Raw genomic sequence first — 72,089 nt, forward strand, 5'->3', positions numbered from 1 at the left:
TAATATACATAAGTGACATTGTTCTGTATATTTCTAGTTTTGTACTATCTTTTGAATTTGAATACCAGGTTCATGTTAGCTTTGTGAAATAAAGAAACAAATTATTTTTCTATACTTTGTAATTTATTTAAGTAGAATTATACTGAACTTTAGGGAAGAATTCTCTTCTGAAATTTGTTGGACTGACATTTGTAGAGGAAACTAGCTGTTTCACAATAGCAGTTAACCTATGACTATCATCATGTTAGTCTTTTTCACTATTTTACTTTAATCAATTTTGGTAACCAGTTGTATTAGTTTGTTTTCACACTGCTATAAAGAACTTCTCAGAGACTGGGTAATTTATAAAGGAAAGAGGCTTAACTGATTCATAGTTCTGCATGGCTGGGGAGGCCTCAGGAAATGTAAAATCATGGCAGAAGGGGAAGCACATTCTTCACAAGATGGGGTGAGAGAGAGAGAGAGCATGTAAAGGGGGAATTGTCAAACTTATAAAAATCAGATCTCGTGAGAACTCAGTCACTATCATGAGAGTAACGGGAGAAACTGCCCCCATGATCCAATCACCTCCCACCAGGTCCCTCCCTTGACATGTGGGGATTATAGGGATTACAAATCCAGATGAGATTTGGGTGGGAACATAGAGCCAAACCATATCACCTATATTTTCCTTTATAAGTATGCAATTTGTCTAGGGGGTTATATTTACATTAATGCAATTCTTATTTTTTTCTATCTCATTATTTCCTTTTATTCATTCCTATTTTCACCTTTAAAAATTTTTTATTACTTTGTTTATTTGTGCATGTAATTGTTTTGTGTATTTAAAAATACATTTTCAGATTTATTTAATTTTACTTTCACCTTCCATTAGATTTATTTTCTGTTTTGTTTTTCTAATTCCTTGGGTGAATATTTAATTAATGTGGTTTTGCTCTTTTGTTCCTGTATAGATATGCAAAAGTTAAATTTACATTTTTAACTTATTTTTGTATTACCAAACTCACAGTTTTAAGATACTGTATTTTAAATTATTATTCTTACAGATTTTCAAAATATTATCCTAGTTATTGCTCTCAGAACAGCTTAGGAATTTGTTTTCACATCTCTGAATCATGAATTAATTTTATGTCTACTTTTAATTTTCATCTGTGTAGCAATGCAAAATTTAATAATCATTTTGTAACCTAATATTATCCTGAAAGCTCTAATGTAGCACAAATAAAAGGATATTCTTTATCAAAGAATATAGATTTTGCTATGTATGTGTTAGATTAACCTTACTGACACTACCAAGTGTTGATGGGGACATGGATCAACTAGAACTCTCAAACACTGCTAGTAGAAGTATACAATAATTTAACCACTTACAAAACCTAGCTTTGATTAGCAAAATGTTTGCTAAAGTTAAATATGCATTTATTATAAAATTCAGCAATCTCACTCTTGAGTTTTTACATAAGAGATGAAAAAATATGTTCACATAAAATGTCAATTATTTATAGCAGCTCTGATAATATTAACAAGTTGCAAACTATATATCCATAACACAATTATAGAATAATTATAGTATACCTACAAAGTAGACCCTTACACAGAAATAAAAAGGAACTAACTATACAATCAATGATGTATTTACATTTCAAAAAAGGGGGAGGGGGCGGAAAGTCAGAAACAGAAGACTACATACTGTATGATTTCATATAAAGTCTATAATATACAAAACTAATCTATAGTTGTGAAAACAAGGAAGTGATTGCCTTGGGATTGGAGGTGGTGTCTGCTAAGACTCACAGCGAAACTGGCATGAAGGAAATGTTTTATATATTGATTATGTATACCATTGAGATGGTAATGATACAAGTGTGTACATTTGTCAAAACTGATAAAACTATAATCTGGTACATTTTACTATTTACTTAATAAGGTTGATATTAAAAATAAAGATATACATTACCACATTTTTACAAACACTTTTTTAGATGACATGGCATTGTCTTTCTGTATTCAGTATTATACAAGATAAATGTGAGATCAATATCTTTTTAATCCATGGTAGATGAAATGTTTCTGACTAAATGTTTTCAGAATTCTTTATCCTTTAACTTTAGTCAATTTTCCAGAATATATTATAATCTCAACATTTTTTCTAATTATTTTACTGATACACTTTCTAAATGTTTTTTCTTCTTTTGTATAAGATGTCTTCTAAATGTGCTTTTTTTTACGTGATTCACTTGTTCTTTACTATTCTTCACAAATATGAGTTATGTTTATATTGATTATTCATTTTTTCATACTTGTCTGCCAACTTTTCTGGAGCAATTCTTACCTCTCGTTTTCTATCAAATTATTTTTTTCAAATATCCATCAACTGACAAAATGGGAAAAATATTTGAAAACTATGCATTTGATATAGGTCTAATATCCAGAATCTATAAGGAACTTAAACAAATCAACAAGAAAAAAAAAAAACAAATAACCCCATTAAAAGGTGGACAAAGAACATGAACAGGCACTTCTCAAAATAAGACATAAAAGCAGACAACAAACATGAAAAAATGCTCATTATCACTAATCATCAGAGAAATGCAAATCAAAACTATGATGAGATACTTACCATCTCACACCAGTCAGAATGGCTTTTGTTAAAAAGTCATCCAAAATGTTGGTGAGGCTGTGCAGAAAAAGGAACATTTACACACTATTGGTAGGAATGTAAATTTGTCCAGCTACTATTGAAAGTACTTTGGTGTCTGTGATTATATTCATATGGAAGTCCAGAATAGGGAAATCTATAGAGACAGAAAGTGGTTCTTTTGGGCAGAGCAGATAAGGGATTGGGAAAAGTGATAGTTAAAAGGTATGAAGTTTCTTTTTGAAGTAATGAAATGCCTTAAAATTGACTATGGTGATGGTTACACCTATTTGTGACTATATTGAAAACCACTGAATTATACACTTTGAATGGATTGTATGGTCTATAAATTATATTTAAACAAAAGTATTTAAAAGAAAAATAAATATAGTAATAAATAAATAATAGTAAAAAAATGTTGGTTAGGCTGTGCAGTAAAGGGAATATTTACACACTGTTGGTAGAAATGCTAATTTTTCCAGCTATTATTGAAAGCAGTTTGAAAATTTCTCAAAGAACAGAGAGCTGGATTAAGACTCAACCCAAGCAATCCTATTATTGAGTATATACACAAAGGAAAATAAATCGTTCTACCAAAAGAACAAATGCACCTGAATATTCATTGCAGAGCTATATATAGATTCACAATAAAAAGACATGGAATCAACCAGATGCCCATCAAGGGTGAAGCGGATAAAGGAAATGTAGTATATAAACACACAGACTACTACACAGTCATAACAAAAATGAAATCCTGTCCTTTGCAGCAACATGGATGCAACTGAAGGACATTATCCTAAGCTAACTAACATAGAAACAGAAGGCCAAGTACCATGTGTTCTCATTTATAAATGTGAACTACACATTGGGTACACATGGACATAGACACTAAAGATTAGTAAAGTTGGGAAAGGGCTGAAAAACTACCTACTGGGTACTATGTTCACTACATGGATGATGGGTTAAGTCACACCCCAAACCCCAGCACCTGGGAGACAGAGTTGCACATTCAAGTGAAAAAAAGAGGGCTGAAACAGGGAGCCAGGTGATCTGACTCCCTGTTGTCCCACCCCCACAAAGACCAGCAATCTGAAACACTCTAGGTTGAGAGTTTCACAGCAAGCACAGCTGGACCCAGGATGGTCCAGCTCTGTGGAGAGAAGGGTGTCCGCCATTACTGAGGCAGTCTGCCACTACTGATGCAGACCGCCATTACCAAGGCAGTTCTAACTGTACCTCTATAAACAAAACCAGAAGGAAGTTCACACAGCAGCTGGGCAAACACCACAGCAGCTTAGCAATGCATCTGCTGGCAGACTGTGACTGTGACTAGGCCTCCTCCAAGGGCAGGGCATCTCTGAAAAAAGGCAGCAGCACCTCAGGAACTTATAAATAAAGCCCCACCTTCCCAGGAGAGAGCACCTGGGGAAAAAGGTGGTTATGAGTTCCACTGAAGCAGACCTACCCAGCAGCTCTGAACAGAACAATGGAGCTCACAGCTCAGCACTTGAGCTCCTATAAGGGACAGACTGTCTCCTCAAGCAGCTCCTCGACCCCTATATATCCAAAGGGACACCTCATAAAGGAGAGCTGAGACTGACATCTGGTGGTTATCCTTCTGGGAGAAACATAACAGAAGAAACTGGCAACAACCCTTACTGTTCTGCAGCTGCTGCAGGTGATCCCCAGGCAAGCAGGGTCTGGGGTGGACCTCCAGCAGTCCTAAAGCAGAGGGACCTGACTGTTAAAAGGAAAACTAAAAAACAGAAAGAAATAACTTCATCATCAACAAAAAGGATGTCCACTCAGAGACCTCATCCGAAAGTCACCAAAGACAACAGGTAGATCAATACACAAAGATGGGAAGAAACCAGTGCAAACAGGATGAAAACACCCAAAACCAGAATGCCTCTCCTCTTTCAAGAGATCACAACTCCTCACCAGCAAGGGAACAAAGCTGGATGGAGAACGAGTCTGATAAACTGACAGAAACAGACTTCAGAAAGTCGGTAATAAAAAACTTCTCTGAGCTAAAAGAACATATTCTAACCCAATACAAAGAAACTAAGAACCTTGAAAAAAGATTTGATGAAATGCTAACGAGAATAAACAGCTTAGAGAAGAATAAAATGAATCAATGGAGCTGAAAAACACAACAAGAGAACCTTGCAAAGCATACACAATTTCAATAGCTGAATCGACCAATCAGAAGAAAGGATATCAGAGATTGAAGATCAACTCAGTGAAATGATAAGGCAAGATTAGAGAAAAAAGAGTAAAAAGAAATGAACAAAGACTCCAAGGAATATGGAATTATGTGAAAAGATCTAATCCATGTTTGATATGTGTACCTGAATGTGACGGAGAGAATGAATCCAAGCTGGAAAATACTCTTCAGGATATTATCCAGGAAAACTTCCCCAACCTAGCAAGGCAGGCCAATATTCAAGTCCTGGAAATACAGAGAACACCACAAAGATATTCCTCAAGAAGAGCAACCCCAAGGCACATGATTGTCAGATTCACCAGGGTTGAAATGAAGGAAAAAATGCTAAGAACAGCCAGAGAGAAAGGTCAAGTTACCCACAAAGGGAAGCCCATAAGACTCACAGCAGATCTCTCTGCAGAAACCCTACAAGCCAGAAGAGAGTGAGGGCCAATATTCAACATCCTTAAAGTAAAGAACTTTCAACCTAGGATTTCATGTCCAACCAAACTAAGTGTCATAAGTGAAGGAGAAAAAAATTGTTTACGGACAAGCAATTGCTGAGAGATTTTGTCACCACCATGCCTGCCTTACAAGAGCTCCTAAAGAAGCACTAAACAAAGAAAGGCACAACCAGTACCAGCCACTCCAAAAATGTACCAAATGGTAAAAAGCATCAACACAATGAAGAAATTGCATAAACTAATGGGCAAAACAACCAGCTAGCATCAAAACGGCAGGATCAAATTCACACATAACAATATTAACCTTAAATGTAAATGGGCTAAACACAGTCAAAAGACACAGACTGGCAAATTGGATAAAAAGTCAAAACCCATCAGTGTGCTGTATCCAGGAAACCCATCTCACATGCAAGGACAAAGAGAGGCTCAAAATAAAGGAATGGAGGAATATTTACCAAGCAAATGGAGAGCAAAAAAAAAGCAGGAGTTGCGATCCTAGTCCCTGATAAAATAGACTTTAAACCAACAAAGATCAAAAGAGACAAAGAACGGCATTACATAATGGCAAAAGGATCAATGCAACAAGAAGAGCTAACCATCCTAAATATATATGCAAACTGGCTCTTGAATGTTGACTGGATAAACAATGAAAAGAAGGCAGAAATAAAGATGTTCTTTGAAACAAATGAGAATGAAGACACAACATAGCAGAATCTCTGGGACACATTTAAAGCAGTGTCTAGAGGAAAATTTATAGCAATAAATGCCCATATGAGAAGCAAGGAAAGATCTAAAGTCAACACCCTATCATCAAAATTGAAAGAGCTAGAGGAGCAAGATCAAAAAAACTCCAAAGCTAGCAGAAGACAAGAAATAACTAAAATCAGAGCAGAACTGGAGGAGATTTTTTTTTTTAAAAAAAAGGTCAGCAAAATAGACCACTAGCCAGATTAATAAAAAAGAAAAGAGACGAATCAAATAGATGTAATAAATAAGGATAAAGGGGATATCACCACTGATTCCTCAGAAATACAAACTACCATCAGAGATTACTACAAACAACTCTATGCATATAAACCAGTAAACCTGGAAGAAATGGATACATTCTTGGACACCTGCACCCTCCAAAGCCTAAACCAAAAATAAGTCAAAACCCTGAATAGACCAATAACAAGGGCTGAAGTTGAGGCAGCAATTAATAGCCTACCAACCAAAAAAAACAGCCCAGGTCCAGATAGGTTCACAGCTGAATTCTACCAGACATGCAAAGAGGAGCTGGTACCACTCCTTCTGAAACTATTCCAAACAATCCAAAAAGAGGGAATCCTTCCCAAATCATTTTATGAGACCAACATTACCTTGATACCAAAACCCAGCAGAGACTCAACAAAAAAGAAAACTTCAGGCCAATATCCAAGATAAACATAGATGCAAAAATCTTCAATAAAATACTGGCAAACTGATTAAACAGCACATCAAAAAGCTTATCCATCATGATCGAGTAGTCTTCATCCTGGGGATGCAAGACTGATTCAACATATGCAAGTCCAAAAATGTAATCCACCACATAAACAGAACCAAAGACAAAAAACACATGATTATCCCAATTGATGCAGAGAAGGCCTTTGACAAATTCAACAGCCCTTTATGCTAAAAACTCTCAAACTACTAGGTATAGATGGAAATTACCTTAAAATAATAAAAGCTATTTGTGACAAACCCATAGCTGATATCAAACTGAGAGGAAAAAAACCTGGAATCATTCCCTTTGAAATCTGGCACTAACAAAAATGCCCTCTCTCACCACTCCTATTCAATATAGTACCAGAAGTTCTAGCCAGAGTAATCAGGCAAGAAAAAGAAATAAGGAGTATCCAAATAGGAAAGGATGAAGTCAGATTGTCTCTATTTGCAGATGTCATGATTGTATATTTGGAAGATTCCATCATCTCAGCCCCAAATCTCCTGAAACTGATAAACAACTTTAGCAAAGTCTCAGGATACAAAATCAATGTGCAAAAATCACAAGCATTCCTATAAACCAATAACAGACTTAGAGAGAGCCAAATCAAGAACGAGCTGCCACTCACAATTTCTACAAAGAGAATAAAATACCTAGGAATACAAGTAACAAAGTATGTAAAGGACCTCTTCAGGAACAACAAACCACTGCTCAAGGAAATAAGAGAGGACACAAACAGATGGAAAAGCATTCCATGCTGATGGTTAGGAAGAATCAATATCGTGAAAATGGCCATACTGTCCAAAGTAATTTACAGATTCAACACTATCCCCATCAAGCTACCTATGACCCTCTGCACAGAACTGGAAAAAACCACCTTAAACTTCATATGAACCAAAAGAGAGACTGCATAGCCAAGACAATTCTAAGCAAAAAGAACAAAGCTGGAGGCATCATGCTACCTGACTTCAAACTATACCATAAGGCTACAGTAATCAAAGCAGCATGGTACTGGTACCAAAACAGAGATATAGACCAATGGAACAGAACAGAGGTCTTGGAGGCAATGCCACACATCTACAACCATCTGATCTTTGACAAACCTGACAAAAACAAGCAATAGGGAAAGGATTCATGTTTAATAAATGGTGTTGGGAAAACTGGCTAGACATGTGCAGAAAGCAGAAACTGGACCCCTTCCTGACACCTTACACTAAAATTAACTCCAGATCAATTAAAGACTTAAACATGAGACCTAACACCAATAAAACCCTAGAAGAAAATCTAGGCAAACCCATTCATGACATAGGCATAGGCAAGGACTTCATGACTAAAACACCAAAAGCATTAGCAACAAAAGCCAAAATAGACAAAAAAAATTTTTATAATCTACCCATCTGAGAAAGGGCTGATATCCAGAATTTACAAAGAACTAAAACAGATTTATAAGAAAAAAACAAACAAACCCATTCAAAAGTGGGTGAAGGACATGAACAGACACTTTTCAAAAGAAGACATATATGAGGCCAACAAACAAAGAAAAAATGCTCACCATCACTGGTCATTAGAGAAATGCAAATCAAAACCACATTGAGATACCATCTCAGGCCAGTTAGAATGGCCATCATTAAAAAAAATCAGGAGACAACAGATGGTGAAGTGGATATGGTGAAATAGGAACACTTTTACACTGTTGGTGGGTGTGTAAATTAGTTCAACCATTGTGGAAGATAGTGTGGCAATTCCTTAAGGACCCAGAAATAGAAATACCATTTGACCCAGCAATTCCATTACTGGGTATATATCCAGATGATTATAAATCATTCTATTATAGAGACACATGAACATGTGTGGTCATTGCAGCACTGTTTACAATAGCAAAGACTTGGAACCAATCCAAATGCCCATTGATGATAGATTGGACAAGGAAAATGTGGCAGATACACACCATGGAATACTATGCAGCCATAAAAAATGATGAGTTCATGTCCTTTGCAAGGACATGGATGAATCTGGAAACCACCATTCTCAGCAAACTGACACAAGAACAGAAAATCAAATACCCCATGTTCTCACTCAAAGGCAGGTGTTGAACAGTGAGAACACATGGACACAGGGAAGGGAGCATCACACACTAGGGTCTGTTGGGGGGACTAGGGGAGGGAGAGCAGGGGGTAGGAAGTTTGGTAGTAATAACATGGGGAGAAATGCCAGATGTAGGTGACGGGGGGATGAAGGCAGCAAACCACATCACCATGTATGTACCTATGCAACAATCCTGAATGTTCTGCACATGTACTCCAAAGTCAAAAAATAAAAACCCTCAATCCTTTTTACAATAGCTGCAAAAATAAAAATAAATCAAATACTTAGGAATATACCTTACCAAGAAGGTGAAAGAGCTCTTTGAGGAAAACTACAAAACACTGCTGAAAGAAATCATGGATGACACAAACATGTGGAAACATATCTCATGACCACTGATGGATAGAATCAGTATTGTGAAAATGACCCTAGTACAAAAAGCAGTCTACAAATTCAATGCAATTCCCATCAAAATGCCACCATCATTCTTCACAGAACTAGAACAAGCAATCATAAAATTCATATGGAACCAAAAAAGAGCCTACATAGCCAAAGCAAGACAAAGCAAAATCTGGAGGCATCACATTACCTGACATCAAACTATACTACAAGGCCACAGTCACTAAAACAGCATAATACTGGTATGAAAATGGGCATACAGAACAACAGGACAGAATAGAGAATCCAGAAATAAAGCCAAATACTTATAGTTAACTGATCTTTGACAAGGTGAATAAAAATAGAAAATGGGAAAAGGATATCCTATTCAACAAATGGTTGCGGGATAATTGGTAAGACACATGTGAAAGAATGAAATTATCTCATCTCTCACCTTATACAAAAATCAACTCAAGATGGACCAAGAACTTAAATATAAGATTTGAAACCATAAAAGTTCTAGAAGAAAACATTGGAAAAACCCTTCTAGACATTGACTTAAGCAGAGAATTCATGACCAAGAACCCAAAAGCAAATGGAACATAAAGAAAGACAAACAGGCCGGGCGCGGTGGCTCAAGCCTGTAATCCCAGGACTTTGGAAGGCCGAGGCGGGTGGATCACAAGGTCAACAGATCGAGACCATCCTGGTCCACATGGTGAAACCCCGTCTCTATTAATACAAAAAATTAGCTGGGCATGGTGGCGTGTGCCTGTAATCCCAGCTACTCAGGAGGCTGAGGCAGGAGAATTGCCTGAACCCAGGAGGCGGAGGTTGCGGTGAGCCGAGATTGCGCCATTGCACTCCAGCCTGGATAACGAGCGAAACTCCGTCTCAAAAAAAAAAAAAAAAAAAAGAAAGACAAACAGATGGGATTTAATTGAACTAAAAAGCTTCTGCAGAGCCAAAGAAACAATTGGCAGAGTAAGCAGACAACCTGAAGAGTGGGAAAAAAAATCTTTGCAATCTATACATCTGACACAGACCTAATACCGGAATCTACAAGGAACTCAAACAAATTAGTGAGAAAATACAAACAATCTCATCAAAAAGTGGACTGGGGACATGAATAGACAATTCTCCAAAAAAAAAAAAAAGATATACAAATGGCCAACAAAAATGTTCAACATTACCAATGATCAGGGAAATGCAAATCAAAACCAGAATGAGATACTACCTTACTCCTGCAAGAATGTCCATTATCACAAAATCAAAAAAATAATAGATGTAGGTGTGCATGTGGTGAAAATGGAACACTTTTACACTACTGGTGGTAATGTAAACTAGTACAACCACTATAAAAAAACAGTGTGGAGAGATTCCTTAAAGAACTAAAAGTAGAACTACCTTTGGCCCAGCAATCCCACTACTGGGTATCTACCCTGAGGAAAAGAAGTCATTATACAAAAAAAAAAAAAAAAAAAAAAAAAAGATACTTGCAGGTGCATGTTTACAGCAGCACAATTTGCCATTGCAACAATACTGAACCAGTCTAAATGTCCATCAATCAATGAATAGGTCAAGAAATTGTAACACACATGCACATACACACACACACACACACACACACACACACACACACACCATGGAATGCTACTCAGCCATAAAAAAATAAAAAAAAATACAACTAAATAAAGGCATTCACAGCAACCCAGATGGACTTGGAAACCATTATTCTACGTAAAGTGTTCAGAAATGGAAAACCAAACATCATATGTTCTCACTTACAAGTGGAAGCTAAGCTCTGAGGATGGAAAGGCATAAGAATGATGCAACAGACTTTGGGGACTCAGGGGAAAAGGTGGGAGGGTAGTGAGGGATAAAAGACTACAAATTGGGTACAGTGTATACTGCTTGGGTGATGGATGCACCAAAATCTCAGAATTCACCATTCGAGAACTTATTCATGTAACCAAGTACCACCTGTTCCCAAAAACCTATGGAAATATAAAGATTTTTTAAAAATTAACTTAGGGACAAAGCCTGGATTCCAGGATAGCTAGGCCTTCAGCTAGAGTGGCAGGAAAATCACTGATAGTGATGTGCTCTGTTTTAGTAAGGCAAAGTAAAAAGATTATCTCTCAAGTTATCATTTCATTGTCATTAGGTTATTTCATCTCTTAATAAACATATTTGTTCTAATTGTAGAGCTACAAGTTCCACTAAAATTCAAAGCATAATGTCTCCCTTTAAGCAGAGATTTAAATTTTTAAACAAAAATTTAGTAATTTTAAGGTTCTCTAGTAGCAACTGAAAAAGAATCAGACCAATAATTCAAATCAAAGATAAAACTATATAAACTGAATGTTACATGTATATACAATTGCATCAGAAAAGGTAAGTCCTTATAAAGCAAACAAAGAGTGCCCTCTGGTTGCAGCTACAGACATGAATGTCATAGCCTAGGGTATCACTGACTTATGCTGTATTTATATTATGCCAAATATTCACACAAAGAAGAGCATGTTCTCATCACAGAATCGCATCATTTCAACCACATTTAATTGATGATTTTCCATAGCCTATTTTCAAAATGCTGCCAATCATCAAATCAAGAATTCAGGCCAGTTATTCTGATAAGCCAGCAGTAAATCATGGTCTCATGTTGACTGTCCTCCTCTAGGAGGTAGAATGTCTAATCTGAAATCAAACTGACAGGTTGCACTAGAAGACAACTCATTCCCTAGCTGGTCCTTCTACTTTGTTGTTGTTTACACATGACTCAACAACTCTTTAACGTAGGTGAAGCACCAAAGTTCTGATCTGAACTATTATTCTAATGCTCTTCTGCTTACTAGATTACATCTCCAAAGTACAGCCTTCCAGGTATGAACTCTAAACTTCTCACTCCCTCATAATAACTGCCTAATTTTAACAAAATTCTCTTGTACTTGTCCTCCAGAGTTTGAGGACAGATGTTCTGCTTCCTGTTTGTGGCCCACACTTCTAACTGTTTTCATAATCATAGCCCCTCCATTGTGCTGTTAAAGCTCATTCTTTATTGTGTATGCTTTCTCTTCTATAGCTCTAAATTCAGTCTACTGAACCTAAAAAAATTCTTCTTTATAGTTTCAACAAAAATAAAGTTAGCAATTAAAATGACCTGTCTCTTCAACAAGATATGTCATACTTTAAAAACAAACAGATAAAAACAATAAAAAAAAAAAATACTTGCTCTAAGAAGAACATGGTAGCTAATAAACAGAAATAAGGTTTTGGCTGATGTCTCAATACATTTTTAAGAATTTCACAAATACACTCTCTTGGTACTTACTACTGCAGAATAAATGTAGTTTTCTTGCATTTCACACTTATAATTATTCTCTCCCTCCTAAAAAACAATAGTTCTTTGTTTCTGAGGCCACTTATCCCTTGAGTTACTTCAGAGCTAGGGTCATATCACTCATTTTTATATCACTATCCTTCTAAAAGTGCCTTTATCTTCATTATTTTGCCATGTCATAGCTATTAACATCTCTCTTCCTACACACAGTAAGATAATTGAACACGTTTCTGTTGGAGTTGATGTGGTACATAACCTGGTAGCTCTGATGGTACACTAAGGACCAGTACAATTAATTGGCTTTACCCAGAAACACGAGATTTTGCAGATATCCTATCTAATCAACATGAAAAAAGCATTATGATAAATTCAGTAATAAACATCCAGAAGTAGATTGGGTAAATGAGGAGAATTTGATGTTTTCATATTGTGTGTATCAAACTTGATAGAATTATTTTCCATTAAAAGAATTTATAATTAAATTTAAGTCAGTATGCCTTAAAAATGAAAGGGGAGATACCATGATGGTGAAAGATTATGCTATTTCTTTCTATGATCCCATTCCACTAAGCAAAGGTCATGAAATGGACAAATGAAACACATGTATTTACTCAGTGTCTCCATAAAACTATAATGTTATCAGCATTAGTGATACAAAAATGAATGACATGACCTAGCCCTGAAGTAACTCAAGAGATAGTGGCCTAAGAAACAAAGAACCATTGTATTTTAGGAGGGAGAGAATAATTATAAGTGTGAAAAGCAAGAAAACTACATTTATTCTGCAGTAGTAAGTACCAAGAGAGTTTATTTGTGACGTTCTTAAAAATCTATTGACACATCAGCCAAAACCTCAGTTCTGTTTATTAGATACCACGTTCTTCTTAGAGCAAGTATTTTTTATTGTTTTTATCTATTTGTTTTAAAATGTGGCATATATTCTTGTTGAAGAGACAGATAATTTTAATTGCTAACTTTATTTTTGTGGAAACTATAAAAAAGAAATTAGGATGACTTTAGTTTTACCATGGAATATTGATTACATACATTATATTCTTTTCTTATGAAACTATGACAATGAAAATAAATAAAACAGATCTAAATCTACAAAAATGCAAACAGCTGGTGACTGACTATTCCTAGTCTGATCAGGTATATCAGTATATATTTGGAAAAGAGAAAGCAGATGGGGGAGAGGTAAGTGGAGCAGTAGAATAGAGGAATGCCACAAACTAGAGTACAGGGAGAAGACAACTGAGGTATGGATTGAGACAGTCCCAAAAATGTCATGCAATTCATAAATGTCATGCAAATCAGAAGGTATATATGGAATTTAAAACAATGCTGTTAAGTAAAAGTTTCTATATTGAAAAATTACCTCTTTCACTTATACTCCCACCTCTATCCCCATTCATAATGTTGAGTAGCAGACACCTGAACCCCATGGTAGACTAGCTCTTCTCTAGGGGAACTAAGGAACTCCAGAGCAAAGATTCTATTCCAGCATTAGCTATTTGTAGATATTTCAATAGCTGGTTTTCACTTTACAATCTAAAGTGCAGCCTGGCATTTTAAAATCTCTTCCTTGTACCCAGAGACACTGAACTACTTGTTAATGTCTTAATCTTGAAAGTGAATGGATATCAGAACCCTCAGACTACCATAAAATTCTCCAAAATGGAAGATAAATACAAAACAAATAGAAATTGAGATGATATCAGGAGAAAACAGAACTTTATAAATTCTAGTATCTCAGAGATCACTGAGAAATATCCATAAATAAAGGATGCTATAAAAAAGAAAACTTGATGGCTAAAACTGACCTCTTGAAAGACATGCACTTTCCAAAATTACAAATTCTACACGGGTTGGAAAATGAAGTCAAAAATATTTTAGAAAGCATACATAGATACATACATACAAACCATCAAAATGGGGACACTGAAGATAAATGATCAATCCAGAAGATCCAATAACATGATATGTAACATGAGTTCTGAAAAGATATGAGAGTACACTGAGTAGATGAAATTGTCAAACACACACATACATATATACCCACAAAAGTTTTCAAAGCTGAAGCACTTGACTCCAAACTATACGAGTCCTTATTAAAAACTAGCAAATAAATGGAAAAAATGGAACCATTTCTATTCAATCAGTAGGAAAAGTTCAGAACCCAAATGAATTACTAAAATATCCTAGAACTTTTCAAAAAATAATTTTAAAAAATCAACCACAAAGGAGAATATCTGTCCAAGCAGAAACAATAGATACAAGATGATGGGGCAATATTTTTATAGATGTAAGAAAAAAAATATTTTTAGTTCAGAATCCTACAATCAAAAAATAAGGTGAATGCTGGGTCAGAATAAGGATATTTTCAGACATGAAGGACTCAGGAGATTTACCTTCCAGACATGCTTACTTAGAACATTTCTAAAGGTGTAACCCAGCAAAAATGAGGATGAAAACCAAAAAGAGGGAGATATGGGCACAAGGGGAGAGGAAAAGAAAAGACATGACCCAGGCTGATGGCCATGCACCAAGGCTGCGGAGCTGGCAATCCAAATTGGAGCAGAAGGATGTAGGACTCGTAAAATGATGACAGAGGAAGAAGGTGACAGAAAAATGGACTGAATGTAGACTCTGAAAAATGGAGGGAATGAATAAAGTAGATGCCAGGTGAGGGAGATTGGGAATAGCAGTTACAAACCCCAGGTAAGTATTTTTTTTAAGCACAAAGAAGAATCAGTGAGCTGTGCTTTTCTATGAACATTATTTATACAATCACAATAATGAAGTCACTGTTTAAAGATCTGACTGAAGTATTCAACCAATATATAAAGCACAAAAGACTTAATTATGATTATCAAGATAAGGTAATGTTGTCAACCTTCACAGTACAGAGATAAGTTCATAAATGATAGAAATTATGTAGAAAGAGGAAGGAAAACTCAATAGAAAGTTTTGAAAATACAATTAAAAGCAAATACTTATTCCAACTCTGAAATCTCTCCACAAAGATAGTGAAGAAAGAAACCACTTTTATTACTGAATAAACATTGAAGCAGAATGCAATGTGCATCATAAGAAATCTGCTAACAGATATTTGCAAAGACAGAAAAAAAAAATCTCACCTTTGTGCATAGCCAACTAGATATACCCCATTACATACATATTTTTAAGATAAATAATAACTAGTCCTCAAGTAAGATGACTTAACAGTACCATTTATCACACACGATGCATCCTATCTTATATCTCTATGGCAGGAGATCATTTTGAAACTAGGAGCAAGAAACCCCCAAAAGCTAGGCTTCTGAACTCTCACAGAAGCTGTGAGACAGGGACACTATCTTCCTTGATGATTACATTTCACAAAAGACATCCTTAGGTCATAAGTTGAAAAGGTCCTATCTAGTCTTCAAAACGAAGTATACACATCTCAAAGAGAGGAGAAATAATTACAAGTTTTCCAAACTAAATCCTCTTAGTAAACAGGAGGAAAAGAAATATCCTTCCTTATTTTCAACAGGGAAAATTAAGCCTCTTATTTTTAATATGTATTTGTGCTTACAGAAGATAACCATGATAGTGGCCTCTTCCTGCAATGTGAACTATCAGAGATCCTGTCCTGAGATAGTGACACATGAAATAAAAATGCCATTGAACCTGGGAGGTGGAGGGTGCCATGAGCAGAGATCACACCACTGCACTCCATCCAGGGAGACAGAGTGAGACTCCATCTCAAAAACAAACAAACAAAAAGATTAAATGAGAATCTAAAACTGATAGAAATATATTGGTAGTGAGAGGGAAAGTAGGGGAATTATATAAATAAATTCTCATTCTATTTAGCTAAACAACCAAATTAATTAAGAAGAGCACTAGAATCCTAGCATACAGAAATATTTTGAGAACCGTAAAATGAAAACAGCTAGGAGAATTAGACATGGTTGGCACAAGAAAGCAGGACTTGGGTGAAGACTATTACTTATACATATATTTCTTTAAATATATGTGATGTTTTATATTATTAAAAAATGTATAGTACATTTTATAGTGACCCAACAAAGATACATTTAATAAAAAATGTTAAAATGGAGAATTAACAAAAAAAAAATGATACATGACTTTAAAAAGCATATTTACAGCAAAGTTTGCTTATCACTAATTTTTAAATGACAAAACATGGTATATCTGTATATACATATATTTATATGCATATGCATACATGTGTTTATATCTGAAAGCAACTTAAGGAATTTTATTTTAAACATTTCAAAAAATGTTTTAAAGTATGCAGATAATATAATGAACACCTCAGTGAATTCTCACATTTTACCAAATCCTCCCATTATACTTCCTTCAGAAGCTTTGGGTTGTTTTTAAAACTAGATCCTCTTGTTTTTAGTGTATCTGAGTTTCACTACCTTCTCCCATTGGTCTTTGAGGTACACTGTGCTCCTATGTGGGGCTGCCTATCAAAACCGCACTATTGGGGGGTGAGAGAAAAAAACTGCATTATTAGTAGTCTGAATGTATGGTTTAAGAATCAGACTTGGCTCTTTTAATTTTGGGAATTAATATTATGTTTAAACAATATCTAACAGTTAACTCCTGATGTTTACCTAGAAACATTTAGTGTCTTGCCTTAGTAAATGGCTAATATCTTTCAGTTGCTCCAGCCAAAAATTTGCAGACAACCTCAGTTCATCACTTTTTCTCATCTCGTACAACTACCATTTAAGTTCCTCTGTGCTGATATAACAAAATAGTTAAGACTGGGTAATTAATTAAAAAAACATAAATTCATTTCTCACAGTTCTGGAGGCTTGAAGTCTAAGATAAAGGTGTTGACCAGTTTTGTCTAATGAAGGCCTGGTCTCTCAACTTCTATGGTGGCACCTGGTTGCTACATTCTTCAAAAAGGGCAAATGCTGCATTCTTACATGGTGGAAGGTTAGAGGGAGTGCAAAATGGGATGGACAGCTCTCTCATGCTACTTCTTATAAGGTCATTAATCTTATTCTTGAGGGTATAATTCCCAAAAAGCTCTACCTTCCAATACCATAGCCTGGGTCATTAGGTTTCAACATATGAATTTTGAAAGGAGACATACATTCAAATCATTGCAGTGACTTATCAGCAAGCAACTCATGTTGGCTCTAGAATCTCATCACTATTCACTACTTACACTGCCACATCAAGGTTCCAGTCATCAACTCTTTCTTGGAATATTACAATAGCATTTTAAGTAGTCCCCTGCTTCTACTTTTTCTCTCCACATTCTCAACACAGCAGCTTGAAAAAGCTTATAATTAAATAAGATCATACCTTTTCTCCACTCAAAGTGTTCCATTTCACTGAGTATAAAAGCTAATGCCCTTATAATAACTAATAAATCTCTTCTTTCTCCCTAATTCAATTTTGCCATTCTCTGCTCCCTTAGCTCTGCCACAATGGCCTTCTTGCGATTTCCTGAAAGACACTACACATACCGTCACCTTTGGATCTTTGTTTGCGTGTTCCTTCAACCATGGAGTATGTCTTTATTTCTTTTCTGTTGCCTCCTTAATTGTGACTTTATTAGTGAGGCTTCTCTCACAAGACTATATGACAAAGCAAGTCCACATCCTATCCACTCTGGTACTCCCTATCTCACTTCCTCTGCTTTGTTTACCTCTATGGTAATGATTACCAATGGACATGCTGCAAAGTTATACTTGCTTATATATAAATTGGGCCCTTCATCTCATTAGAAAGCATGCTCTAAAAAAGGAGGAACTTTGTTATTTTTATTTACTGCTTTATTCCCAGCACTTGTGAAAATACTCATTTCAAATGGGACTTCTTTGTAGACGTCTTTGTTGACCACCTCCACATCTAGACTTAGTTGAGTTCTGTTATGCTTTCTCTCCAAAAATTCTCCCTTTACAGTGCTCATTGCCTTGCAAATGATATTTACATTAATGATCTTTGGATGTCTCTCCAAGCTCCAAGAGAACAGGGACATGTATTAGTCTATTTGGGCTGCTATAATAAAATACCACAAACTAGGTAGCTTAGAACAATAGGCATTTATTTCTCACAATTACTGGGGCTTGGGAGTCCAAGATCAGCAAATTTGGTGTCTGATGAAGGTTCACCTGCTCATTGATAGTTATCATCTTACTCTAAGCTCACATGGCAGAAGGACAAGCTAGCTGTATTAGTCCATTTTCACACTGTGATGAAGGAATACCCAAGACTGAGAAGGAAGGAAGGAAGGGAGGAAGGGAGGAAGGGAGGGAGGGAGGGGAAAGGAAATAAAAGATAAGAAATAGAAGGGAAGGGAAGGGAGGAAGGAAGGAAGGAGAAAGGAAGGAAAGAGGTTTAATTGACTCACAGTTCTGCATGGCTTGGAAGGCCTCAGGAAACTTACAATCATGGTGGAAAGTACCTCTTCACAGGGTGGCAGAAGAGGAAATAAGTGCAAGCAGACGAAATGTCATAAACTTGTATAACTATCAGATCTCATGAGACTCACTCACTCACTATCATGAAAACATGGGGGAAACCACCCCCATGATCCAATTGCCTCCACCTGGTTCTGCCCTTGACACATGGGGATGATTACAATTCAAGCTGAGATTTGGGTGGGGACACAAAGTCAAACCATATCTGAGGTCATTTTTATAAGAGTACAAATACTGATCATGAAGACTCTACCCTCATGACCTAATCACCTCTCCAAAGGCCTCCTCCTAATACCGCCACCTTGGGAGTTAGAAATTTAACATATAAACTTTGAGGAACATAAACATTCTGACCATTATAATCCACACCAACTGCCAGAAATCATATCCTCCTCACATGCAAAATACAGCCATTTTATCCCATCCCCCAAATCTAAACTCATTCCAGCAACAACAGTCTAAAGTCTCATCTAAATATCATTAAAATAAGATACAGGTGAGACTGAAGGTACAACTTATTTGAAGGCAAATTGGTCTCTACCTTAAACCTGTGAAATCAAACATGTGATGTGCTACCAAAATACAATGGTGAAACAGACATAAGATAGATATGCCTATTATAAAATGGAGAAATAGGAAAGAAATAAATGACAGAATCTTGGCAAGTCCTGGCAACTCTAAAACCTTAAGTCTTAAGAATAATCTTCTTTGGCTAGATATGGTGACCTCCATATCCATTGGTGTGGCAGTCCTATCCCTATGATCTTGCTGGGAACAGCCCAGATGCCAGCTCTAATAGATTGAAGACTCTTGCTCAAGCTCTCCTAGACTAGAATTGCACATAGGTGGCTCTACCAGACTGCAGTTTCAGGATCAGCCCTGGCCCTAGAACTGTGCTGGGAACTGCCCTAATGGGGGCTTTCTGCAGTGGCCTTGTTTGGGCCAGTAGCAATTCTCTGCCTGGGCTCTGTGGCTCTCCAGGGCATCCTGTGAAATCTAGGTGGAAGTGGCCATGTTCCTGTAGCTTAGCTGGATGCAGAGCACATTGCATGAGCATTGTCCAGAGCCACACCTAGAGAAGCTGTGGAGCCCTACAGTGGAGTGCTGGAAGCAGAGCCCACAATGTGAGGTGGCACCAGACAGCAACAGCCCCTTGTTTGATATCATTCTCTTCTGAAACCTTTCTTGGTGTTGGCACCTTTGACCTGTGATGGAAGGGCAACTCTACTGATCTCTGAAATGCCTTCAGGATCATTCTTCCACTGTCTTGGACAACAGGTTCTTGCTTCTATTTAGATGGCTATTTAATATTCCCATTGTCTTGATGAATTGTACCTGGCTTCCATTGAGATGGCTAATCCACATTCATTTCATATCTAAGAAGGGGTCACTTGGTCATACCCTATTCTTTCCAAAACAGGTTTTTACATTTTTTCAATAAGGATAGGCTGAGAATTTTCCCAGTTTTTAAGTTCTGTTTCCCTTTCAATGAACAAAACTGTCTTTACGTTATTTCTCTCTTCTCACATTTTACTACAATCAGTCAAGAAGAACCAGGCCACTCCTTCAGCACTTTGCTTAGAAATTCCCTTGGTTATATATTCAACTTCATCTCTTACAAGATCTGCCTTCCACAAAACACTAAGACATGCATACAATGCAACTAATTTCTTTGATACTTTATAGTAAGGATGGTTTTTCCAACAGCATGACCCTCATTTTCATCTGAGACCTCATCAGGACTGCCTTTAGCATCCTTACTTCTAGCAACATTTTATTCACAATCATTTGGGTATTCTCTAAAAAGATTGAGGTCTTCTCTACAGTTCTCTTTATGATCCCTTGCTAAAGTCATCTTTAAAGTTCCCTTTATGGCAATGCAGGATTCTTCTAGCATATATCTAAAAATTCTTCCTGCCTCTACTCATTACCCAGATCTAGAACTACTTTCACATTTTTAGATATTTGTTACCACAGCAGCCAGAGTTCCCAGTACCAACTTTTCATCTTACTTTATTTGGGCTGTTATAACAAAATACCATTAGCTGGGCAGTTTATGAACCATGAATTTTCACTCTTCTGGAGCCTGGAAATTTGCAATCAAGTCACGGTCACATACAATGTCTGGTGAGGGCCTGCTTTCTGGTCATAGATGGTGGCATCTTGTTGCATCTGCATATGGTAGAAAAGACAAGGCAACTCCTTGTTTTATAAGGGCACTAATGTAATTCATGAGCGCTCTGCTTTCATTACCTAATCACCTCCCAAAGCCCATATTTCTTTATGCCACTAGGGATGAGGTTTCAATATACACATTTAGGGGTGGACACAAAAATTCAGATCATAGAAGACAGTCCAGCTTTGAATACAGGAGTATAATTGTGTGTCTGGCACATAATGAACACTTAGTATATAAGATGGATGAAAAAGTGTAAACAATTATTTAACGATTTCTCCACTTCACCTATGACAGACTATTTATGATTCTGTAGAGTCCTTTATTTCTTTCTAAAATTAAGTATACTATTTATGATTTCTACCTTATTTTTTAAATTCAGAAGAAGGTTGGAGTTTTTTCCAACAATATTGACTCTACCTCCAGAACTGTTTTGTTCCACCAAAGTCCATTTATTGTTCCAACAATAATAATGATGATCTAGGCACTGCATATACAACAATAAATAATGATCTAGGCACTACATGTACAACAGTCAACAAAATAGAGTTCCCACTCTTAGGGAGCTTAAACTATTAGTTTGATGCAAAAGTAATTGTGGTTTTGCCATTAATTTCAATTACTTAAGCAATTCCATTTTACTTCAGTTTCAATTAAGTAATTAATGGCAAGCATCACAAATACTTTTTCACCAATCTAATACTATACATATTAGTGTATAGGTGGGGTGAGGCACAGAAAATAAAAATCATTTGAATTAAGGCATGCTATGAAGAAAGCATAATGCAAAGCAAACAGCTAGAAAGCATGAATAGGTACCTACAGCAAGGTAGTAATGGAAGTCCTCTACGTGATCTGGAGAGATTAGAGACAGTGAGAAAGTAGGTCTTGCAGACATGTGTAATATCCTTGGATGAAGACTCAGATTGCAGCTTAGTACTTTACTGCATATGGCTCACAACAAAGATCTTCTTTAAAGGATTTCCCTTAGACATAGAAAGCCAAGTACCTAGGAGATCATATGTACTAATGCTTTCTTTTCCCGTAGTGACTCAAAGCCAATGACCAAATGGCATGAGAAAACAAAGGCCCAGTCCCTTTTCTGAGATGCCATTCATGCTCCAGTGGTGAGGAGGGCTTCCTTAATGCATTCTCACTCAGACATTACTGGAACTTGAATACTTGGCTCTGGGTGTACTTCTGGGAGAACCAAAGAAGTAGAAAAAGAGGATTCCAGGCACAGGAAACAGCAAGTACAAAAGCTATGAAGAAGAAACATAATTGATATTCTTGAGGAAAAGCAAGGAGGATAGCGTGACTGAAGTATGAGAGAAATCAGGTAAGAAATGGCAGCAGAGGGCATCTCTCCTTCCCACACCCACCCTCTACTCTGTGAATTTCAGGGCAGTGGTCAAGTCTTGTTCATTTCTTCGGCTCTAGTTCATTCCTTCGGATCTACACTTTTAAGATGTTCAATAACTGTTTACTAAATTTATTTTTTTCTCATAGGAGATTACCAGGTGAATATTTATCTGAATCTGTTGTCTTATTTCCCATTCAACTACATGAACATTATTTCCCCTGACATTTTAGGAATATCTTTAATTCTCACTTTTATAATTTATTTTTAAAAAGACTGATAGAACTGCAGCAATATGCATAGAAACATATTTAGTTTTATAATAAATAGACTAACTAACTGAACAATTTGATAAGGTGCAAAAGAAAGTGTGAAAAATCACCTAAATGGCTAGGGCATTCATGTTATATAAACTGTCACAGTGTTGAAAATAAATCTTACATTTCTCAAGTTACAAGTGCCTCTTTTTTCTACCCAGTCAAAAACTACTGAATTTTATTATATCTTTTAATCACCCCAAATTCATGATACAATAAAGTAAAATATAAATATTTAATCATGTCTATTTTGAGATTATAAGGATGGATACTAAATGATGAATATTTCAGTTAAGCTATGTCTATGTGAAGTCACAGTTTCAAATGTTGGGTTTAAAAAATTCCACTGCCCATATCCACAATAATAAAAATATTTCTAAGAGCAACAAAATTCTTCTGTGGGTGAACTTGTCTGTGCTCGGGTAGGTAGCCTGCCAAGCATAAAATGAATCATTAAATATTAATAGCTATCAATTTCCTGTGTATCTGTCCTGAAAACATTTACCACAGATAATAAGCTCTTGGCCATTGCCAGTGACTCATGCTTAGCTTCTGGTATTGGACTGGATCCCTCAACTGAGAACCTGGTACTTTTATCTTTTGCAAAGCCTTATTCTAGACTTTAACTTGGATGCTTTTAATAGTGCCTGGGTTTCCTGTAAACTGTTGGCCTTTCAATAATACCTTTCACTCATCTGTCATGCCCATCTCATACCTACATACTGACAGTCTTTTTCTTAATAAAATGTTGAATTCCATCATTATGCAATGTTATTAATAGCATACTGTATTAGTGTTCTCTGGCTGCTGTAAAACATTACTACAAATTTGGTGGCTTCAAACAACAGGACTTTATTCTCTCACAGTTCTGGAAACCAGAAGTTCAAAAACAGTTTCACTGAGCTGAAATCAAGATCTCAGCAGAACTGTGCCTCCTCTGTAGACTCTAAGGGAGAATTTGTTACTTGTCTCTTCCAGCTTCTGATGTCATTCCTTGGCTTGTGGCCACATCTGTCATCTTTATATCACTTTCTCCTCTGTGTGTTTATGTCATAATGTCCTCTGCCTCTCTCTCATAAGGATGTATGTGATTGCATTTAGGGCCCACCCAGAAGCATAATTCAGAATAAGCTCCTCTTCTCAAGATCCTTAACTCAACCATGTATTTTTCCATGCAATTTGATACCCTTTTGCCATATAAAGCAATAGCCAGAGGTTCTGGAGATTCACAGATGAACATATCTTTGAGGCCACAATTTGGCCCACACACATACCCATTAAGAAAACATTTTTTAGTATATAAAAACTTTAACAGTTTACTCTTTTAGAATATTTCTACTAAAGGCTTTTAAAATAAAGTTATTCATTTAAAGCTATGGATATACAAACATATGATTTAAAAAGAAAAGGAATATAGAATTCACTTAGAATAACAATGTAGCTCCCTTTGCAGGGTTGACTACATAATTTGTGGAGCTTAGTTTAAAATGAAATTGTGGAGTCTTTTTTCAAAAATTAACAATATCAGGATGAAGACAGCAAGACATTAAACTAAGCTTGGCTTCTTCTGAAGCATAGTACCCTGTACAACTAAAGAGTTGGCATGCTTGCAAAGCCATTCCTGTCTAATTTCCAGAGTTAGTGCATCCATCCTCACTGTGGGCTCCAGAGTCCAGCCTTTTTCAATTTGACATGCAGCAATGCTTCCCTCAGGTATAAACATTGTTATATTTGTCTCAGAAAATACATCTGCTAACCAATGAGAAATTATTTCAACTACTGTGAAATAGATTAAAAAGTTAAATGTTCCTATATTTCACTTGGAATGTCAATTTTAAACAATTAGAAACCCAACTGAAACTTAGTTTTAAAATAAAGGGAAATTACAAGTTTATAGAGTTGGAAAAATTCAAGAATGGGTTTTGAATCGGATGAAATTAATAAGTGTTCTATTTCCCTGTAGTCTCTTGGATTTGCTCTACTTGGTCTATTGCCTCTGTTTTTCAGCCAGTAGTAAGAGGGCTTGCAGATCTAGGTCTAATAGCTATATGCAACAATACTCAGAGATAGAGAGAGCACATTCATTCCATTAATTCTCTCCTAACAGTGATGAATTATCATTGGCAGAAGACTCTAGTAAACACTCCCTGAAGCTTACTGACTCATGCAGAAGCATGTGCCCATTCCTAAACATCTTGTGGCCAGGAAAATTGTATGCTCAGATAGCCATGAGCATAGCTTCCTAATTTATGGTAAAGAAAATTGGGTTTCCTTTAGTGGAGATTGGACTTATTGATAAGCATAGATTGACTCAAATAAAAAATAATAATAAGGGCTAGGTAGAAGGTGAGAGTGATTAAGGAGACAAAAGCTGAGTAATAAGTCAATAGTTTTTATTAAAAGAACTCACTTGAGGCTCACGCCTGTAATCCCAACACTTTGGGAGGCCGAGGCATCACCTACGTCAGGAGTTTGAGACCAGCATGGCCAACATAGTGAAACCCCGCCACTATTAAAAATACAAAAATTAGCCGGGTATGATGGCACGTGCCTATGATCCCAGCTACTTGGGAGGCTGAGGCGGAGAATCGCTTGAACCTGGGAGGCAGAGGTTGCAGTGAGCTGAGATCATGCCACTGCACTCCAGCCTGGGTGACAGAGTAAGACTCAGTCTCAAAAAATAAAAAAGAAAAGAAAAAAAGACCTTACTTGAATCATGAATGTATGCACGTCTGAGCTTTCGTTTAGCATTAATGTTGAGCTAACTGGAGGTAAAATTGTAATAGCTAAAAGTTAGAAAAACTTTAATGACTTTATGGCATTGTGTGAACTGCAAACTCTGAAAGATTATTTATGATAACCTGAAATTTTCAATTAAGAAAAGTAGCACTATACATTTATTACCAAAATGATACCACAAATGTAGGTTGTAAACATTTAAGCTAAAGGATGTATATACCTATACTACAACTTGTGGGACCATCCATGCTCAAGACCTAACAAAGCTACAGATATGCAACTCTGCTGCCCTTGCTTTTCCCAAGATAATAAATATAAATACAACTTCAAAATAATATTTATTTCTATGTGAAAGATTAAATTTGTAAATGATAGGAATATAAGGAGAAATGCTTTATTAAAAATAATGTGAATACTGTAGTACTACTCACAATAGCAAAGATGTGGAATCAACCTAAATGTCCATCAATGATAGGTTGGATAAAGAAAATGTTAAGGGAAATGGTATATTTATTCTTTTAAAATGAATTCATGAGGAATAAGCAGATCAATAATTTCTAGTTACAAAACTTAGGATAATCTAAAGCAATGGGCTTTTTATATGGTACCTTGTATAAAAATTATATATTAAAACTAATACCATGAAGACACAAGAGAATGCATAACCATAAAGAATGTCATTTTCTCAACATTTGAGAATAAGCACGGTTATCTTTCAGGAAGTATACAAAAATAATATATCTGTTCCAGGGGATTTTTGTAAGTTAAGAAAATGCCATTAATGTATTTTCAGGAAGGTTCTTTGCAGTGGTATTTTCTTTGGATGTAATAAAAACAAATTTCTTAATACAAAAATGTATATAGAAAAGTTAAATATTTATGAAATAACCTATGCCTCTTTACTATCTACTCCAAAAGTTTCCTTTATGTTTTTCACTTACTTTACCACTCTTTATGTGGTATTTCCTTTCCTGTCATTAGGTGGTATGAGAAGCAGTATAGCTTTTGTTGGCAGTCTCAGAGCACATATCTACCCATGTGAACAGCATTTTTCTTACTGATGTAAGGAAAGGATAATGCCATCAGATTGTATGTCACTGAAAAGCTGACAATTTTAAGTTTATGGATCATAAAATGGCAAGGAAAACACTTGAATTGACAAGATTTTCCTTTAAACCCATTTCTTTCATGATTATTAAAAGATGAATACAACAATCTAGCAAATATGGCCACATATATTTTGTTTGTTTTTTGAATCATAGCAAAATATGTGTCTTTCTCTAGTGTCTACCCCAAGAAGTTATCTAGGGCTATGTCACTTAACAATGGGTTTCTCTTATGGGAGAGAGAGCAGATTTTTTTATCCAAGAGGCTCAAAACAGGAACGGCTAAAACAAGGAAGGAGTAAAACCTGCATTGCTGAAGGTGAATATCCCCAAAAATGATGCCTTGAGACCAGGAAAGGACCAGGAGTTACAGGTTGTGGTCTGCCAGGTCACTGCTGAGACATCCCAGTGGAGGGGTGCTTTTGTCCAATAAATTGCTTCTCAGTAAATCTTGCAAAGGGTATAGAGATATTTTCTAATTAAGAAAACTGAAAATTTTGAAAAGTGTTACTCAGTGTCACATCAGCTCTGTGTTTGGGAATACATGAGGTCCAAAGCAATTCATGATATGCAGGAGAATGTCACATCATTTTACTTTTTCTAAAGATCCTGATTATCACTTACTAATGTTAGTGAAAGTTCATTATTACTCATTATTGTAAGTGTGCAACCATTATAGTATTCAAGAACTTCAGGATCTACATAGTCCAGGGAGAACTGGGTAGACAGACTTGGTTTTAGCACACAGTGTCTGGTATGTAGAAGTACCCATTAAATAATTCAGTGGGTGATGGTCACTTTCCTTTGTTCTTCAGATCCTAGCTGGGGCTGTTCTCTGTTAAGATTGCTATATGGCTTCTTCCCAAGACTTCTCCACCTGAGTGTGCACAAAAATCTTCTTTGTTGTAGGGACTATGCTGTGAATTGTATAGAATATTTAGCCTCAACCCACCAGATGCTAGTAGTATCCACTCCTAAGTTATGACAATTTAAAAATGTATCCAGACATTGTCAAATGCCACTGGAGGACAAAACCACCCCCACTGACAACCACTGGATTAGTGATATCTCTAATATGCCTTCAAATTTAACATTTCACAGTTCTGTGATATAGATAATGGACAATGAAAGAACTTTATAAATTACAATGTGAGATATAGTTACATGTCCTGTAATGACAGGAATACATTCTGAAATAAGCATCATTAGGTGATTCGGTGGTTGTGTGAACATCATAAAGTATATTTACACAAACCCAGATGGTATAGCCTACTACACACTTAGCCTATATAATATAGCCTATTGCTCCTAGGCTACAAACCTGTACAGCATGTTACTGTACTGAACACTGTAGGTAATTTTAAAACAGTGGTATTTATTTATCTAAACATAGAAAAGGTACAAAAAAATATTGTATCACAATCTTATGAAGCCACCATCACATACAGGGTACATCGTTGACTGAAATATGTAGGTGTGACTGTGCAAAAGTTATGTGCTCTTTCATTCCACAGACTCTGTTAAATATTTATTACAGACAAGACGATATACTACATGGACAAAAGGTGAGTTTAAAATTATGCCTTTCTCTAGGAGGGAAAGTTAGCTACACATATAAATAACATTTTTATATCTTAAAGAAAAATGAAATTTTAGCATTGAAAAGTTAGAGTAACATGATATAAGTAAATTTCGTAAAGAAAAAAAGTAGTTTCTTGGATCGTTTCAAAGCCAAGTGGGCCATTTAAGAAAACTGTGCCACAGATTAGGCTAAGAAAAGCAATTACTCTTACTAATGGGGTTTAAACTTACATTATTAGAGTCATAAAATTTTAGAGGTTGAAGGGACCTTAGAGATCATCTAATACCATCACCCTCATTTTACAGATGAGGAAATTGAATCTTTTCTCATCCCTTGTGCATTATGAGCAGATGTAGCGGAAATAAGCAAGAGAAATCTAAATCAATGCCAACAGCAGCAGGAGGTTGCTCAGTTTGTACATTGTTTTAAAGGGAGTAACACAAACCATGACATCCTTTTAAATTACGAAGAATTGTCAATTCTACATACAAGAATACTGTATACAGGATAAAACTATGATGAGAAAAGAATAAAAAACGTTGTGCTGCATGGGAGGGTGTATGGGATTCCCAGCACTTTGGGAGGCCAAGGCGGGCGGATCACAAGGTCAAGAGATCAAGACCATCCTGACCAACTTGGTGAAACTCTGTCTCTACTAAAAATACAAAAATTAGCTGGGTATGGTGACGCATGCCTATAATCCCAGCTACTCAGGAGTCTGAGGCAGGAGAATCGCTTGAACCTGGGAGGTGGAGATTGCAGCAAGCCGAGATCTTGCCACTGCACTCCAGCCTGGTGACAGAGCGAGACTGTCTCAAAAAAAAAAAAAAAAAAAAGAGGCCAATTGTGAAACGATAGTAAATATACTTCTTGCAATGCATAACCTGAGCCATTGGTCTGAGAGCAGATACATATTATGTTTTTCAGATGTTGAGGTAAATTAGTGAATTCCTCAGAAATATTTCCTGATTTTATAGATACTGATTAGAGGGATTTAAACATCTGAGCATTAAGTGTAAGAATTCGGGGCTGGTGCGGTGTCTCATTCTTGTAATAAGCACTTTGGGAGGCTGAAGTGGGAAGAACACTTGAGCTCAGGAGTTCAAGACTAGCCTGGGCAACATGGCAAGGCTCCATCTACACAAAAAATAGTTACCTAGATATGGTGGTGTGTGCCTGTAGTTCCAGTTACTTGGGAGGCTGAGGTGGAAGGATGACTTCAGCCTGGGAATGAAGTCAAGGCTACAGTGAGCTGTGATTGTACCAGTGCACTCCAGTTTGGGCAACAGAGAAAGATCCTGTCTCAAAAAGAAAACATATATTTGAGGGGTTGAAAATTGGAATAAAGTTATGACTTTTAATTTATTCTTATAAAAAGATTTAAAATTTTTTACCTGGCAAATAAATAATATAGAGGGTTGTCTCTCAGCAAATATTTGTATTGGGTTAATATTTTTAAATTATTAAGCAATAGTTTACATTTAGTATATTTCTCTATATTCTCTGGGTCTTCCCCATTCAAGGGTCTAGAAATTCTCATTAATTTCTTTGAGTAACACTTGACAGAGAAGAATAAGGGGAGTCAATTCTTTGGATTAGAATTTCAGAAGTCTAGTGTAGCAGACTGTCTACCCCAATTTGGACATACACACCAGAAATTTAGGGGCTACCACCAGAGATAGTTGAGAATTTACTGTTCCATCATAAAGAAAAAAAAATCCACAGGCCAAATCCTGTCACATATGCCAACATTTATCGGCAACCTGGCATAAATACACAAGTTATACACTGAAGCTTGATCATGTTTCAGCTTCCTGTCACTCTGTGTACCCCCAAAATACTGTGCAAGAAAGATTTACTGAGGCAAATGTGACAATATTCCACCATCAGATGTAGTCAACGGTAAGTAGAAGATCAAGAAACCTCCCAGCTAGAAGCAAAATTACGGTACCAATAATCCTAGAGAAGCACTGAAATCTATGGAGACTTCAGGACAGGTGATAGTTTTTATAGTCTTCTTATGCAAAGAAGGAATCTTCCCTAAAATACTGTAGCCAAACCACTAATTTCACCAATGAAAGCTCATTTCTGATTTTCATTATGCTAATTAATAAGTTGTTTATTTTACCAATGGGAATCTATTTCTAACCTTCATTTTAGGAATTATCATACTTCTGTTGATGATGGGAGGTAAAGATCATTGAAGTACTTAAAATACGGTTCCTGAGTTTGATTAAAATTTAGTTGATTATCCCTAGAGTATATACTCTAATTTTCCTAACTAAATGTTCTTAGCACCTAACTTAAAGCAAATAACACATACCTCAGGACTAAACACCTATGCTGATATCTACAATTTTTTTAAAAAAATTGTAGATATCATATAGCTCAAGATTAAGGGCCTGGAAATAACTCAAACAAACACAATTGAGAAAAAATATCATTAGAAAAAATAAAGTTTCTTCTTTGGAAACTAGAAAAGATTTCTTGGCTAATAGAAAATGAAAACAGTCAGAGAATGTTTGAAAAAGGAGTAAGACCAGTTAGAATGGAGATAAGAGACAAAAGACAAGAACTAAAGAGTGTACTCAGAATGTGAGTTAACATCCAGAAACCACCTATTTTAGCAGACTCCTTTTTGCATCCCTGCCAGGAATATCATTCTCAGCAAAGCAACCCATTTCTTCTCTATTAAAATTAGCTCTGTATACTATCAACGCAGAAATTCTATAAGGCATTAAAAAAATAAAAAAATTCATCTCTTTGAAGATTTCACAGTGAAGTAAGGGGACAAAAGCAGATATTTTAAATATTATAAAGGACATTCAGATGTAATAAATAAAAGAATGCAACATGATAAACTAAAATGCATAGACTGCTTTGGAGAGAGAAAAAAAGTACATTTAGCTGGGTCAGGAGGTTCAGGGAAAGATTTCTGGAGAGGATCAGTCAGAGCAAAATCTTGAAGTGTTGATTTAGAAGACTATTGCTCCAGTACAGAGGATAGATGATCATGGGTAGTAGTGTTAAGATTAGAGAGCCAGATCTAATCTTTAGAACATAAAATGAAGTCAGTGAAAAGTTGTAATGAGCAGTTGAGGATGGCAGAAAAATATGGCAAAACCTATTATCCATCTCCTCATTAAATCTATTTTGTCTTCTTCCTGGGTACTCAGTGGCACTACATGGCTTTGGTGGAGTCATGTTACCAAATAGCATATGAGGAGATGATATATTTTTTCCTAGCCTGGCCTGTAAACTACCCCCATTCCTGATTCTTCATACATTTTTTTCTCTTGGTATTTGAAGATAACGAAACTCTGAGAAAGACAGTGACTGATTTTTCTTAATCCCCTCTTAGAATAGATAATTCTGACTTTCCAGACCATCATTCAAGACTTTGTATTGAGTGGGAAACCAACTTCTTTCATGTCTGAGTGATGCTACACTTTGGAGTTTGCTGTTACAGTAGGATTATCTTAGGAAAAAACAATGAAGGAAAACAACCAGATATTTGAATATGAATGAATAGTAGTGACAACATAAAATAACCCAGATGGAAGAACAGGTTTACAGAAAAAGAAGATAGATCAGTTTTCCACATTCTGCAATTGAGGTGTCAGTGGAATGAATCCAAATAGGATATTGAATAGACACTTGACTATTTGAATATGAAAGTCAAGAGGAAAAAATAAGCTTAGAGCTTTAAATGACTTAATCATTTAAATGTTGATGAACAGCAGTTGAGACTTAATTCTGAAGGTGATAGTGAAACACTGAGGAATAATTAAGCAAGGCAATGACATAGGATTTTCCTTTTAGGAAAATTACTTTTATGGATAATGTAGAGTGTGAGATTAGACAGACACTGTGTCATGTTTAAGGAATTTACCTTCCTTAAGTCTATTCAGAATGTGAGTTAACATCCAGAAACCACCTATTTTAGCAAACTCCTTTTTGCATCCCTGCCAGGGGTATAAATAGGATAATACACTATTTTCAATGGAAATTAAAGACAAAAACTCTTTCAACTTCAGGTATGACCCTTACCCAAAGATGCCCAAGGTAAACTGGAACCTGCATTAAAAAACAAATGAACGTGTTTGCTTCTGATATTGCTTTAAGGTCTAGACTACTATTGTGAACAGATGTAAATCAATTGGCTATTCAACAGTTGTCAACTGTTTATTAAGTATTGGGAAGTCCCAGGAGATTGTAAGTGTGGAGACTGTGGGGACTATAGATAAACCATATAAGTTATGATCTGAAGAGGGAGACATTTCTGAGAGTGAAAGGGAGTGCTTTCAATAATCATACTGGAACAAAAGCCAGAACTGCCCCAGATAAAAACATGATCACCCTAGCCACATGACCCACCTGTATCCTGCGAGACAGTATGTGTCATTAAAAACAGAATTCAAACTAAGTTCTGCCAAACACATAGTCACAAAACTTATTTTTGTAAGATTAGGGAAATCTTTGTTCTCTGTACTTGGATACTGCAACAAGGTCTTTGGATAGGTTTACTCTGTCAAATAAGAAAAAGATTCTCAAGCTTTCTTCGAATAAAAAATTTGAGTAGAATTTATATCTTCTTGAATAAATAGAAAAGAAAGAAATTAAAAAGGACTTCTTTTTGCTTTAAAAAAGAACCTCATAGTTATCTATATCTTTCAGGATATAAAGATGTGATTTAAATATTTTACACCAATAACTTATTAAACTACCAATCAGACTTTTTGAGGTTACTGGTTATATTAAACTACCAATCAGACTTTTTGAGGTTATTGGTTATATTTTAAAGGACATAGCAACAATGCTGATATCTTCACATATCTCTTCACAACTTTTTACAAATAAAATTTCTAAAGTTGGAAATGGTGATTTGTCTTTACAGACTTCTTTCTTTATAAATATTTGCAAAGATGATTTTTAATGATAACCAGTAAAAGGTTGATGAATCATGCTCACACAGTCTCCACAGTGAACAGAGGATGTAAGACTAATATATTCATAACATCATCACTTCACTATTTATGGAAACTGATTTTGTGGTACCAAAAGGGATCTACTTATTTTCAGGTATAAAGGAGAAAGAAATATCAACTGCTTTTTAGTTATGAGATATTTGCTTTCACCAGCAAATAAGAGCACATAAAATGTTAAGGAAAATTACTAAATTCTCATTAGTTAGCAGGGAAACAAAAATATAAAAAAGCAAGTCCCAGAAGGATGAAACTTCCAATATGTTAGAAGAGACTTTTAGCAAATGGGATATTATATAATGTTTTAAATCTTACATGTGAAGTTGAAACAGATACTTTGATGTTGGGACAAGTCAACCATAATGACAGAAGGGATGACATAGTTTTCCATGAAATATGTAAAGGCAGTGCCTAAAGGAATTGTTGAACCTAAGGGTAGGTCTCAATGGGTACAGAGCTTGTGTGATACTTATACCTTGTTCATGCAGGAGCGGTAGCCATTCACATAACCTGAGTACCATTTATTTTACCAACAAAAATTTTGCTTATGATCTCTTTGATTTAGGCTACAATTTTTTGAAGCGTTTATGTAGTTATGTTACTTCCACAGTGTGAATTCCTGATGATATACTTCAAATGCTAAGTCATTACCTCCACCTTATATACGGTCACACATTAATAACTAAATTTATATGAAAGTATTTTAATGTACAAATATAAAAACTATGAACCACAAACAGAACAGCTGTTTCTGTATTCTAAGACCCTGTGAGCACAAGTTTCCCTTTTCATCCAGTTTCTTTCTGTATTTTAAAGAATGAAGGCAAACTACAGTCTCAAATTATTACCTTGTAATATATAGAAAATAGCAAGCTCACTGATTTCCATGGGTGCTTCCTCTCAATATGTAGCATGTCTGTAAAAGCCAAAGATGACCACGAGGTTTTCAGGGCATGAAAAGGGTTACATTGGGATCTAGGAGGTAACACTAGAAGCCCTATTTTATTTTTCTTAAATACTAAAACACCAAAAGCAATAGCAACAAAAGCCAAAATAGACAAATGGGATCGAGTTAAACTAAAGAGTTTCTGCACAGCAAATGAAACTATCATTAGAGTGAACCAGCAACCAATAGAATGGAAAAAATTTTTTGCAATCTATCCATCTGACGAAGGGCTAATATCAAGAATCTACAAAGAACCTAAACAAATTTACAAGAAAAAACAACCCCATCAAAAAGTGGGCAAAGGATATGAACAGACACTTTTCAAAAGAAGCCATGTATGCAGCCAACAAACATATGAAAAAAAGTTCATCATCACTGGTCATTATGGAAATGCAAAGCAAAACCACGACACAGCAATCCTATTACTGGGTATATACCCAAAGGATTATAAATCATTCTATTATAAAAACACATGCACACATATGTTTATTGCAGCACTCTTCACAATAGCAAAGACTTGGAACCAACCCAAATGCCCATCAATGATAGACTGGATAAAGAATATGTGGCACATATACATCATGGAATACTATGCAGTCATAAAAAAGGATGGGTTCATGTCCCTTGCAAGGACATGGATGAAGCTGGAAATCATCATTCTCAGTAAACTGTCACAATAACAGAAAAACAAACACTGCATGTTCTCACTCATAAGTGGATGTTGAACAATGAGAACACACAGACACAGGGAGAACATAACACACTGGGACTTGTTGGGGGGCGAGGGGCTAGGGGAGGGATAATAGGGGGTGGGGGGCAAGAGGAGGGAGAGATAGCATTAGGAGAAATACCTAATGTAGATGACAGGGTGATGGATGCAGCAAATCACCATGGCACATGTACACCTATGTAACAAACCTACACATTCTGCACATGTACCCCAGAACATAAAGTATAATTTTAAAAAATAAAAATAAATTAAAAATGATTTAAAAACTGTTTTTTTCCATAGGTTATTGGGGAACAGGTGGATTGTCCTTACATGAGTATTTCTTTAGTGATTTGTGAGATTTTTGTGCACCCATCACCCAAAAGTACCTTATTTGTAGTATTTTATCACTTACCCACTTCCCATTCTTTCCACCTGAATCCCCAAAGTCCCTTATGTCATTCTTGTGCCTTTGCTTCCTCATAGCTTAACTCCCACTTATGAGTGAGAATTTACGATGTTTAGTTTTCCATTCCTGAGCTACTTCACTTAGAATAATAGTCTATAATCTCATCCAGGTTGCTGTGAATGCAATTAATTCATGTCTTTTTATGGTTGAGTAGTATTCCATTGTATATATAAACCACAGATTCTTTATCTACTCATTGGTTGATGGGCATTTGGGTTGGTTCCACATTTTTGCAATTGAAAATGGTGCTGCTATAAACATTCATGTGTAAGTATCTTTATCGTAGAATGACTTCTTTTCTTCTGGGTAGATACCTAGTAGTGGGATTGCTGGATCAAATGGTAGTTCTACTTTTAATTCTTTAAGGAATAGCCACACTGTTTTCAGTAGTGTTTGCACTAGTTTACAGTCCCACCAGTAGTGTAGAAATATTCCCTTTTCACCACGTCTACTAATTTTAATTTTTTGATTTTGGCCATTCTTGCAGGAAGAAGATGGTATCACATTGTGGTTCTGATTTGCATTTCCCTGATCATTAGTGATGTTGAGTATTTTTTCATATGTTTGTTGACCATTTGTATATCTTCTTTTGAAAATTGTCTATTCATGTCCTTTGCCCACTTTTAGGTGGGATTGTATTTTGCTTGCTGATTTGAGGTTGTTTTAGATTCTGGATATTAGTCCTTTGTCAGATGTGTACATTGCGAAGATTTTCTCCAACTCTGTAAGTTGTCTGCTTACTCTGCTTACTACTCCTTTGCTACATAAAAGCTCTTTAGTTTAATTAAGTTCCAGCTATTTATCTTTGCTTTTATTGCATTTCGTTTCTTGGTCATTAAATCCTTGTCTAAGCCAATGTCTATAAGGGCTTTTCCAATGTTATCTTCTAGAATTTTTATAGTTTCAGATCTTAGATTTAAGTCCTTAATCCATATTGAGTTGATTTTTATGTAAGGTAAAAGATGAGGATCCAGTTTCCTTCTCCTACATGTGACTAGACAATTATCTCAGCATCATTTGTTGAACAGATGTCCTTTCTCCACTTTATTCTTTTGTTTGTTTTGTCAAATATCAGTTGGCTGTGAGTGTTGGGGTTTATTTCTGGGTTGTCTATTATGTTTCATTGGTCTATGTGTTTATTTGTATACCAGTACCATGCTGTTTTGGTGACTATGGCTTTAAAGTGTAGTTTGAAAGCAGGTAATGTGATGCCCCTGGATTTGTTCTTTTCGTTTAGTGTTGCTTGGGCTATGCGGGCTCTTTTTTGTTTCATATAAATTATAGAATTTTTTCTAATATTGTGAAGAATGATGGCAGTATTTTGATGGGGATTGCATTCATTTTGTAGATTGCTTTTGGCAGTATGGTCACTTTCAACAATATTGATTCTACACATCCATGAGCATGAGATGAGTTTCCATCTGTTCATGTTGTCTATGATTTCTTTCAGCAGTGTTTTGCAGTTTTCCTTGTAGAATTCTTTCACCTTCTTGATAAGGTATATCCTAAGTATTTTTTTTTTTTTTGCAGTTATTATAAAAGGGGTTGAGTCCTTGATTTGATTCTCAGCATGGTTGCTGTTGGTGTATAGCAGTGCTACTGATTTGTGTTCATTAATTTTGTATCCTGAAACTTTGCTAAATTCATTTTTCAGTTCCCAGAGCTTTTTGTGGGAGTCTTTAAGTTATTCTAAGTGAAGGATCATATCATCAGCAAACAGCAACAGTTTGACTTCCTCTTTGCCAATCTGGATGCCCTTTACTTCTTTCCCTTGTCTGAGTCTCCGGCTGACTTCCAGTACTATGTTGAATAGAAATGGTGAGAGTGGGCATCCTTGTCTTATTTTAGTTTTCAGGGGAAATGCTTTCAACTTCTCCCTATTCAGCATTAGGTTAGCTGTTGGTTTGTTATAAATGGCTTTTATTACATCAAGGTGTGTCCCTTGAATGCTGATTTTGCTGAGAATTTTCATCATAAAGTGATGCTAGATTTTGTCAAATGCTTTTTCTGCATCTATTGAGATGAGCATGTGATTTTCATTTTCAATTCTGTATATGTGGTGTATCACATTTATTGGCTTGCATTTGTCAAACCATCCTTGCATTTCTGGTATGAAACCCACTTAATCATGGTAGATTATCTTTATTATATGTTATTGGATTCTGTTAGCTAGTATTTTGTTAAGAATTTCAGGATCTATGTTCATCAGGGATATTGGTCTGTAGTTTTTGTGCATATGTGTGTGTGTGTGTGTGTGTGTATGTGTGCACGTGCATGTGTATGTGTGTGATATCTTTTCCTGGTTTTTGTATTAGGGTGATACTGGCTTCATAGGATGATTTAGGAAGTGTTCAGTCTTTCTATATCTGTCATGTTCATTGGCTGAATAAATGTCTTCTTTTGAGAAGTGTCTGTTCATATCCTTCACCCACTTTTTGATGATTTTTTCTTATAAATTTGTTTAAGTTCCTGGTAGATTCTGGATATTAGCCCTTTGCCAGATGATTGCAACGAATTTCTCCCACTGTGTAGGTTGCCTGTTCATTCCGATGATAGTTGCTGTGCAGAAGCTCTTTAGTTTAATTAGATTTCATTTGTGAATTTTGGCTTTTGTTGCAATTGCTTTTAGTGTTTTAGTCAGTAATTGCTCATCCCTATGTCCTGAATGGTATTGTCTAGCTTTTGCTCTAGAGTTTTTATGGTTTTAGGTCTTATGTTTAAGTCTTTAATTCTTTTTAATTTTTGTATAAGGTGTAAGAGTCCAGGTTCAGTTTTCTGCATATGGCTAGCCAATTTCCCAACACCATTTATTAAATAGGGAATCATTTTCCCAGTGCTTGTTTTTGTCAGGTTTGTCAAAGATCAGATGGTTGTAGATGTGTGGCATTATTTCTGAGGCCTCTGTTATGTTCCATTTGTCTATATCTCTGTTTTGATACCAGTACCATGCTGTTTTAATTACTGTAGCCTTGTATTATAGTTTGAAGTCAGATAGCATGATGTCTTCACCTTTGTTTTATTGATTGATTGATTGATTAGGATTGTCTGGGATATGTGGGCTCTTTTATTTGGTTCCATATGAAGTTTAAGTTGGGTTTTTCCCAAATCTGTGAAGAAGGTCAATGGTAGCTTGATGGGAGTAGCATTGAATCTATAAATCACTTTGGGCAGTATGGCCATTTTCACAATATTGATTGTTCTAACCTAGAGCATAGAATGTTTTTCCATCTGTTTGTGTTCTCTCATATTTCTTTGAGCAGTGGTTTGTAGTTCTCCTTGAAGAGGTCCTTCACATCCCTTGTTAGTTGTATTCCCAGGTATTTTACTCTTTAGCAATTGTGAATGTGAGTTCACTCATGTTTTGGCTCTCTGTCTGTTATTGGTGTATAGGAATGCTTGTGATTTTGAACAAAGATTTTGCCTCCTGAGACTTCGCTGAGGTTTTTATCAGCTTAAGGAGATTTTGGGCTGAGATGATATATCTAAATACACAATCATGTCAACTGCAAATAGAGAAAATTTAACTTCTTCTTTTCCTAACTGAATATTCTTTACTTCTTTTTCTTCCCCGATTGCTCTGGCTAGAACTTCTAATACTATGTTGAATAGGAGTGGTGAGAGATGGCACCCTTGTATTGTGCCAGTTTTCAAAGGGAATGCTTCCAGTTTTTGCTCATTCAGTATGTGGGTTTGTCATAAATAGCTTTTATTATTTTGAGATTTGTTTCATCAATACCTAATTTATTGAGATATTTTACCATAAAGCGCTGTTGAATTTAGTCAAAGGCTTTTTCTGCATCTATTGAAATAATCATGTGGTTTTTGGCTTTGGTCCTGTTTATGTGATGGATTATGTTTATAGATTTGTTTATGTTAAGCCAGCCTTGCATCCCAGGGATGAAGCCAACTTGATAATGATGGATAATCTTTCTGATGTGCTGTTGGATTTGGTTTGCCAGTATTTTATTAAGGTATTTTTTATCATTGTTCATCATGGATATTGGCCTGAAATTTTCTTTCTTAGTTGTGTCTTTGCCAGGTTTTGGTATCAGGATGACGTTGGTCTCATAAAATGCTTAGGGAGGATTCCCTCTTTTTTGTATTGTTTGGAATAGTTTCAGAAGGAATGGTACAAGCTCCTCTTTGTATGTCTGGTAGAATTTGGCTGTGAACTTGTCTGGTCCTGGAATTTTTTTGGTTGGTAGGCTATTAATTGCTGCCTCAACTTCAGCCCTTGTTATTGGTCTAATCAGGGATTCAACTTCTTCCTGGTTTAGTCTTGGGAGGGTGTAAGTGTCCAGGAATTTATTCATTTCTTCCAGATTTACTGGTTTATGTGCATAGAGGTATTTGTAGTAATCTCTGGTAGCAGTTTGTATTTCTGTGGAATTGGTGGTGATATCCGCTTCATCATTTTTTATTGCATCTATTCAATTCTTCTCTTCTTTTTTATTAGTCTGGCTAGCAGTCTATCTATTTGTTGATCTTTTTAAAAAACCAGCTCCTGGATATACTGATTGTTTTGAAGAGTGTTTTGTGTCTCTATTGCCTTCAGTTCTGCTCTGATCTTAATTATTTCTTGTCTTCTGCTAGCTTTTGAATTTGTTTGATCTTATTCCTCTAGTTCTTTTAATTATGACGTTAGAGTGTTGATTTTAGACCTTTCCTTGCTTCTCAAGTGGGCATTTAGTGCTATAATTTTCCCTCTAGACACTGCTTTAGAAGTGTCCCAGAGATTCTGGTACATTGGGTCTTTGTTCTCATCAGTTTTGAATAATGAAATAAAGTTATTCTTCAAAAATCCATTTCTTTAAGAATGTTGAGCCAGGCGCGGTGGCTCAAGCCTGTAATCCCAGCACTTTGGGAGGCCGAGGCGGGTGGATCACGAGGTCAAGAGATCGAGACCATCCTGGTCAACATGGTGAAACCCTGTCTCTACTAAAAATACAAAAAATTAGCTGGGCACAGTGGTGCATGCCTGTAATCCCAGCTATTCAGGAGGCTGAGGCAGGAGAATTGCCTGAACCCAGGAGGCGGAGGTTGCGGTGAGCCGAGATCACGCCATTGCACTCCAGCCTGGGTAACGAGCAAAACTCCGTCGCAAAAAAAAAAAAAGTAAGCTAATGTATTTGGTAAATATCTTTTTATTAAAATTCTTCGAAATGCTGATATTGTTATGCTTAAGTTGAATGGTCAAACCATTTCTCTAAGCAGTTCACACTTTGTGCGCTGGTTTCAGGAGAGGAGGGGGAATACAAAGTGCAAAGGGTACCTTGCCACTGTTTTTATAGTTAAGTAAGATTATCATCCCGTGTGTCTGTGCATTTTCTTCTTTGTTACATATACACAGTGTACATAATGGACAGATGAGTCCTGATTTTACAAGATCTTGTCTTTAGATGTTCAACAGTTTTCCATTTCCAAAAGGTGAATGGGAAAACAAAGACTGGCAAAGGCTTTCTTTTGACCCAACTTGAATTGGGTTCCTCCTCTGAGTCCTTTCTCACTACTTTCAACCTTTGGCTCTGTCAGTAGATTACTTCCTCCAGTTTTAGCAAGAAGCCTGCTCAGTCAGTTTGGCAAATATCCCTCACGCTTGATATCTAATCAAATTCTTTATTGTCCACACTCAATATTTTACCACCCTGTCCTTCCTTCAGCAAAAATTCCATCAAGTCATTTTAGCCAGATTCCCCTTTCTTCTGATGATTTTTTCCTCTTAGTAATTTCACATCCACATATCTCTACCCCTGCTTCTTAGCTGTTAGTTTCCACTTGTCCTTTCTGTACTCAGAGTTGAGCCTGATATTTCTCCTCTATTACATATTAGAGCAGCCTCCCCACTCCCTACAAATACAATCTGTCATACCATTCTTTAATAAATGTTAACTATTTTTTTTTGAGATGGAGTCTCACTCTGTCACCTAGTGCAGTGGCATGATCTTGGCTCACTGCAACTCATACCTCTCAGGCTCAAGCAATTCTGCCTCAGCCTCCCAAATAGTGGGAATACAGGTGTGTGCCACCATGCCCAGCTAATTTTTGTATTTTTATTAGAGTCAGGGTTTTACCATGTTGGCCAGGCTTGTCTCAAACTTCTGACCTCAAGTGATCTGCCTGCCTCAGCCTCCTAAAGTTCTGGGATTATAGGCATGAGCTCTGTGCCCTGCCTAATTATTTTATAAACAGTACATTTTGTATTAAAATACATAAAAAAGACTGCCTTCTAAAAATGTGAGCATTATAACTAACTGGATTAGTAAAGGAGGGAGACAGAGGAGCATTCTAGAATGTTCACACTAAAAGGTACTCTCAGGCAGGTTGTTACTATTTTTACATGTGTGCAATTTATTCAAGACTACCATACATAGTGAATCAACTTAGTTCTTATTTAAAACAGCCATTCTAGGTTTATGGCAGATGTAGTAAAATATCACTTTGTAAGTATCTTTTTACAAAATTTGTAGGAAATATCATTTTTTTAATGGATCTGTTAAACCACTTCTATGAGAACATTCCATTCAACAACAGCAGAGTACATGTTCTTCTCAAGTGCTCACAGAACATTTTCCAGGATACACCATATGTTATTTAGATCATAAAACAAGTCTTGAGAAACTTAAGAAGACCGAAACAATATCAAGTATCTCTTTTGACCACAATGGTGTAAAACTAGAAATCAATAGCAAGGGAAATTTTTAAATTTTTCACAAATACATGGAAATTAAACAACATGTTCCCTAACAACCAATGGGCCAAAGCAGAAATTAAAAGAGAAATTAAAAAATTTCTTAAACAAAAATGGAAATACAACGTAACAAAATTTATAAGATGCAGCAAAAGCAGTTACAAGATGGAGGTTTACAGCAATAAATACCTACATCAAAAACGGAGAGATCTCAAATAAATGACCTAACATTATACACCAAAGAATTATAAAAAGAAAAACAAACTAAGCCCAATTTTTTTAGAAGGAAGAAAATAATATAGATCAGAGCAGAAATACATCAAATAGAAACCTATAAAAACAAAAGGAAGGTCAACACTGAGTTGATTTTTTTTTTTGAAAAGATAAGCTGACAAACCTTTAGCTAAACTAGGAATAAAAGACTCAAATAAATAAAATCAGAAATATAAAATGAGACATTATATATGATACCACAGAAAAAGAACCACAAGATAATACAATTAATTAAGTGCAAACAAATTGGAAAACCTAAGAGAAATGGATAAATTTCTAAGCACATACACTCTACCAAAATGAATCATGATTAAATAGAAAATCTGAACAGATCAATAATGAGTAAGGAGACTCAGTCAGTAATAAAAGGTCTCCCACAAAGAAAAGCCCTGGACCTGATCATTTCATTGCTGATTCCCACCAAACATGTAAAGAAGAATGAGTATCATTCATTCTCAAGCTCTTTCAAATATTGGAGATAAGGAATATTTCTTTCTTTCTGTCTTTTTTTTTTTTTTTTTTTTTTTTTTTGATGATTGGCACAGTTGATTGTTCATTTGCTAGTACAGGTTTTTTTTTAAATTGTACTTTAAGCTCTGGGGTACATGTGCACATCCCACCATGGCGCTTTGCAGTCTCCCTTCCCCAATCGTCTACATCAGATGAGGGATATTTCTAAACTCATGTTATGAGGGCAGATATCAAAGCCAGACAAGACCCTACAAAAGAAGAAAATTACAGGCTAATATCTGTGATGAACACATATTCAAAGTCCTAATGAAACACCGGAAAACCAAATTCAAAAGCACATTGATCATTCACTATGATCAAATGGAATTTATCCCAGGGATGCAAGGATGATTCAACACATGCAATTTTTAAATATGACACACCACATTAAAAGTATAACAGGTAAAAATGTATGATCATCTCAATAGATAAAGGAAATGCATTTTATAAAATACAACATCCTTTTGCAACAAAACCTCTCAACAAATTAAATATAGGAAGAACCTACTTCAATACAATAAAAATATGACAAGCTCACAGCTAACATCATATTCAATGATGAAAAATGGAAAGCTTTTTCTCTAAGATTAGGCACAGGACAAGGATTCCCACTCTCATGACTTCTGTTCAGTGTAGCAGATTAAGTACTAGCAAGAGCAATAAGGCAAGAAAAAGAAATTAAAGACATCCAAATTTGAAACGAAGAGGCAAAATGTCCCTGTCTACAGACCATATAATCTTATATAAAGATAGCCCTAATGATTCTACTAAAAAACTGTTAAAACTAATAATGAATTCAATAAAGGTTCTGAATATAAAAATTAGTGTACAAAAATCAGTAGTATTTCTAAATGCTAACAATAAACTACCTGAAAAAGAAATGGAAGAACAATTCCATTTACAATCAGTACAAAAACACAATACTTAAAAATAAATTTAACCATGAAATAAAAACCTATGCCTTGAAAACTATAAAACATTGGTGAAAAAAATTAAAGAAAGAAATAAATGGAAAGATATCCTGTTCATTTAAGAATATTAAGAGATCCATATTACCCAAAGCAGTATACAGATTCAGTGATATCTCTGTAAGAATTCTAGTAACAATTTTTACAGAAATAGAAAAAAACAAACAAACAAATAGAGAAAAAAAAAAAACCTTACATTCTCATGAAGTCACAAAAAGAACCTGAATAGCCAAAGCAATCTCAAGTAAAGAAAACAAAGCTGGAGGCATCACACAACCTGATGTCAAAATCTACCACACAGCTATAAAAAGGAGACACAAAGACAAATGGAATAGAACTGGAATTACCAGAAATGAATACAGGCATTAACACTCAACTGATTTTTGTTGAGGTACCAAGAACACACTATGGGAAAAGGGCAGTTTCTTTAATAAATGGCATTGAATACCCCCTGAATATTCCCATGAGGATGAATGAAATTAGATCTTCCTTTCATACCATATATAATATTAACTCAAAATAAATTAAAGACAAACTGTAAAACTACTACAAGAAAACTGTAAAACTACTAAAAGAAAACCTTACAGAATAGTTTCAAGACATTAGTCTGGGCAATAATTTTTTTCAGGGACAATCCCAAAAACATAGGTAACACAACCAAAAATAGACAAATGTGAGTACATCAATCTATAAAGCTTTCACACAGCAAAGGAACCAATCAGCAAAGTAAGGCAACAACATACAGAATGGGATAAAATGTTTGTAAATTGTACATCTGATAAGGAATATTGAAAATATATAAGGAATTCGAGCAACTTAAAAGAAATCAAAATAACCTGATTTTAAAATGGGAAAAACACTTGAATAGACATTTATCTAAATAGGATATGCAAATAGCCTATGGATATATTAAAAACGGTTCACATCACTACGTGCTATGGTTTGAATATGTTCCCTAAAGTTCATGTGTTGGAAACTTAATCTCCAATGCAACAGTGTTGAGAGGTGAGACCTTTATACATATCGCCAGAAAAATGCAAGATAAAACCACAGTGTCATCTCAAACCTGTTGAGATGGCTGTTATCAAAAAGCAAAAAGATAAATACTGGCAAGGATGTGGAGAAAAGGCAACTCTTGCACATGTTGAAATGTAAACTAGTATAGCCATTATCAAAAACAGTATGAAGGTTTCTCTAAAAATTAAAAATGGAAGTACCATATGATCCAGCAATCCCACTACTGGGTGTATATCCAAAAAAAATGAAATCTGTATGTCAAAGAGATGTCTGCACTCCCATGTTTATTGCAGTATTTTTTACAGTAGTCAAGATACAGAAACAATCTATGTATTTATCAGTGGATGAAGGCAGTATGGTACATATACACAATGGAACACTATTTAGCCTTAAAAAAGAAGGATATCTTGCTATTTGTGACAACACAGATAAACCTGAAGGACATCATCTTAAGTAAAATAATCAAGGCAAAAAAAGAAAAATAATAACAAAATCTCACTTAAAGGTGGAATCAAAAAGTTGAGCTCATAGAAGTAGAGAGTATAATGGTGGTTACTAGGGGCTAGGGGTTGTGTAGGAGGTTGAGAAGATGCTGGGCTGGTCAAAGGATACAAAATTTTAGTTACAGAGAAATAAGTTCAAGAGATGTATTGTGCAACATGGTGACAGTTGATAGCAATGTATTATATCCTTGAAAATCTCTGAAACAATAGATTTTAATAGATCTTAATACAAAAATAAGTATGTGAGACAATGCATATTTTAATTGACTTCATTGAGCCATTTCACAATGTATATACTTCAAAATATTGTGTTCAAAATAACACTAAGAAAAACTTTTTGTAATTCCTTCCTCTTTACTTAAAAAAAAAATAAAAACTACTTCCAACACAAGTATACCATTATCAATACCATTCAATGGTTTAACAAAAGTGGGAAGGAAGAAGTTACAAAAGGTAATTTTCTTAGTGTCAATAGGTGGACAGTTTCAAATAAACCACTTTCTGGATGTTATGCGTATTTTGTTTGCTCTATACGTAGCATATGTAATAGAAAAATGACTAATTTTCCAATATCTATTAATAGTTACTAGGTATGTTAAAAAGATTGCCAATGTATGACACAGTAGATTTAGTAAAAATCAAATCAGCACATTTGATACACTTTGTTTTGAAATTCATAGGAAAATTTGACTTTCGAAAATGACGTGGATATGAATGTTTAATTACACTTCAGATTACTTGTACTTGGCCACTAGAATGGTCATAAAGAGAAGAAAGGAAGGAAGGAATAATTCAAGTTCAGTATGGTCATATTTAGAGACTACTTCTGATTAGAATTATTGTTTGTATAGTTTTTTATTTAATGGTTTTACTTATAGTGGACAAGTTCCAATTTAGAGTACGTAAGTCTTTCTAGATGTTATGAAGTGCCAGCTACATTTAAAAGTGGAGGCATTCAAAAAAACCACTTTGTAAATAGCTTTTAAAACTTAAGTAATACCTTTAGAAATGGAATTGTTAAACTGCTAGTTTGAGCATTATACTATGTGTACTTATTCACTGGATTGAAGAAGGTGGGAGGAAAGAAATGGCAGAAGTTTTCTAGAGTGTACCAGAAAATTTCTGATTATCTGATGCCCTACATCATATTGTAAATTTTAACTGCTATACTGTATACATTTTGTTTGCACTAGACAAATTTTAATTTGATACTTTCTAAATACTCTTAAAATGTATGTGACACATTTCTTTTAGAAATGAAGTGACCAAACCACTTATTTGGGTAGTAGATTGTTTGTACACTGGTTTCAGGGGAGGAAGGAGAAGAAGGAAGTGAAAAGACTTCTATGCCAGTTAGTTTACAGTGAGGTGAGATTAACTGTATCTCATATGTCTATGTACTTGCTGTATATGTACATACACATACAATGGAAAAACAAGTCTTAATTTTACATCCGGAGTTAAGGAGATTGCCACTGTATGACAAAGTTTATAAATCAGTATTTCTTGTAAAAATTTATATTCTTAAAATGACTTGTGGATATAGAATTATTAAAATCATCTTTAAGTATTACAGATGTTTTCACTTATACAGTGGGTTGAAAGAGGTATAAATGGAAAGGGTTCTAGGCCAGAAGGTTTCTATTGGCAAGATGCTTTTATATTAGCCTTTGGCCCGTGTGTGCAATTTATTCAGTGCTACTGTGTATATAGTGCACAAACAAGCCCTATTTTAAATATCTAGCTTTTCTAGATGTTTTAAGTACACAACCTGTATTAAAATCAGAGAATGTAAAAACATTTTTTTGGTTAGGAGGTCATATGGAATATTTGCCATTTGGGAAGGGAACTGTTCTCTGAGTGGCAGAGGCAGAGAGAAGGGTTCTATATCCAGGAGCTGTTAAACCAGAGGAGATTGTCTAACTATTGTTCTTTATGTGCATTTTAGTTAATATTGATCTATATTTATAGGACAAATGATTTCTAAGTGCCCAAAAGTAGAGGTGATAAAATAACCTTTTTATAAATAGACTTTTGTTCATTGACTAAGAAGTGCTATCTTTGGGAAATTTGACTTTCGAAAATGACGTGGATATGAATGTTTAATTACACTTCAGATTACTTGTACTTGGCCACTAGAATGGTCATAAAGAGAAGAAAGGAAGGAAGGAATAATTCAAGTTCAGTATGGTCATATTTAGAGACTACTTCTGATTAGAATTAGATTTTGTCAATCAAGCTTTTGGAGCTAGGCACAATTTTATGCTTAGTCACTGGGATGGTGGTGGAAGAAGAATAGACTCCTTGCTAGCATATCCTTATGTAGAAGATAGCACAGACCAAAGTTCTATATATGGATATTTTGTAAGTGCCTGTGTTTATTAAGAACATGTGCATTGTTTATTTCTTAACATGTAAGATCTTCAATATATTGACATAGCAATATATGATAAATAGCAGAGTTAATTAACCAATTTGTAGATATATTATAATTGATAGAAAATAAGCATTATGAACGGGGAGTTGTTAGTGCATCTCTAAGCATGCATCAGGGTTGTTCACTGGGTTAATGGGGAAGGCCAGAAGAAAGTGCAGAGTGGGATTATACAGTTGTGTACACATTCATAATTTAATAATATCCACTGATGTATATGTGCTTCACTTGGTACTGTTAAATAATTTGATAGAAACATTTGCTTCCTAATATTTTAATAGTATAGATCTGATAATAAACTCTCTCAGAAGCATCAAACTTGTATACTCTTGCCACATTTTAAATTGAGCATTAAGGAAATGTGTTGTTGTTTTTTTTTTTTCTTTCTGAGACTGTCTGGGTCTGTCACCCAGGCTGCAGTGCAGTAATGCAATTATAGCTCACGGTGGTTTCAAACTACTGGGTGCAAGACATCCTCCTGCCTCAGCCTCCTGAGTAGATAGGACTGCAGGCACATACCACCATGCCTGGCTAATTGAAAAAAAAAAATTGTAGAGACAGGGTCTTGCTCTGTTGCCCAGGCAAGTCCCAACCTCCTGGCCTCAAGTGATCTTGCCACTCAGCCCCCCAAAGTGCCGGGATTACAGATGTGAGCACTGTGCCTGGCCAACACAGATTTTCATGTAACTCTACAATATTTTTCCAAAAGCCTTTTGCCATTTTTGTCTTTATGGATTTTGATCCCATAAAAGGCAGGATTATAATTTTTCTTGATTAAGTCATTGGCATGTATTCTTGGTTATCAAACACTCATTCCTTTGGGACTTAGAATTAGTGAACATTCATAATATTTAAAAAAGCAATACATACTTTAGAATTGAAACCACATGAAACTGCAGGCTCATTTGTCTTTATACATCTACAATGACGCAGACACATCAAACTGTAATGTCCTTATAATTTTGGAAGATTTTGTGTTCTTTGCTTCTTGTACTTCTATTTTTCTGTAATGCACATATTAATTTTTGAGGAAAGTTTAAGGGAAAATATGTCATTTTTTAAGTAAGAGAGTAGTACATTTCCTTTGTTCTGAATATGGTATATCACATAAAAATTATATACATGTCATTGTTTTCATGTGATTCTTTTAAAGTATAGTTTCAAAATATAACTTACTTCCATCTGCATACCTGCCAATGATGTTTAAAATGTTTAGGTTCTTAAAGCATAATCTTTTTCAAAATTAATGATGATGTTTTCTGGCTAATAGAAATGTATAGTGAAGTGAGTCATTCCTGTTACATAAATGCAGAACAAGGAAGAGTAAAGAGCTAACTTGGAAACATAACTGTCAGTTGATAACAAAACAAACTTATATGTATTAACATATACTTTTAAATAATACTTTATGTGGTAGACTGATGAAACCATATTCAGTTATCAAAACTAAGAGAAGGAAATTAAAAACACATAGAACATGACTTTATAGGAAACTCAGCAGCTTAAATTTCAAACATAATAGGATTCCTCCATTTATTCTCATCCACATGATGTTCACTGCCACAGGAGAATCTAGCAACTCTAAACAGAAACATTTATTTGTGTAAAGGAGTAGGCTTTGGGAGAATAGGAAGTTGGATATAGGGACTCTGAACTGATATTTTAGATTAAAACTCTCAAAATGTTCAATTTTCCCAAAAGTCTTGGAGCATTCATCAATCAATACAGACTTCAAGTCCAAAAAACAAAGCATCCATTATAAAATTTCACAGAAAAGTACCTAAGGTCAAAACAGAGCCCATGTTTCTACAAAGCATGGAAAATCAGAAACTGCTACTGATATCCTAACTGTCTATGATAGCCATATCAAATATATTATAATCCTAGCACTTCTAAGTAGTCTCAGTCTTCCCAACAGCAAAATGAAGTTATCAAATTTATATGAGAGGTCTAGGGAAGTTAAAAAATATCAATTTGCCAACATCATGCATGACACAATCATCTATGATCATTGCGTAGACCTTCTGCTTACACAAAGCTTTTTGCTTGATAAAACTTAGGAAAACTGGCTCATTGGTTTCCATTCTTTCCATAATAAAGGATCTCATTTCTCCTTCTGCTTCAAACTTGGGTATTATATTTTCTTAGAAAGTATCAGATTTGTTCCTAAAATAGTTAAGTTTGTTTTGAAAGTCTATTCTAACACTTTTAACACTTCACTGGTTAACTATATCAGTTGAACAAGAAAATCAACAAAAATGTGCATTGGTATTTACCCTTACCTGAAGTTAATTATTTTAGAAATTCAAGTCAGTAATCACACAAGAGAAGAAATAGTTTATAGCCTCCACATTTTTTGTGTGAATCATCTAAGCTGTACTCTTAACACTCAGATTGTCCCATAAGCACATCTGTCAATACTGATAAGAAACATCAGAGTGAATGCTAAGTTACAGACAGCAACTTCAGCAGCTAGGAAAAAAGTTGAATTCTAGGCCCACAAATTTGCAAAGTTCTCCACGGCAAAGATCAGCCATCAAAATTCTCAGCATGTCATCATTTCCTGAGACCTCCCTCCCTAAAAGAAACAGAAGTTGCTAAAGAGTCATTAAAAGTGTTTTAGCTCATAAATCTGCTTTCCCTTGCTCTCACTAAATCTATCCTTGAAATAAATCAAACTCCATTTTCTAAAGTGGCATTTCATCCAACAATGCATTCAACTCTACTTTTATTCCTCTCTTTCTTATTTTGAAAGCTATTAAAGCATTAGAAACTATAATTCCTTCACTACTAAAATCTGAATATAAAAGATTTTCTATAAACAAGAAAAATAAGGGACATAGATAAAATAACTTGGAATTTGATCACATTAGTAATACTAAAAGGAAATGTGAATGTAGGTCACAAACTCACTTAAAATACCAGAGATGAAAGTGTTTCCGTGTTAGCAGATACAGGGCTCTTCCAGTCAATACTTGTTACTTCAACTCAAACATCAACAACATTTCTCAGACTAATTAGCTATATAAGCAGTGATTTTTCTTCAATTAGGAAAACTTGGTTATTATAACTCAAATTACTCCAGAGGGGCTTTTTAAAATTTGAGTATCAAATAAACCTACATTTTCTACAGATTTAATTTCCTTTTTCTCTGCTGATGAGAGACAAGGGAGCAATAAGCCTTCAAATTGTGTACTTGCTAAAATTATTATGAACAATACAAACCTGATTGGTTTCTGATAATCACTCATTTTATCATGCTCGTGCCTTCCATCATGTTTGAGTTTAATAATGAACAAAAGATTTCTTAACTCCAAATGCTGCAAAACTTTTCAAATGCTGAGTTTCAAGACAGATGGCCTCTGCTTATGTAGCCAACTTCTGTTGTTTTTCTTAGACAGCATAAAACTACAGTAAATGAATATGTAAACTTGAAATCCAGAGTATAGTAATAGAAGAAAGATATTGTTCCAAGGCAGAATCATATATCTTAAAATGAGCCATCATTTTTAAAACCTGTTCTCCTTACCCTATACAGAAAACCACTGCCATTAATTTTGACCCAACTTCCTTCTCATTTATATCAATAAATCTCTGAAAAGCTCAAAAACTTTTCCTACCTTTATTGTCTGACAGAGACTACCCACTTTGAGAAATAATGGTGCTCATAAATGAGAGGCAAAGAAGCAATAACGGTTTCATTTACAGGTTATTAAATAAGACACTAGCTCAGAGAAAAGATCTGTTTAAGGCTCTGGATTGGTCAGACATATTTCAGATGCATAAATTCAGAGAAATACCTCACCACATCTTCTACCAGGACATCTGGAGAAAAGCATCCATTACAGTAATAATGAGCTATAATGCTCACCAAATATGACATTAGTATGCAGAATTATCCTCCTGAAAAGGTACTTATATGTTTTCATTAAATAGAACATTCATTAAATGTACTGTCATTAAGTGGAACATTCTTTTAACTATAATATCTGAATCTTTTCTGGTGAGTAAAGAAATTTGCATATGTGCATGCTCACACCCACACACATAATATCTAAAGAAATATGAAAGAATAGAAGAAAAGTGAGACATCTCAAAATATATGCCTACCATTTTTGATTCTACAAAATTCAGAGAAGTATGTTTTTTTAAAAAATAATTCAGAAATGTAGTTAAATCTAACAATGATTCACTTTGTGACTTCTTCAATAGCCATCCTGCTTAGAAAATACTTTTTTTACTCTAATAGCACATTTTTATCTATATTTTTTTACTTTACCCCCCAAATCCTATTCTTTAGTCTTTCCCATTTTACTGATGACTCAATATAGATAAGTTTTTGCCTTTTTTATACATTAAAATTGTATTATAACACCTATATACTTTGTGTATGACAACTTTGGCTCAACAGAATATTTTAAAGATTTATGCATGCTGTTTAGTATCAGAATTGTGTTCCCTTTTATTTATAAGTAGTTTTCCACTATACGACACTTCTAGTCTGGGATTATTCAGAATAAATCTGATATAAATATTCTTAAAAGTCATCTTTGTAAAGACCTATTTTCATTTCCCCTAGATAAATATCTAGAACAGCTGGTGTGCCAGTTATCAATTTATTACTGCTCAGCTCCACATCTGTCCTTCATTTCCAGGTCTGCAGTTATATAGCTAGATCCTGTATTGTTTCCCTTTCCTAGCTGACATAAAGTTAAGTTTTTCAGTACAAGACAGCACTCAGTGACGATGGCACACAGCACATTCCCATTAGCAGCTTCCCCCAGCAACCTCTTGGATGGCTTTAGAGCAAAACTGCAAGACACAGAACCACTCTGGTGATGGCTATGCCTGGCACTCCAGAAGGCATATTTCTAGCAAGTATCTTTGACACAGTATCTCAGCAAGCTTCTATGCCATTCTGCAATGCATGATAATACTCTCCAATGAAGTTCGACTATCAGTCCAGGGTGGGAGGGCATGGAGCTCTTTTGTGGGTGCTATATTTCAATCTTGGATGTAATGGCCATTCACTATGTCTATTATTTCTGTATTTTCTAGAATTTTCGTTACCTCTGATATGGTTTGGCTCCATGTTCTCACCCAAATCTCATGTTGAATTGTAATACATGTGTCATGGAAAGGGCATGGTGAGAGGTGATTGAATCACTGGGGCAGATTTCCCCTTGCTGTTCTTGTGATAGTAAGTTCTCATGAGATCTGATGGTTTAAATGTGTATGGCACTCCCCCTTCACTCTCTCTCTCTCCTGCTCCACCATGTAAAATGTGTGTGCTATCCCTTCACCTGCTCTTATGATTTCAAGTTCCTGAGGCCTCCCAGCCATACTTCCTGTAAATACTGTGGAACTGTGAGTAAATTAGAACTCTTTTCCTCATAATTATCCCATTTCAGGTAGTTCTTTATAGCAGTGTAAGAACAGACTAATACAACCTCTTACTAACCAACCCCATCACTCCAAACTCTACTGAATAGTTTACGTTAAGTTTTTCTTGTTCAAATTACCATGTATTTTCTGTTTTCTGATTGGATTCTGATAAAAGCTTGCTACAGAGAAAAGCTATGTATTTTTTAAATTTGTTTTTAATTTTGGGGGTACAAAGTAGGTATATATATTTATTGGGTGCATGAGATGTTTTGATCCAAGCGTGCAATGTGAAATAATCACATTATAGAGATTAGGGTATCCAACTCCTCAAACATTTAACCTTTGTGTTACAAACAATCCAATTACACTCTTTTAGTTATTTTAAAAGGTACAATTAAATCATTATTGATTGTAGTCACCCTGTTATGCTATCAAATTATAGATCTTATTCATTCAATTTGTTTTTAAACATTAGTCATTCCCATCACACCCCTAGCCATACACTACCCTTCCCAGCCTCCAGTAACCATCCTCCTATTCTCTTTCCTATGAATTCGGTAATCTTAATTTTTCAATTCAGTCAGTAAGTGAAAGCTTGCAATGTTTGTCTTTCTGTGCCTGGCTTATTGATTTGGAAGCAACCTAACTGTCCACGGGAGGCAGAAAGCAGAATTCAACTCTGGAGGCAGGGCTTGGACACCAGACTAAATTGAAGACCAGCCAAAACAGGTCTAGGGCAGCAGCATCTCCCCATAAGACACGCTTATCAGTATGCCCTGTCAGTTTACCATTGCCAGGGCACCACCTGGCAATGAATACTTCACTTAATATAATCTCCAGTCACATCTTGGTTGCTGAAAATGACAGCATCTCATTCTTTTTTTATAGCTGAATTGTACTCCACTATACATATGTACAACATTTTCCTTAGCCATTCATCTGTTGATATAATGCAAGACAGGCAAGTCTCAAAATTGAGACTTAGCCCAGGAGGGTACTTGGCTTCACCCAGGAAAGAATTCAAGGGCAAGTTGGTAATGTTAAACAGTAACTTTTATTGAAGTGGCAATGTACAGCGGCAGCAGAGACTGCTCCTTGCAGATCAGGGCTACACACCATAGGCATATGCCCAGATAGTAGCTCACAGGCAGTTCTGCACTCATATTTATACTCACTTGTAATTACATGCAAATTAAGAGGCAGTTTATGCAGAAATTTCTAGAATTAGAGTGGTAACTTCCAGGTTGTTAGGTTGTTGCCATGGAAAAGCATGGTAACTGCCAGGTGGTGCCCTGGCAATGGTAAACTGACATGCCACACTGGTGGCCATGTCTTATGGGGAGATGCTTCTGCCCTGGATGTGTTTTGGCTAGTCTTCAATTTGGTCTGTTGTTCAAGCCCTGCCTCCTACCTCAGATGGACTCTTAGGTTACTTCCAAATATTACATATTGTGAACATTGCTGCAACAATCATGGGAGTGCAGATATCTCCTCAATATGCTAAGTTGCTTTCTTTTAGGTATACAGCCAGAAGTAGGATTGGTGGATTATATGGGTGCTCTATTTTTGGTTTTTTGAGAAACCTCCAAACTGTTCTCTAGAGTGGTTGTACTAATTTACATTCCCATCAAAAGTGTGTAAGGATTTCCTATTTTCCACATCCTCACAAGCATTTGTTATTGCTTGACTTTTGTTATTGCCTTTTTAACTGTAGTTTTAATTTGCATTTTTCTTATGATCCATGATATTGAGCATTTTTTCATATGTCTGTTTGTCATTTGTATGTCTTCATTTGAGCAATGTCTATTCAAATATTTTGTCCATTTTTTGATGGGTTTATTCATTTTTTTCTATAGAGTTGTTTGGACTCCTTATATATTCTGATTATTAGTCACTTGTTAGATGGGCAGTTTACAAACATTTTCTCCCGTTCTGTGGGTTGTATCTTCATGTTAATTATATCTCTTGCTGTGCAGAAGCTTTTTAATTTGATGTGATCCCATTTGTCTATTTTTGCTTTGGTTGCCTGTACTTGTAGGGTATTTAATGATCAAGATATTTTTACCCAGATCAATGCCATGGAGGTTTCCTCCAATATTTTCTTGTAGTAGACTAAGGGCTTGAAGAGTTGGATTTAAGTTGTTAAATTAATGTAATTTTCATTTGATTTTTGTGTATAGTGAGAAATAAGGGTCTAGTTTCATTCTTCTGCAGATGGATATCCAGTTTTCCCAGCACCATTTATTGAAGTGGCTGCCTTTTCCCCAGTGTATGTTGTTGGCACCTTTGTCAAAAATGAGTTCCCTGTAGTTTTATGTGTAGTTTCAGAGTTCTCAATTCTGTTCCATTGGTCTATGTGTCTGTTTTAATGGCAGTAACATTCTGTTTGTCTATTATGGTTCTATAGTATAATCTGAAATCAGGTAATATGATTTCTCCAGTTTTGTTCTTTTTGCTTAGGATAGCTTTGGCTATTCTGTGTCATTTGTGATTCCATATGAAATTTAGAATTCTTTTTATTCCTGTGAAGAATGACTCCATTAAATCTGTAGACTGCTTTGAGCAGTCTGGGCATTTTAATAATATTGATTCTTCTAATTCACTAACTTATTTTTATTTTTTCATGTCCTCTTTCATCAATATGTTGTAGTTTCCATTATAAAGATCTTTTACTTCCTTGGTTATGTTAATCCCTAGTTATTTAATTTTATTTGTGGCAATTATGTCTACTGATTATTTCTTTTTCAGATTGTTCACTGTTGGCATATAGAAATGCTATTGATTTTTGTGTTGATTTTGTATCCTACAACTTTACTGAATTTATCAGTTTTAATAGCTTTTTTTGTGGAGACTTTTTTTTTTTAATGTAAAATGAGATCCTCTGGAAACAAGAATAATTTCACTTCTTCCTCTCCAGTTTGGATGTCCTTTATTTCTACCTCTTGAATGATTGCTTCAGCTAGCACTTCCAGTACTATGTTGAATAATGGTGTCAACAGTGGGCATCCTTGTTATGTTCCAGATCATAAAGACTTTCATTTTTCCCCCATTTAGTATGATATTAACTGTGGGTATGTCATATGTGGCCCTTATTATGTTGAGGTATGTTCCTTCTATACTCAGTTTTTGAGACTTTTCATTACAGAACAATGTTGAATTTTAAATACTTTTCAGCATCAATTAAAATGATCATATAGTTTTTATCCTTCTTTCTGTTAATATGATGTATCAAATTGATGATTTGTATATGTTGAACCATCCATGCAACACATGGGTAAATCCCACTTGGTAATAATGAATGATCTTTCTAATGCATTGCTGACTTCAGTTTGCTAGTATTTTGTTCAGGATTTTTGCATCCATCTGATATTTTACCCTGTAGTTGTCTTTTTCATGATGTGTCTTTGTCTGGTTTTGGTATCAGGGTAATACTGGCCTCACAGAATTAGCTTGAAAGTATTCCTCCTTCTCTGTTTTCTGGAATAATTTGAGTAACATTACCATTAGTTTTTCTTTAAATGTCTGGTAGAATTCAGAGTAAAGAGCCTAACTGCTTCTGAATGATCTTTGGGTCAACAATAAGAAAAAGATAAAAATTTAAAAATTATTTGAACTAAACCATAATAGTGACACAATCTATCAATGCCTCTGGGACACAGCAAAAGCAATAGTAAGAGGAAAGGTTATAGCATCAAATTCCTACATCAAAAAGTCTGAAATAACACAAACAGACAATCTAAAATCACATCTCAAGGAACTAGAGAAACAAGGACAAACCAAAACTAAACCCAGCAGAAGAAAAGAAATAAAGATCAAAGCAGAAATGGAATTGAAAGAAACAAAGAAATACAATAGATAAGTAAAACAAGCTGATTATTTGAAAAAGTAAACAAAATTAATAGACCATTAGCAAGATTAACCAAGAAAAGAAGAAAGAAGATCCAAATAAGCTCCATTAGAAACAAGATGGGAGAAATTACAACTGATACCACAGAAATACAAAAGATCATTCATGGCCACTATGAACACCTTTACTCATACAAACTAGAAAATCTAGAGGAGACAGATAAATTTCTGATATAGAAACTCAGAAAAAACCAATGACAAGTAGCGAGACCGAAACAGTAATTTAAAAATTGTTAAAAAAAAAAAAAAAAAAAGGTTCAAGAATAGATGTATTTACAGCTGAATTCTATCAGGCATTCAAAGAATTGGGACCAATTTTACTAAAACCATTCCAAAAGATAGAGAAAGAGGGAATCCTCCCTAAATTATCCTGTGAGTCCTGGATTACTCTAATACCCCAACCAAGAAAGGACATAACAAGAACAAACAACAAAACTACAGACCAATATCACTGATGAACATAGATGCAAAAATCCTCAACAAAACACTAGCTAACCAAATCTAGTAGTGTATCAAAAAGATTATATACACCATGACCAAGGGGGTTTCATACCAGGGATTCAGGGATGGTTTAACATATGCAAGTCAACTAATGTGATAAATCACATAAACAGAATTAAAAACAAAAACCACATAATCATCTCAATAGATGCAGAAAAAGTATTTTACAAAATCCAGCATCCTTTATGATTAAAACCCTCAGCAAAATCAGCATAGAAGAAACATACCTTAAGGTAATAAAATCCATCTATGACAAACCCATAGTCAACATTATACTGAATAGAGAAAAGTTGAAAGAATTTCCCCTGAGAACTGGAACAAGACAAGGATGCCCACTTTTACCACTTCTACTAAACATCATATGGTAAATCCAGATCGGTGCAATCAGATAAGAGAAAGAAAAAAGGGCATCCAAATAAGTAAAGGTAAATCCAGATCAGTGCAACCAGACAAGAGAAAGAAAAAAGGGCATCCAAATGAGTAAAGGGGAAGTCTAATTTGTACTGTTTACTGATGATATGACCGTATACCTAGAAAACCCTAAAGACTCACTCAAAAAGTTCTTAGATCTAATAAATAAATTCAGTAACGTTGCAGGATACAAAATTAATGTTCGCAAATCAGGAGCACTGCTATACACCAACAGCAATCAAGGTGAGAATCAAATCAAGAACTCAACTCTCCTTTTACAATAGCTGCAAAAAAATAAAATACTTAACAATCTACCTAACAAAGGAAGTGAGAGATCTGTACAGGAAAACTATGGAACACTGATTAAAGAAATTGTAGATTACACAAACAAATGGAAACATATCCCATGCTCATGGATGAGCAGAATCAACACTATGACAATGAACATACTGCCAAAAGCAATCTATAATTTAATGCAATTCCCATCAAAATACCATAATTCTTCACAGAACTAGAAAGATAAATCTTAAAATTTATATGAAACCTTTTGAATTTGTTTGTTCTTACTCCTCTAGTTCTTTTATGATGTTAGAGTGTAGATTTTAGATCTTTTCTCCTTCAAACCAATTCAAAAGCTATCAGAAGATAAGAAATAATGAAGATCAGAACCGAACTAAAGCTGATAAAGACACAAAAAAACTCTTAAAAAAAAATAAATGAAACCAGGAGCTGCTTTACTGAAAAGATCAACAAAACAGACCACTAGCCAGACTAATAAAGAAGAAAAGAGAGAAGAATCAAACAGATGCAACAAAAAATGATAAAGTGGATATCACTACCAATCTTACAGATATACAAACTATGATCAAAGAATACTATAAACACCTCTATGCAAATAAACCATAAAATCTAGAAGAAATGGATAGATTCCTGGAAACTTACACCCTCCCAAGACTAAACCAGGAAGAAGTTGAGTCCCTGAATAGACCTATAACAAGGTCTGAAATTGAGGCAGCAATTAATAGCCTACCAACCAACAAAAGTCCAGGACCAGATGGTTTACAGTCAAATTAGACCAGAGGTACAAAGAGAACCTGGTACCATTCCTTCAGAAACTATTCCAAATAATAGAAAAGAGGAAATCCTCCCTAACTCATTTTATGAGACCAGCATCACCCTAATGACAAAACCTGACAGAGACAAAACTAAAGATGAAAATTTCAGGCCAATATCCATGATGAACATCGATGCAAAAATCCTGAATAAAATACCAGCAAACCAAATCCAACAGCACATCAAAAAGCTTATCCACCACGATCAAGTCTGCTTCATCCCTGGGATTCAAGGCTGGTTTAGCATATGCAAATCAATAAATGTAATCCATCACATAAACAGGACCAAAGACAAAAAAACCTGATTATCTCAATAGATGCAGAGGAGGCCTTTGACAAAATTCAACAGCCCTTTATGCTAAAAACACTTAACAAGTTACTGATGGAATGTATCTCAAAATAATAAGAGTTATTTATGACAAACCCACAGCAAACTTCGTACTGAATGAGCAAAAACTGGAAGCATTCCCTTTGAAAACTGGCACAAGACAAGGATGCCCTCTCTCACCACTCTTATTCAACATAGTATTGGAAGTCTGGCCAGAGCAATCAGGGAAGAAAAAGAAGTAAAGGATATTCAATTAGGAAAAGAGGAAGTCAAATTTTCTCTATTTGCAGTTGACATGATTATATATTTAGAAGACCCCATTGTCTCAAACCAAAATCTCTTTAAGCTGATAAAAAACGTCAACAAAGTCTCAGGATACAAAATCAATGTGCAAAAATCACAAGCATTCCAATACACCAATAACAGACAAACAGAGAGCCAAATCATGAGTGAACTCCCACTCACAATTGCTACAAAGAGAAAAAAAATAATTAGGAATACAACTAACAAGAGAGGTGAAGGACCTCTTAAAGGAGAACTACAAACCATTGCTCCAGGAAATAAAAGAGGACACAAACAGATGGAAAATATGGAACCCAAACAAGACCTACATAGCCAAGACAATCCTAAGGAGAAAAAAAAAAAAAAAAAAAAAAAAACTAGAGGCATCACACTACCTGACTTCAACTATACTATAAGCCTACAGTAATTAAAACAGCATGGTATTGGTATCAAAACAGAGATATAGATCAATGGAACAGAATAGAGCCCTCAGAAATAATGCCACACATCTACATCCATCTGATCTTTGACCAACCTGACAAAAACTAGCAATGGGGAAAGGATTTCCTATTTAATAAATAATGTTGAGAAAACTGGCTAGCCATATGCAGAAAGCTGAAACTGGATCCCTTCTTTACACCTTATACAAAAATTAACTCAAGACAGATTAAAGATTTAAACATAAAACCTAACACCATAAAAACTCTAGAAGAAAAGCTAGGCAATACCATTCAGGACAGAGACATGGGCAAGGACTTCATGACTAAAACACCAAAAGCAATGGCAACAAAAGCCAAAATAGGCAAATGGGAACTAAAGAGCTTCTGCACAGCAAATGAAACAAGCTTTAGAGTGAACCATCAACCAAAAGAATGGGAAAAAATTTTTGCAATCTACCCATCTGACAAAGGGCTAATATCCAGAATCTATAATGAACTTAAACAAACGTACAAGAAAAAAAAAAATCAAAAAGTGGGTGACAGATATGAACAGACACTTCTCAAAAGGAGACATTTATCCAGCCAACAAACATACGAGAAAAAGCTCATCATTACTGCTCATTAGATAAATGCAAATCAAAACCACAATGAGATACTATCTCATTCTAGTTAGAATGCTGATCATTAAAAAATCAGAAGACAACAGATGCTGGAGAGGATGTGGAGAAACAGGAACACTTTTACACTGTTTATGGGAGTGTAAATTATTTCAACCATTGTGGAAGACACTGTGGTGATTCCTCAAGGATCTAGAAATAGAAATATCATTTAACCCAGCAATCCCATTACTGGGTATATACCCAAAGGATTATAAATCATTCTACCATAAAGATACATGCACACATGTTTATTGTGGCACTGTTCACAATAGCAAAGACTTGGAACCAACCCAAATGGCCATCAATGATAGACTGGATAAAGAAAATGTGGCACATATACACCATGGAATACTACGTGGCCATAAAAAATGATGAGTTCCTTTGCAGGGACATGGATGAAACTGGAAACCATCATTCTCAGCAAACTGACCTCAGAATAGAAAAACAAACACTGCATGTTCTCACTCATAAGTGGGAGTTGAACAATAAGAATGCATGAACACAGGGAGGAGAATATCACACACCCAGGCCTGTCATGGGGTGGGGGCTAGGGGTGGGATAGCATCAGAAGAAATATCTAATGTAGATGACAATTTGATGTATGCAGCAAACCACCACCACACAAGTATAACTATTTAATACACCTGCACATTCTGTACATGTACCCCAGAACTTAAAGTATAATTTTTTTAAAAAATAATATGAAACCAAAAAAGAGCCTGCATAGCCAAAGCAAGACTGAGCAAAAAGAACATATCTGGAGGCATCAAATTACTTGATGGTAAAGGGTACTACAAGGTTATAATTACCAAAACAACATGGTCCTGGTGTAAAAATAGGCAGGTAGATCAATGAAACAGAAAGAGAGAACCCAGAAATAAAGCCAAATACTTACAGCCAACTGATTCTTGACAAGGAAAATAAATACATAATGTGGGAAAAAGACACCCTATTCAACAAATGGTGCAGGAATAACTGGCAAGCCACATGTAGAAGAAAGAAGCTGGATCCTAATCCCTCACCTTATATAAAAATCAACTCAGTATGGAGTCAAAGATGTAAATGTATGACCTGAAACCATAAAAATAATGGTTATAGAAGGTAACCTCAGAAAAAGTCTCCTAGATATTGGCTTAGGCAAAAATTTCATGACCAAGAACCCAAAAGCAAATGCAACAAAACGAAGATTAATAGATGGGACATAAACAAACGAAAAAGTTTCTGCATAACTGGCAGAGTAAACAACCCACAGAGTGGGAAAGAAGATTCACAAACTATGCATCTGACAAAGGACTAATACGCAAATTCTACAAGTAACCCAAACAAATCAGCAAGAAAAAAAAAATAATAATCCCATCAAAAAGTGAGCAAAGGACATGAATAGACAGTTCTCAAAAGAAGACATACAAATGTCCAACAAACGTATTTTTTAAATTCTCAAATCACTAATTATCAGGGAAATGTAAATCAAAACCAGGCTGAGATACTAACTTCTTCCTGCAAGAATGGCCATAACTAAAAAATTTTAAAAATCAGCTCCTGCTGCTTGGCACGAGCATCCTTGAGTGCCAGCTCCCCATGCTGCTCAGCATCTGCAATGACGGCCTCCAGGGAAGCCCTCTGGCCTTTGAGGCCCTCAATCTCAGCCTGGAGCCGGCTGCTGTTCCAGTTCATCTCGGAGATCTCAGTCTTCGTATGCCGCAGTTCATCCCCGTGCTTCCCAGCCAGCATCTGCAGCTCCTCATATTTGATCTGGTATACGCTCTCCGCCTCAGCCCGAAGCGCCGGCCTCAGCTACGGCCTGGGTTCTAGCTTTGGCTCTGGTGTGGGCTCCAGCTCCGTCAGCCGCATCAGCTCCACCAAGGCTGTGGTTGTGAAGACGATTGAGACCCGCGATGGGAGGCTTGTGTCTGAGTCCTCTGACGTCCTGCCCAAGTGAACAGCTGCAACAGCCCCTCCCAGCCTGCCCCTCCTGAGGCTGCCCCAGAGCCCGGGAGGGAGGCTGCTGTGCAGGGGAGCACAGGGAACAGGAGACCCACCCGACGCTCAGCCCTAGTCCTCAGCCCACCCTCGGGGAGTTACTGCCTGGGGACCCCCCTTGCCCATGCTTCCAGCTGCAAAACAATTCAATTGCTTTTTTTTCTATTTTTTTTATTTTGGTCCAAAATAAAATCTCAGCTAGCTCGGGAAAAAAAATAAATAAATAAAATCAAATGTTGCCATGGATGTGTTTAAAAGGTAACACTTTTACACTGTTGATGGGAATGTAAACTAGTACAATCACTATGGAAAAGGGTATGGAAATTCCTTAAAGAATTAAAGTAGAACTGTTTGATCCAGCAATCCCACTATTGGAAAAGTGATTACATGAAAAACACACTTCCACACTTGTGTTTATAGCAGCACAATTTCACAAATGCAAAAATATGGAACCAGCTTAAATGCCCATCAACTAATGAGTGGATAAAGAAAATGTGATGTATATACAGACCATGGAATCCTACTCAGACATAAAAAAGAATGAAATAATGGCATTTGCAGCAACCTGGATGGAAATGGAGACAATTATTCTAAGTGCAGTCACTCAGTAACAGAAAACCAAACACCATATATTCTCACTTATAAGTGGGAGCTAGGCTATGAGGATGCAAAAGCATAAAAATGATATATTGAATTTTGGGAACTCAGGAAGAAGAGTTGGAGGGGGTGAGGAATAGAAGACTACACATATGGTACAGTGTACACTGTTTGGCTGATGGGTGTACCAAAATCTCAGAAATCACCACTAAAAAACTTATTCATGCACTACCTGTGCCTTCAAAACTGCTAGAACATAAATAAAATTCAAAAGATATATATATATCATATATATATATGATATCAATCACTGGGGAAACCATCTGGACCAAAGGTTTTATTAATAAATTTTTTTTCCATTATATTTTCCATTGTTATTGCTGATTGTGCTGGATTGTGTTTATCAATCTGGCACTACTGTTTCTAAGTAAGGCTGGAAAATGCATTTCCCAGACCCCTTCCCTGTGCTATTCTACATTAAATTTGCCAAAGACCAGACTGCACATGCGATTTGGAAGTGCAAGTGAAGCACTGACCATTATTCGCAGAATGATCATGGTTGACAGATCCAGTGATGACTGCTCCCTGAGAGGCACAGCTTGACTTACTCTCTTCCCTATACATTTTCCAGCTGCTTGCCCTGCCAGACACTCACTGCTCCATGTCTACTACCAGATACAAACCCACAGCTAGGGCAAATCTCACAGAGAAACAGCAGTTGGTCCAGAGATATGTTTTTAAAGAGGCAACAACTGCCATGCATTCAGCAGATTTCAGAATTCTCCCAAAGCTCCCCCTTGACTTGACCCTCTTCAATGGCCAGTCACCTACAAATTTGAAGATTTTTCCTAAACTTGCATTCTTTCACCCATGCTAGTGCCCCAGTGGATTGTGATTTGTTTTTGTTCCTCTGACCTCTGAACTCCCCAGACCCTTCCAGGAATTCTCTTTTTCTGCTTATCCCAGATTATGTAAATTCTAATTCCTAAATATTATATTCCCATAATTGCAGTGTATTTATATTCTGACAGATTCCTGACAAAATCATACATAAAAAGTATATATATTTTTAAAATTTGCTTTTCATATGCTACTTTATTTTTATTTTTTTTTTTGGCTTTGTTTCAGCTTTTATTATTTTTATTTATTTTTTTTTTTTATTGCATTTTAGGTTTTGGGGTACATGTGAAAAACATGCAAAGTTGTTGCATAGGTGCATTCATGGCAGTGTGATTTGCTGCCTCCCTCCCCCTATTAAACTCTCTTACTGTTCTACTGAATTCTAACTTAATTTTCTATGGAAACAAATACTTAACTCCTCCCTTTATAATGAATATAATGGTTCCTCATATTAGTTTAACAAAATTAATATTTATTTTTACTGCATTAGTGATTTAGTTGAGATGCCTCCAATGTGTCGTCATAAGACAGTTTCCACCACCTTGAGCTATTTTTCATCATATTGAAGAAATTAATTCTTCTCTTATTTGTGTTGATATTAAAGTGTCTTTGAAATTTGAAGATCTGTGATCTTGCCACACTTGATTCCAGGAATATTTACCAACTTGTAATTATCTGTTAATAATATAGTGAATCATGTTTGCTAAAATATGCTTTAGAGTTTTTCCTTTATATTCATAACCAGGATTGCTTTATGTGTCAATTAGTGCCCTTAGTTGCACACAACAGTTTCTTCTGCACATTCAGGTCCCACACTGATCTAACTGGATTGGTAGAACTGGTTCTGTAAATGAAAATGAGACTAGATTCTGCCCTTGTGGGAAACAGAAAAATAAAAACGACCACAAAGATATTGGCCAGCCATGAATGGCAAATGTCCATTATTGTCTGTAAAATTTAAGTATTACTTTGATCTGATTTTGTTATAAGAGATACAACTTCTTAATACAAAATTCTCTCAGTACATTATGTTTTCTTTCTTTATGGTATGAAAGTAAATATTTTAGGACTACAGGACATATATTTTTATACTGTTATCACCACTCAGCTATGCCATGGGAGAGCTAGAGCAGCCATAGACAATACATAAATCACTAGATGTGACTGTGTTCCAAAAAAAATTTTTATGTACAAAAACAAGTAGCCAGCCCATGAGCCATAGTTTGCTAGTTCCCACTGTAGAACCATCACATACAGCATGAAACTGTTTATCAAAAGTTTTAATTTTTAAAATCTCTTTGAAACAGAGTCTTACTCTGTCACCCTGGCTGGAGTGCAGTGGTGCAATCTTGGCTCACTGCAACTTCCACCTCCCGGGTTCAAGCAATTCTCCTGCCTCAACTTCCCAAGTAGCTGGGATTACAGACACTCACCACCACGTCTGGTTAATTTTTGTATTTTTGGTAAAGATGGGGTTTCACCATGTTGGCCAAGCTGGTCTTGAACTCCTAATTTCAAGTGATACTCCTGCCTCAGCCTTTCAAAGTGCTGGGATTAAAGGTGTGAGCCACCATGCCCAGAATGTTTCTTAAAAGTTTTAAAAGATTCATCCAACAATGTAAAATGGCAAACTTTGCCCTTTTTTTGAGTTTTGTCTATTATTTGATTTCTATTTATATCAATTTGCTGGATGATTATTCATCCTATTATTTTAGCTTTATTAAGTTACTCTGTTGAATTTTTTTTTCCTGTGGTCCCCTGTGGATTGCATACATTGGATTAAGTTTTTAAACAATTTTCAAGTTTTTTGATCTTTCAGCTATGCAAAAAGCACTAGAAGTTTGATTTTATATTTTTTCTGAAGAATATGTATTATAAATGTGAAATGTGAATGACTCATAGGTAGACATCTGGAATGAATATCAATAGACCTAACTATTTACTAACATTATAATGACAGTTAAAACTACTGTTGTAAGAATTCAACCAGAAATAGATTTAAAAGAAACAAGTAATATAAATAGCATGTGAACACATACAAATAATTACCTTTTCCATGAAAAATAAGAATAATTTTATTTCTGTTAATGGTTATGTCAAATGTAAAGCAACCTAAAATATTTTAAAAAATTAGCAGACATATAACAGTAAAAATCAGTTTTATTTTTAGCAACAAATGAAAGTGATTCCTCCCACCTTTCTTCCATTTAATATTTTGTATTTAAAGTGTTTTCTTCACATTTAAAACTTCACAAATAATGTACTTTTGTTTCTGGCTTTATGGGAAATAGCATGCTCTAGGGCATGGATTCGGGTGTCCTAAATTGTAGTTATAAATTTATGATGTACTACTGTGTCACTGATTACAAAATCTTAATTTTCTGGGCCTCACTTCACTTTTCCTATAAAAGTAGGAGAATGTTTTTTCCACATCAGGGAGTTTTATGAAAATCAGAATACATACTTTTAAAATTCCATTTCAAAACTATTAACTATTACATACAAGTGAGATTTTATTGAACTATGTTCTCCATAATCTGTTACTGTTATTGCTCAGGATATTAACCACAGTATTAAAGGTTAATTTCTCCTTAATATCTTTGAAGTTTAACATGAATTAAGATACCTATTTGTAATTAAGGGGCACAGATGCATTAGAAAAATTATAGTAATCAGAAAAGTTTCTAATTATCAGTTTGAAAGTTGGAGTGCCTTGACCACTTTAATAATGTATATATAATGTTTGTGAAACAGTAGCTATGTTACTGTACACTTTTAAAAATCCTATATTGATAGTGCTATGAAAACTTATTATAGAAAATCAAATTATTGAATTATAAGAAATGTGAAATTTTTGAAATTATTTTAATGCATTTAATTATTTATTCAATTTCAGTATGTATATACTTTTACAATGAATTGAATATAGTGAAGCATGTCTTTTTTTTTTTAATGGAATCTTCCATGTCCTGATTTTTAAAAGAAAATTAGGAGAAAAATCTCCACGGAGATTTTGCTTAACTTCTTTTCTTGCTTTCTCTTTCCTGTGGTTCTACTCCTCTTGCTTCATTTTTTTTTCTTTTTTTTTTTTTTTTTTTTTGAGACGGTCTCCCTTTGCACCAGGATGGAGTGCAGTGGCACAATCTCGGCTCACAACATCCTCCAACTCCCTGGTTCAAGTGATTCTCCTGCGTCAGCCTCCCAATTAGCTGAGATTACAGGCACATGCCATACACCCAACTAATTTTTGTATTTTTAGTAGAGATGAGGTTTCACCATGTTGGCCAGGATGGTCTTCATCTCCTGACCTCATGATCCACCCGCCTCGGCCTCCCAAAGTGCTGGAATTACAGGTGTGAGCCACTGCGCCTGGCCTCCTCTTGTTTTTAAATGTCCATTGTCTTCATTGGACCTTTTTATGAAGGCTTGAATCTCTTACTGCGACAATCACACCTAAACTACTACCCTTTTGCCAAAAATATTTGAACTTTCAAAACTAGCTTTCTTTTCCCCTAACCCTTGTCACCCATCAAAAAATCTCAGTCCCTTAATAAGACATTAGGATAAAAATAATTCAAATAATCTACTTTATAATAATAAATAACAGGCTTTTAACCCTTCTTATGATGTTTGCATTTCTAAAGTAGAACTAAGAAAACTCTGATAAAGTTTGTGACAAATATTCTTCATAGAGTATGTTACTTTGGAGAACTAAATTTAGAACTGAGATGAAGATTTTTGGAGGAAGAAAGATCTCCTTTGGAATGCATTTTATATTACAAGCACTAAGTTCCTCCCTTGGTGAATCTGCCTCCTGCGTATATCATTAAGTTTGTCATTAAATACCAAGTTCTCTTGTTACTCCTGGAAATAATCATTTATGTCCTCCAATAGGTTTGGAATGATAATGACAAATCTTCATGCAGTGGGTAACAGTTAGGGAGGAGAGTTTTTACTTGAAAGAACAGAGTCAAGCATAACAATATTATGTTCAGCTCTAGCCCCACACATATCTCCCTGCAGTCCACAAGAACATAGTTTCAGGTTAGTGTACATTGTGCTGAGGAGTGACTGCAGTCTGGAACATTTAGGTCATCTGGGAGCAGTTAGTCAGTCAGGGCAAACAGTACTGCATACCTTAATAGCTCTTAAGGGCATCTTTTTAATACTGTTGAGTATGCTAACCAATGTTCATTATGATGAGCCTGAGTCATCAAGAAAAGGGTAAATTATGCTCAGCACACTCTGTTTATTGAGGAATAGCCTTCTAACATGAAGACAGAAAAATCCTGCTTACAAAAAAAGAGAATCTAGCCATGGGAAGAGCAAAGCAGAGAGTCATTTGCCTTATTTCATTCCTCTCAGCAATTCTTTCCAGCTCTTTCAAGATAGAATTTGATTCAGAGACAAATTCCAGATCAATGTGAGATTCTTCCATATATCTGTTAATATTTTTCCAAGACAGGACCCAAATCAACAGCTTTTTCATCTTTCAGGGCTAGAAATGCTCCCTGAATCAGTTGCTACAGATTATAATATCTCAGAGAAAATCTTCCTTTTAACCTGTTATTAACCCAATTACAGAAAGGAATGAATACAGAGAACTGTGGTGTCAAGACAAAGGATGAGAAAGCCCATAGTTTCTGCCCCCTAAACCACATCATGTTCACTAACTATGCATGTTCCAGAAGAGAGAATATGATCTAATTGAATAAGAACAACATACTCAAAAATCAATATAACTGTGTCCACATTGTACTTGACTTTTTTTTTTTTTTTTTTGAGACAAGGTCTCACTCTGTCACCTACGCTATAGTGCAGTGGCACAAACACAGCTCACCACAACCTAAACCTCCCAGGCTTGAGTGATCCTCCTGCCTCTGCCCTCCAAATATCCGGGACTACAGGTGTGCATCACTACTCCCAGCTAATTTTTGTAGTTTTTGTAGAGATAGAGTTCCGCCACATTGCCCAGGCTGGTCTCAAACTCAGCTCAGGCAATCCACCTCCCAAAGTACTGGGATTACAGTGTGAGCCACCATGCCCAGCCTTTACTTGCATTTTAAGTATAGTAATACACAATACCACAATCAAATCTCCTTGGTATTATATCTTCATCTACAGCAATTAGACATCTTTAAAAATGAATTTAAAATAAAGGTACGCAAACATAAAAAAGATTTACTAAAAGGTGTGGCGAAAACTCATACTTCCGAGGTTTCTTCTGAGAATCACTTCTGTTATATTTAGAATTCTAACTACACTTTGAATTCATGTTTCTTGTTTTTTAATTCAAACAAGATTAATAAATTTTAATAGATTTATTTCTGAAAAAATAAAAGCATTGGAAAAGATACAGAATGTTGAAAAAGGTTAATTAAGAAAACAAAGAAAAGAACGTTTTTAAAATCTTTAAAGCATTCCTGCAACTCTTATGAAAAAATTAAACTTGAGACAAATGTGACATTATAAACTTCAAGTCTCACTAAAAATCATGCAAGATTAGAAGCATGCAACAAAGTACAGATCCAATATATGTGTAATGAGCACAATGTAAAAATAATTTTTAAATTTTAATACTTTTTATTTAAAATCAAGCATAATTAAATTCAAAGTCAGTATATGCAGTTGAAAGGCCAGTATTATTCAGGCTAGGCATGGTGGCTTACACCTGTAATCTCAGCACTTTGGGAGGTTCAGGCATGCAGATCAGCAGAGGTCAGGAGTTTTACACCAGCCTAGCCAACATGGTGAAACCCTGTCTCTACTAAAAATACAAAAATTAGCCAGGCATGGTGGAGCATGTCTGTAATCCCAGCTACTTGGGAGGCTGAGACAGGAGAATCACTTGAACCCAGGAGGCAGATGTTGCACTGAGCCAAGATCACACCACTGCACTGCAGCCTGGTCAACAGAGCAAGACTCCATCAAAAAAAAAAAAAAAAGAAAGAAAGAAAGAAAAAGAAAGGGGAGTATTATTCAGAGTACATAATATAACACAAGCTTATTGCATCAAAATCAAAATGATTTGTCTGAAAATCTATACATGAAAAATTCAGAGATTTCCTAAATCCTACATTCCAAGCAAAGATGACATTCCACATAGGTTCCTTTTTGTGCCACAGACTTTTCCATAAAACAGAGTTTACTGGAAAATTTTCATATTATCAGTTTATTCTTTAATATGCAGTGAGAATATAGAATCATCAACAAAGAATATATAACCATTCTTTGCTATGCTATATACAAAATGGTGCACATCTTAAATTATGTATAATAATATAGGTACAAATACAGCTTTCAGTCTTTGTGTAGTTTTCTCTCTTATTGAGCATGTTTCTCAATTTTACTCTTCTGTGCTACCCTGTTGCAAGTATGGAAGTCAAGAAGTACCAAGTTTGCATTATGTAACTCTATTGGGTGGGTTAAAGTTAGATGCCCTGCTACCTGGTTGTTCCTTCAGTCCTGGGATTCCCAAATCGGCTCTTTCTCCCCTACTATCATGCAGAGCTCTCCTTTGATTATCTCTTGTATTATTATCAGGGTTTATTTATAGTTGTGCTTACTGAGGGGGAACCAAAAAAATGGGTCTATGCCACCTTATCTTCACAAACCACCTGTGTTATCTCACATTTATAATTTATCAGTGATTAAATGGTTATTGTGGATCTCATGAAAAATTAAATATTTGTTGTTAAAATTTGAAATATGAAAGGCTGAACACATATGAGGGTAATAGTCCAGGAAGCAAGGAGATTTTCTTAGAAACCAAATAATGTAAGTTTTTCTCAATTTGTTTTTAAATTTTATTTCTCTCCCAGTAGCATGGCAACCAATGAATCAAAGCCATCAAGCAGGAATTGTCAAATATTATTATCTTTCAAGGAGATCTCTTGCCATAGGCATTCTAAGAATTACAGCATTCAAGAAGTCCAACATTTGCTGTGGAACTTAAAAGATTACCTAAGCTATATCTTAAATGAACTAGTTTCCATTGGAGAATTGGGTGGGCATGGAAGAGACAGAGGAAGATATATATTCTCCCACATTCAAATATTAGCCCTAGTTTACCACTAGATGCTCAGATAGTATTCTCAGCAATTAGAACTGTGACTAGAAAAAGTAGATGCTCAATAAATATTTGTTGAATGTTTGAATAAATGAAATAATAGAAGTCCTTTACTCCATTATTAGAACAACAGTAGAAAAAAAAGAAACCATAGGAAATCTATTATATAAATGTATGGCCGGTCATGCATACCTAAAGAGAAAGACAGCTCTTTGCAGATATTTGAGGAAGGGAGGGAATGCAGAACTATGCCTATTATAACTAACAAACATCTGTAGGATTTTATCAGGCCTCTGTAACCCATTTTCAGCAAAATGTGCTTACTAATCCTTCTCAGTTCTCTGAAACAGAGTAAACGAGTTGAATATATTTCAACATATTAGAACCAAGAACCACATGTGTTATCTCACATTTACAATTTATGAGTGATTAAATGATTATTGTGGACCTCTTGCAAAAAATCAAATATTTGCTGTTAAAATTCAAAATGCAAAAGAATAAGAACATATGAGGGTAATACTTCAGGAAGTAAGATGAAAAAGCTCAAATTGAAAATGCTGATCCATTGGGATGTCTGTGTTTTGCCATGTGCAAGAGAAAATTCAACAAGGATAAGTCAACTTACAGCAACTAAGATGTAACTGCTTATCGTTTCTTCCTTCATACAGTAGTTAAACACATGGACTTCAAAACAAATTGT

The sequence above is a fragment of the Aotus nancymaae genome, unplaced genomic scaffold, assembly GCF_030222135.1.
Source record: "Aotus nancymaae isolate 86718 unplaced genomic scaffold, 86718_ANA_hifiasm-v0.15.2.pri h1tg000008l, whole genome shotgun sequence".
Taxonomy (NCBI): Eukaryota; Metazoa; Chordata; class Mammalia; order Primates; family Aotidae; genus Aotus; species Aotus nancymaae.